The 68,903-nt window shown below is 32.0% G+C and overlaps 2 protein-coding genes across 3 annotated transcripts in view; one reads left to right on the top strand and one right to left on the bottom strand.

The window, feature by feature from the left end:
- Window positions 1-35,008: 35,008 nt before the first annotated feature.
- LOC134720812 (glycine cleavage system H protein-like) lies at window positions 35,009-58,427 on the top strand. Its single transcript, XM_063583331.1, has 5 exons — window positions 35,009-35,163; window positions 51,104-51,183; window positions 53,715-53,778; window positions 55,427-55,558; window positions 56,922-58,427. The coding sequence occupies exons 1-5, from the start codon at window positions 35,037-35,039 to the stop codon at window positions 57,014-57,016; spliced, it is 498 nt and encodes a 165-aa protein (XP_063439401.1). The 5' UTR covers window positions 35,009-35,036; the 3' UTR covers window positions 57,017-58,427.
- A 5,412-nt stretch (window positions 58,428-63,839) lies between these two features.
- Window positions 63,840-68,903, bottom strand: part of LOC134720811 (uncharacterized) — a 14,038-nt gene continuing 8,974 nt past the window's right edge. For both annotated transcript variants that reach the window (XM_063583329.1, XM_063583330.1), the window contains exons 9-11: window positions 68,004-68,135; window positions 66,073-66,189; window positions 63,840-65,424 (exon numbers count right to left, since the gene is read on the bottom strand). In XM_063583329.1, coding sequence (XP_063439399.1) covers window positions 65,293-65,424; window positions 66,073-66,189; window positions 68,004-68,135 — 381 coding nt within the window. In that variant the 3' untranslated portion in view covers window positions 63,840-65,292. The remainder of the gene's footprint in view (window positions 65,425-66,072; window positions 66,190-68,003; window positions 68,136-68,903) is intronic.

The following is a 68,903-nucleotide window of genomic DNA, read 5'->3' as shown; positions in this document are numbered from 1 at the left end:
AAAAAGAAACTAGTATCTCAATTGTTTGTAAAACAATTGAAAGGTCTTTCCTGTAAAAGTGATGTTTTCGTAATGTTCTTTGTACGACCTTTCGTTCGATATACGACAAGCATACCTTCTGTAACTTTTCGCTTTTTACACTTAATGACCTCATCCGCCTACATATTTTTAGATCGGAAGTATGATATATGTAACACAGGGTAGATGAGCTTTCATTTGATATGCGACAACGCCATGTTTTAAAAAGTTTGATTTTTGCACTTAATAACCTCATCCAACCAATTTTTGGAGGTTGGGAATTTGATATTTCAAATGTATACATCATGACCTTTCATTTGATATACAACAACCCTATTGTAAAAGAAAAATTTTTTTTTGCACTCAATGACCCCATCCAACCCATTTTTGGGTGACGTCAATTTGAAATTTGAAATGTACGCTTTATGTTCTTTCATTTGATATGCGACAACCTTACCATCTGAGAAATTTGAATGTTTGCACTAAATGACCCCACCCTTCCCCCTGGGATGAAAAGGGGGTTTAAAATTTTCATTTTTTAAGTAGAGTTTATTAAGACCTTCAATTTGATATATCAGATGACCCCATTTGACAAAGTGCAAATAATGATGCAATATCAACTATATAAATAGAAGTTATGAAACTTACAAAGTCAATGCAAAACATAAAAATTTCAAATTAATTTTTTGGTGTTTTTTTCCATGGAATGTTTTTGGTATTTGGTCAAACACATAACTATGTCAACCTCTTCAATTTCTAAAACATTTTTCGTGGTAAGCTCTTGATGATTCAGAAATACATGCCTCCGCTCGCAAAACTTCAAACTGCATTATCTCTAAAACGACAATAGATATCTCAAATCTGTTAAATGATAAATGATCTACAGTTGAAGGACAACATTATAGGAAAAGAATGTGGACAATTTCAAAGTTCACCAAGGTCACAATTAATCATCAAATATATGATGCAATACAAAACTTGAGAACCGGAAGTCGTAGAGACATGGGACTATCACCATTCAACTCAGGACCACTTGACCTTTCAAATGTCACAAGGTCAAGGTCATAGTATAATGTGAAGGTCAAGGTGAAATTTCATCATGACCTGACATTGACCTTAAATTGAAGGTCTTGAACTACTGATCATCTTTGCAGTTTATAGTAGGTTGGTATTTGTTACCTTTAAAAAGATATACACACAATACTATACTTTTAAGAATCATCCCGTCGTAACTTTTGAACAGACAGTCGGACATTTTTGGGCTTATTGTATAAAATGTAGAGCTTGTCGAGAGGAACATTTTATACGCTGTATGTATAGAGCAAAGTCTTATCGTTTTCCTAATATTTAAGTTTGAAATTGCAGCGTAATTTGTTTTTGCACTCAGTGACCTTTGACCTTGACTGCATATTAAAGGTCACATGAATTAAAGATTATTGGTGAAGGTCCCAAGTCTCTACGACTTCTGGTTTTCGAAATACAATTTTTCTAAAATTATGTACAATTTTTCAAGGGGAATAACTCCTTATAAGAGTTAACAACAAAATGATTGTACATGTTCATTAACATTGCCATCTGTTCCTGTACATGTTGCTGTTTTCAAATCGATAGTAGCTTGAATACTTTTTGAGAAAAATGTAAAAGAAAGAAATTGCTTCAAGGGGACATAACTCTCATAGGGAATGATGAAATCTTTAGCAGCCTCATATGGTAACACATCATGATGAGATCTAGCTATTGTCCAAATAAGGTCATGATATCTTTTAAAACATTTAAGGGGGGCCATGTTGAAAAAAATCAATAAAAGGGAGATAACTTCTAAAGGGGATGATGAAATCCTACAAAAGTTCATCTGGTAAAAGTTCATGATGAGGTCTATCAATGATCCATATTTGGTCTTGATAACTTCAACAGAAAGGGGATGAGGCCTTGTCAAACAAATGTTGGAAGAAAAAAAAGAAAAAGAAAAAACATTAGAAAAACAATAAGGTCTTTCCTCACGTAGGGGAAAGACCTTAAAAACTAGTATCTCAATTGTTTGTAAAACAATTGAAAGGTCTTTCCTGTAAAAGTGATGTTTTCGTAATGTTCTTAGTACTACCTTTCGTTTGATATACGACAAGCATACCTTCTCAAACTTTTCACTTTTAACTTTTAATGACCTCATCCGCCTACATTTTTGAGATTGGAAGTATGATATATGTAACATAGAGTAGATGAGCTTTCATTTGATATGCGACAACGCCATGTTCTAGAAAGTTTGATTTTTGCACTTAATAACCCTGTTCAACTTTTTTTTGGGGGTCGGAAATTTGATATTTCAAATGTACACATCATGACCTTTCATTTGATATACAACAACCATACATTAAAAGAAAAAATAATTTTTGCACTCAATAACCCCATCCAACCCATTTTCGGGAAACGTCAATTTGAAATTTGAAATGTACGCTTTATGTTCTTTCATTTGATATGCGACAACCTTACCATCTGAGAAATTTGAATTTTTGCACTAAATGACCCCAGCCTTCCACCTGGGATGAAAAAGAGGTTTAAAATTTTCATTTTTAAGTAGAGTTTATTAAGACCTTCAATTTGATATATCAGTTGACCCCATTTGACAAAGTGCAAAAAATGATGCAATATCGACGATATAAATAGAAGTTATGAAACTTACAAAGTCAATGCAAAACATGAAAATTTCAAATTGATTTTTTTGGTGTTTTTTTAAATGGAATGTTTTTGGTATTTGGTTAAGCATATAATTAGGTTAACCTCTTAAATTTCGTAAACATTTTAAGTGTTAAACTGTTGTTGATTCAGAAATATATGCCACTGCACGTAAAATTTCGAACTGCATTATTTCTAAAGCGACAATAGATATCTCCAATCTGTTAAAAGGTAAATGATCTACAGTTAAAGGACACCATTATAGAAAAAGAATTGGGATGATTTCAAAGTTCACCAGGGTCAAAATTAATCATCAAATATATGATGCAATACCAAACTTGAGAACCGGAAGTCGTGGAGACATGGGACTACCACCATTCAACTCAGCACCACTTGACCTTTCAAATATCACAAGGTCAAGGTCATAGTATACTGTGAAGGTCAGGGTAAAATTTCATCATGACCTGACATTGACCTCAAATTGAAGGTCTTGAATTACTGATCATTTTTGCAGTTTATAGTAGGTTGATATCTGTTACCTTCAAAAAGATATACACAAAATACTATATTTTTAAGAATCATCCCGTTGTAACTTTTGAACAGACAGTCGGACATTTTTGGACTGATCATATAAAATGTAGAGCTTGTCGAGAGGAACAATTTATACGCTGTATGTATGCAGCAAAGTCTTATCGTTTTCCTAATATGTAAGCTTGAAATTGCAGCGTAATTTTTTTTTGCACTCAGTGACCTTTGACCTTGGGTGCATAGTAAAGGTCACATGAATTACAGATTATTGGTGAAGGTCCCAAGTCTCTACGACTTCTGGTTCTCGAAATACAATTTTTCTAAAATTATGTACAATTTTTCAAGGGGAATAACTCCTTATAAGGATTAATAACAAAATGATTGTACATGTTCATTAACATTGCCATCTGTTCTTGTACATGTTGCTGTTTTCAAATCGATTCTAGCTTGAATACTTTTTGAGAAAAATGTAAAAGAAAGAAATGGATTCAAAGGGACATAACTTTCATAACGGATGATGAAATCCTTAGCAGCCTCATATGGTAACACATCATGATAAGATCTAGCTATTGTCCAAATAAGGTCATGATATCTTTTAAAACATTTAAGGGGGGCCATGTTGAAAAAAATCAATAAAAGGGAGATAACTTCTAAAGGGGATGATGAAATCCTACAAAAGTTCATCTTGTAAAAGTTCATTATGAGGTCTATCGATGGTCCATATTTGGTCTTGATAACTTCAACAGAAAGGGGAGGAGGCCTTGTCAAACAAATGTTGGAAGAAAAAAAAGAAAAAAAAGAAAAAGAAAAAAAAACATTAGAAAAACAATAAGGTCTTTCCTCACCTAGGGGAAAGACCTTAAAAACTAGTATCTCAATTGTTTGTAAAACAATTGAAAGGTCTTTCCTGTAAAAGTGATGTTTTCGTTATGTTCTTTGTACGACCTTTTGTTTGATATACGACAAGCATACCTTCTGAAACTTTTCGCTTTTTACACTTAATGACCTCATCCGCCTACATTTTTGAGATCGGAAGTATGATATATGTAACACATGGTAGATGAGCTTTCATTTGATATGCGACAACGCCATGTTCTAAAAAGTTTAAATTTTGCACTTAATAACCCCATCCAACCAATTTTTGGAGGTTGGGAGTTTGATATTTCAAATGTACACATCATGACCTTTCATTTGATATACAACAACCCTATTGTAAAAGAAATTAATTTTTTTGCACTAAATGACCCCATCCAACCAATTTTTGGGGGACGTCAATTTGAAATTTGAAATGTACGCTGTATGTTCTTTCATTTGATATGCGAAAACCTTACCATCTGAGAAATTTGAATTTTTGCACTAAATGACCCCACCCTTCCACCTGGGATGAAAAAGAGGTTTAAAATTTTCATTTCTAAGTAGAGTTTATTGAGACCTTCAATTTGATATATCAGATGACCCCATTTGACAAAGTGCAAAAAATGATGCAATATCAACTATATAAATAGAAGTTATGAAACTCACAAAGTCAATGCAAAACATGAAAATTTCAAATTTATTTTTGGGTGTTTTTTTTCCATGGAATGTTTTTGGTATTTGGTTAAACATATAACTATGTCAATCTCTTCAATTTCTTAAACATTTTAAGTGGTTAGCTGTTGTTGTTTCAGAAATACTTGCCGCCGCTCGAAAAATTTCAAACTGCATTATCTCTAAAACGACAATAGATATCTCAAATCTGTTAAATGGTAAATGATCTGCAGTTAAAGGACAACACTATAGAAAAAGAAATGGGACAATTTCAAAGTTCACCAAGGTCACAATTAATCATCAAATATATGATGCAATACCAAACTTAAGAACCGGAAGCCGTGGAGACATGGGACTACCACCATTCAACTCAGGACCACTTGACCTTTCAAATATCACAAGGTCAAGGTCATTGTATACTGTGAAGGTCAAGGTGAAATTTCATCATGACCTGACATTGACCTCAAATTGAAGGTCTTGAAATACTGATCATCTTTGCAGTTGATAGTAGGTTGATATATGTTACCTTTTAAAAGATATACACAAAATACTATACTTTTAAGAATCATCCCGTTGTAACTTTTGAACAGACGGTCGGACATTATTGGGCTTATTGTATAAAATGTAGAGCTCGTCGAGAGGAACAATTTACATGCTATATGTATGCAGCAAAGTCTTATCGTTTTACTAATATGTAAGCTTGAAATTGCAGCGTAATTTTTTTTTGCACTCGGTGACCTTTGACCTTGGGTGCATAGTAAAGGTCACATGAATTACAGATTATTGGCGAAGGTCCCAAGTCTCTACGACTTCTGGCTCTCGAAATACAATTTTTCTAAAATTATGTACAATTTTTCCAGGGGAATAACTCCTTATAAGGATTAATAACAAAATGATTGTACATGTTCATTAACATTGCCATCTGTTCTTGTACATGTTGCTGTTTTCAAATCGATTCTAGCTTGAATACTATTTGAGAAAAATGTAAAAGAAAGAAATTGATTCAAGGGGACATAACTCTCATAAGGGATGATGAAATCCTTAGCAGCCTCATATGGTAAAACATCATGATAAGATCTAGCTATTGTCCAAATAAGGTCATGATATCTTTTAAAACATTTAAGGGGGGCCATGTTGAAAAAAATCAATAAAAGGGAGATAACTTCTAAAGGGGATGATGAAATCCTACAAAAGTTCATCTTGTAAAAGTTCATGATGAGGTCTATCGATGGTCCATATTTGGTCTTGATAACTTCAACAGAAAGGGGAGGAGGCCTTGTCAAACAAATGTTGGAAGAAAAAAAAGAAAAAGAAAAAAAAACATTAGAAAAACAATAAGGTCTTTCCTCACGTAGGGGAAAGACCTTAAAAACATTAGAAAAACAATAAGGTCTTTCCTCACGTAGGGGAAAGACCTTAAAAACATTAGAACTAGTATCTCAATTGTTTGTAAAACAATTGAAAGGTCTTTCCTGTAAAAATGATGTTTTCGTAATGTACTTTGTACGACCTTTCGTTTGATATACGACAAGCATACCTTCTGAAACTTTTCACTTTTATCACTTAATGACCTCATTCAGCCTACATTTTTTTTAGATCGGAATTATTATATATGTAGCATAGAGTAGATGAGCTTTCATTTGATATGCGACAACGCCATGTTCTAGAAAGTTTGATTTTTGCACTTAATAACCCTATTTTTCTAATTTTTGGAAGTCCGGAATTTGATATTTGAAATGTACACATCATGACCTTTCATTTGATATACAACAACCCTATCTTAAAAGAAAATTTATGTTTTGCACTCAATGACCCCATCCAACCCATTTTTGGGTGACGTCAATTTGAAATTTGAAATGTACGCTTTATGTTCTTTCATTTGATATGCGACAACCTTACCATCTGAGAAATTTGAATGTTTGCACTAAATGACCCCACCCTTCCCCCTGGGATGAAAAGGGGGTTTAAAATTTTCATTTTTAAGTAGAGTTTATTAAGACCTTCAATTTGATATATCAGATGACCCCATTTGACAAAGTGCAAATAATGATGCAATATCAACTATATAAATAGAAGTTATGAAACTTACAAAGTCAATGCAAAACTTGAAAATTGCAAATTGATTTTTTGGTGTTTTTTTCCATGGAATGTTTTTGGTATTTAGTCAAACATATAACTATGTCAACCTCTTCAATTTCTAAAACATTTTAAGTGGTAAGCTCTTGATGATTCAGAAATACATGCCTCCGCTCGCAAAACTTCAAACTGCATTATCTCTAAAACGACAATAGATATCTCAAATCTGTTAAATGATAAATGATCTACAGTTGAAGGACAACATTATAGAAAAAGAACTGGGACAATTTCAAAGTTCACCAAGGTCACAATTAATCATCAAATATATGATGCAATACAAAACTTGAGAACCGGAAGTCGTAGAGACATGGGACTATCACCATTCAACTCAGGACCACTTGACCTTTCAAATATCACAATGTCAAGGTCATAGTATAATGTGAAGGTCAAGGTAAAATTTCATCATGACCTGACATTGACCTCAAATTGAAGGTCTTGAACTACTGATCATCTTTGCAGTTTATAGTAGGTTGATATCTGTTACCTTTAAAAAGATATACACACAATACTATACTTTTAAGAATCATCCCGTCGTAACTTTTGAACAGACAGTCGGACATTTTTGGGCTTATTACATAAAATGTAGAGCTCGTCGAGAGGAACAATTTACATGCTATATGTATGCAGCAAAGTCTTATCGTTTTACTAATATGTAAGCTTGAAATTGCAGCGTAATTTTTTTTTGCACTCAGTGACCTTTGACCTTGGGTGCAAATTAAAGTTCACATGAACTTAAGATTATTGGTGTAGGTCCCAAGTCTTTACGACTTCCGGTTCTCGAGATACAACTTTTCAAAAATTGTTTATATTTTTTCAAGGGAAATAACTCCTTATAAGGGTTAACAACAAAATGATTGTATATGTTAATTAACATTGCCATCTGGTCCTGTACATGTTGCCGTTTTCAAATCGATTCTATCTTGAATACTTTTTGAGAAAAATGTAAAAGAAAAAAATTGCTTCAAGGGGACATAACTCTCATAGGGGATGATGAAATCCTTAGCAGCCTCATATGGTAACACATCATGGTGAGATCTAACTATTGTCCAAATAAGGTCATGATATCTTCAAAAACAACGAGGGGGGGCCATGTCGAAAAAAAACAATAAAAGGGAGATAACTTCTAAAGAGGATGATGAAATCCTCCACAGCCTCATCTGGTAATACTTCATAATGAGGTCTACCGATGGTCCATATTTGGTTTTGATAACTCCAATAGAAACGAGGGGAGGCCATGTCAAACAAATGCTGGATGAAAAAAAAAAAAAAAAAACATGCGAAAAACAATAAGGTCTTTCCTCGCGGAGAGGAAAGACCTTAAAAATATGTAACATAGAGTAGATGAGCTTTCATTTGATATGCGACAACGCCATATTCTAGAAAGTTTGATTTTTGCACTCAATAACCCTATCTTACTAATTTTTGAAGGTCAGGAATTTGCTATTTGAAATGTACACATCATGACCTTTCATTTGATATACAACAACCCTACCTTAAAAGAACATTTATTTTTTGCACTCAATGACCCCATCCAACTCATTTTTGGGAGACGTCAATTTGAAATTTGAAATGTTCGCTTTATGTTCTTTCATTTGATATGCGACAACCTTACCATCTGAGAAATTTGAATGTTTGCACTAAATGACCCCACCCGTCTCCCTTGGATGAAAAGGGGGTTTCAAATTTTCATTTTTAAGTAGAGTTTATTAAGACCTTCAATTTGATATATCAGATGACCCCATTTGACAAAGTGCAAATAATGATGCAATATCAACTATATAAATAGAAATTATGAAACTTACAAAGTCAATGCAAAACATGAAAATTTCAAATTGAATTTTTTAGTGTTTTTTTAAATGGAATGTTTTTGGTATTTGGTCAAACATATAACTATGTCAACCTCTTCAATTTCTTAAACATTTTAAGTGGTAAGCTCTTGATGATTCAGAAATACATGCCTCCGCTCGCAAAACTTAAAACTGCATTATCTCTAAAACGACAATAGATATCTCAAATCTGTTAAATGATAAATGATCTACAGTTAAAGGACAACATTATGGAAAAAGAATTAAGACAATTTTAAAGTTCACTAAGGTCACAATTAATCATCAAATATATGATGCAATACAAAACGTGAGAACCGGAAGTCGTAAAGACATGGGACTATCACCATTCAACTCAGGACCACTTGACCTTTTAAATATCACAAGGTCAAGGTCATAGTATAATGTGAAGGTCAAGGTGAAATTTCATCATGACCTGACATTGACCTCAAATTGAAGGTCTTGAACTACTGATCATCTTTTAAGTTTATAGTAGGTTGATATCTGTTACCTTTAAAAAGATATACACAAAATACTATACTTTTAATAATCATCCCGTTGTAACTTTTGAACAGACGGTCGGACATTTTGGGGCTTATTATATAAATTGTAGAGTTCGTCGAGAGGAACATTTGATACGCTGTATGTAGGCAGCAAAGTCTTATCGTTTTCCTAATATGTAAGCTTGAAATTGCAGCGTAATTTTTTTTTGCACTCTGTGACCTTTGACCTTGGGTGCATATTGAAGGTCACATGAATTAAAGATTATTGGTGAAGGTCCCAAGTCTCTACGACTTCCAGTTCTTGCAATAGATTTTTTCTAAAATTGTATACAATTTTTCAAGGGGAATAACTCCTTATAAGGGTTAATAACAAAATGATTGTATATGTTCATTAACATTGCCATCTGTTCCTGTACATGTTGCCGTTTTCAAATCGATTCTATCTCTAACATTTTTTGAGAAATGAGCAAAGGAAAGAAATTGTTTCAAGGGGAAATAACTCTCAAAGGGGATGATGAAATTCTATGCAGCCTCATATGGTAATACATCATGATGAGATGTACCTATTGTCCAAATAAGATCATGATATCTTTAAAAACAACGAGGGGGGGTCATGTTGAAAAAAATCAATAAAAGGGAGATAACTTCTAAAGGGGATGATGAAATCCTACACAGCCTCATCTGGTAATACTTCATAATGAGGTCTACCGATGGTTCATATTTGGTTTTGATAACTCCAATAGAAACGAGGGGAGGCCATGTCAAACAAATGCTGGATGAAAAAAAAAAAAAAAAAAAAAAAAAAAAAAAAACATGCGAAAAACAATAAGGTCTTTCCTCACGGAGAGGAAAGACCTTAAAAACAATAAGGTCTTTCCTCACGTAGGGGAAAGACCTTAACAATTGAAAGGTCTTTCCTGTAAAAGTGATGTTTTCGTTATGTTCTTTGTACGACCTTTCGTTTGATATACGACAAGCATACCTTCTGAAACTTTTCGCTTTTTACACTTAATGACCTCATCCGCCTACATTTTTGAGATCGGAAGTATGATATATGTAACACATGGTAGATGAGCTTTCATTTGATATGCTACAAGGCCATGTTCTAAAAAGTTAAAATTTTGCAACAATAACCCCATCCAACCAATTTTTGGAGGTTGGGAATTTGATATTTCAAATGTACACATCATGACCTTTCATTTGATATACAACAACCCTATTGTAAAAGAAATTAATTTTTTTGCACTTAATGACCCCATCCAACCAATTTTTGGGGGACGTCAATTTGAAATTTGAAATGTACGCTTTATGTTCTTTCATTTGATATGCGACAACCTAACCATCTGAGAAATTTGAGTTTTTGCACGAAATGACCCCACCCTTCCACCTGGGATGAAAGAGAGATTTAAAATTTTCATTTTTAGGTAGAGTTTATTGAGACCTTCAATTTGATATATCAGATGACCCCATTTGACAAAGTGCAAAAAATGATGCAATATCAACTATATAAATAGAAGTTATGAAACTCACAAAGTCAATGCAAAATAGAAAATTTCAAATTTATTTTTGGGTGTTTTTTTTCCATGGAATGTTTTTGGTATTTGGTTAAACATATAACTATATCAATCTCTTCAATTTCTTAAACATTTTAAGTGGTTAGCTGTTGTTGTTTCAGAAATACTTGCCGCCGCTCGAAAAATTTCAAACTGCATTATCTCTAAAACGACAATAGATATCTCAAATCTGTTAAATGGTAAATGATCTGCAGTTAAAGGACAACACTATAGAAAAAGAAATGGGACAATTTCAAAGTTCACCAAGGTCACAATTAATCATCAAATATATGATGCAATACCAAACTTAAGAACCGGAAGCCGTAGAGACATGGGACTACCACCATTCAACTCAGGACCACTTGACCTTTCAAATATCACAAGGTCAAGGTCATAATATACTGTGAAGGTCAAGGTGAAATTTCATCATGACCTGACATTGACCTCAAATTGAAGGTCTTGAAATACTGATCATCTTTGCAGTTGATAGTAGGTTGATATATGTTACCTTTTAAAAGATATACACAAAATACTATACTTTTAAGAATCATCCCGTTGTAACTTTTGAACAGACGGTCGGACATTATTGGGCTTATTGTATAAAATGTAGAGCTCGTCGAGAGGAACAATTTACATGCTATATGTATGCAGCAAAGTCTTATCGTTTTACTAATATGTAAGCTTGAAATTGCAGCGTAATTTTTTTTTGCACTCAGTGACCTTTGACCTTGATTGTATATTAAAGGTCACATGAATTAAAGATTATTGGTGAAGGTCCCCAGTCTCTACGACTTCTGGTTCTCGAAATACAGTTTTTCTAAAATTATGTACATTTTTTCAAGTGGAATAACTCCTTATAAGGGTTAATAACAAAACGAGTGTACATGTTTATTAGCATTGCCATCTGTTCATGTACATGTTGCCGTTTTCAAATCGATTCTATCTCTTATACTTTATGTGAAAAATGCAAAAGAAAGAAATTGTTTCAAGGGGATATAACTCTCATAGGGGACGCTGAAATCTTAATCAGCCTCAGATGGTAATACATCATTATGAGATCTACATTATGTTCAATTAAGGTCATGATATCTTTAAAACCAACGAGGGGGGGTCATGTTGAAAAAAATCAATAAAAGGAAGATAACTCCTAAAGGGGATGATGAAATCCTTAACAGGATCATTTGGTAATACATCTTGGTGAGGTCTAGCTATGGTCCATATTTGGTCCTAATAACTTCAACAGAAACAAGAGGCGGGCATGTCAAAAAAATGTTGGAAGAAAAAAAGGAAAAACTAGTATCTCAATTGTTTGTAAAACAATTGAAAGGTCTTTCCTGTAAAAGTGATGTTTTCGTTATGTACTTTGTACGACCTTTCGTTTGATATACGACAAGCATACCTTTTCAAACTTTTCGCTTTTAACACTTAATGACCTCATCCGCCTACAGTTTTGAGATCGGAAGTATGATATATGTAATACAGAGTAGATGAGCTTTCATTTGATATGCGACAACGCCATTTTCTAGAAAGTTTGATTTTTGCACTTAATAACCCTATCCAACTAATTTTTTGAGGTCGGGAATTTGATATTTTAAATGTACACATCATGACCTTTCATTTGATATACAACAACCCTATCTTTAAAGAAAATTTATATTTTGCACTCAATAACCCCATCCGACCCATTTTTGGGAGACGTCAATTTGAAATTTGAAATGTACGCTTTATGTTCTTTCATTTGATATGCGACAACCTTACCATCTGAGAAATTTGAATGTTTGCACTAAATGAACCCACCCTGCCCACTGGGATGAAAAGGGGGTTTAAAATTTTCATTTTTAGGTAGAGTTTATTTAGACCTTCAATTTGATATATCAGATGACCCCATTTGACAAAGTGCAAATAATGATGCAATATCAACTATATAAATAGAAGTTATGAAACTTACAAAGTCAATGCAAAACTTGAAAATTTCAAAATGATTTTTTGGTGTATTTTTCCATGGAATGTTTTTGGTATTTGGTCAAACATATAACTATGTCAACCTCTTCAATTTCTTAAACATTTTAAGTGGTAAGCTCTTGTTGATTCAGAAATACATGCCTCCGCTCGCAAAACTTTAAACTGCAGTATCTCTATAACGACAATAGATATCTCAAATCTGTTAAATGATAAATGATCTACAGTTGAAGGACAACATTATAGAAAAAGAATTGGGACAATTTCAAAGTTCACCAAGGTCACAATTAATCATCAAATATATGATGCAATACCAAACTTGAGAACCGGAAGTCATAGAGACATGGGACTATCACCATTCAACTCAGGACCACTTGACCTTTCAGAGATCACAATGTCAAGGTCATAGTATAATGTGAAGGTCAAGGTGAAATTGCATCATGACGTAACATTGACCTCAAATTGAAGGTCTTGAATTACTGATCATCTTTGCAGTATATAGTAGGTTGATATCTGTTACCTTAAAAAAGATATACACAAAATACTGGATTTTTAAGAATCATCCCGTTGTAACTTTTGAACAGACAGTCGGACATTTTTCGGTTTATAATATAAAATGTAGAGCTCGTCGAGAGGAACATTTTATACGCTGTATGTATGCAGCAAAGTCTTATCGTTTTCCTAATATGTAAGCTTGAAATTGCAGCGTAATTTTTTTTTGCACTCAGTGACCTTTGACCTTGGGTGCATATTCAAGGTCACATGAATTACAGATTATTGGTGAAGGTCCCAAGTCTCTACGACTTCCGGTTCTGAAAATTAAAAAATTCTAAAATTGTTCACAATTTTTCAAGGGGAATAACTCCTTATAAGGGTTAATAACAAAATGATTGTATATGTTCAATAACATTGCCATCTGTTCTTGTACATGTTACCGTTTTCAAATCGATTCTGTCTTGAATACTTTTTGAGAAAAATGTAAAAGAAAGAAATTGCTTCAAGGGGACATAACTCTCATAGGGAATGATGAAATCCTTAGCAGCCTCATCTGGTAACACATCATGATGAGATCTAGCTATTGTCCAAATAAGGTCATGATATCTTTTAAAACATTTAAGGGGGGCCATGTTGAAAAAAATCAATAAAAGGGAGATAACTTCTAAAGGGGATGATGAAATCCTACAAAAGTTCATCTTGTAAAAGTTCATGATGAGGTCTATCGATGGTCCATATTTGGTCTTGATAACTTCAACAGAAAGGGGAGGAGGCCTTGTCAAACAAATGTTGGAAGTAAAAAAAGAAAAAGAAAAAAAAACATTAGAAAAACAATAAGGTCTTTCCTCACGTAGGGGAAAGACCTTAAAAAGAAAAAAAAACATTAGAAAAACAATAAGGTCTTTCCTCACGTAGGGGAAAGACCTTAAAAACTAGTATCTCAATTGTTTGTAAAACAATTGAAAGGTCTTTCCTGTAAAAGTGATGTTTTCGTCATGTTCTTTGTACGACCTTTCGTTTGATATACGACAAGCATACCTTCTGAAACTTTTCGCTTTTTACACTTAATGACCTCATCCGCCTACATTTTTGAGATCGGAAGTATGATATATGTAACACATGTTAGATGAGCTTTCATTTGATATGCGACAACGCCATGTTCTAAAAAGTTTAAATTTTGCACTTAATAACCCCATCCAACCAATTTTTGGAGGTTGGGAATTTGATATTTCAAATGTACACATCATGACCTTTCATTTGATATACAACAACCCTATTGTAAAAGAAATAATTTTTTTTGCACTCAATGACCCCATCCAACCAATTTTTGGGGGACGTCAATTTGAAATTTGAAATGTACGCTTTATGTTCTTTCATTTGATATGCGACAACCTTACCATCTGAGAAATTTGAATTTTTGCACTAAATGACCCCACCCTTCCACCTGGGATGAAAAAGAGGTTTAAAATTTTCATTTTTAAGTAGAGTTTATAGAGACCTTCAATTTGATATATCAGATGACCCCATTTGACAAAGTGCAAAAAATGATGCAATATCAACTATATAAATAAAAGTTATGAAACTCACAAAGTCAATGCAAAACATGAAAATTTCAAATTTATTTTTTGGTGGTTTTTTCCCATGGAATTTTTTTGGTATTTGGTTAAACATATAACTATGTCAATCTCTTCAATTTCTTAAACATTTTAAGTGGTTAGCTGTTGTTGTTTCAGAAATACTTGCCGCCGCTCGAAAAATTTCAAACTGCATTATCTCTAAAACGACAATAGATATCTCAAATCTGTTAAATGGTAAATGATCTGCAGTTAAAGGACAACACTTTAGAAAAAGAAATGGGACAATTTCAAAGTTCACCAAGGTCACAATTAATCATCAAATATATGATGCAATACCAAACTTAAGAACTGGAAGCCGTGGAGACATGGGACTACCACCATTCAACTCAGGACCACTTGACCTTTCAAATATCACAAGGTCAAGGTCATATTATACTGTGAAGGTCAAGGTGAAATTTCATCATGACCTGACATTGACATCAAATTGAAGGTCTTGAAATACTGATCATCTTTGCAGTTGATAGTAGGTTGATATATGTTACCTTTTAAAAGATATACACAAAATACTATACTTTTAAGAATCATCCCGTTGTAACTTTTGAACAGACGGTCGGCCATTATTGGGCTTATTGTATAAAATGTAGAGCTCGTCGAGAGGAACAATTTACATGCTATATGTATGCAGCAAAGTCTTATCGTTTTACTAATATGTAAGCTTGAAATTGCAGCGTAATTTTTTTTTGCACTCAGTGACCTTTGACCTTGATTGTATATTAAAGGTCACATGAATTAAAGATGATTGGTGAAGGTCCCCAGTCTCTACGACTTCTGGTTCTCGAAATACAGTTTTTCTAAAATTATGTACATTTTTTCAAGTGGAATAACTCCTTATAAGGGTTAATAACAAAACGAGTGTACATGTTTATTAGCATTGCCATCTGTTCATGTACATGTTGCCGTTTTCAAATCGATTCTATCTCTTATACTTTATGTGAAAAATGCAAAAGAAAGAAATTGTTTCAAGGGGATAAAACTCTCATAAGGGACTCTGAAATCTTAATCAGCCTCACATGGTAATACATCATTATGAGATCTACATTATGTCCAATTAAGGTCATGATATCTTTAAAACCAACGAGGGAGGGTCATGTTGAAAAAAATCAATAAAAGGAAGATAACTCCTAAAGGGGATGATGAAATCCTTAACAGGGTCATTTGGTAATACATCTTGGTGAGGTCTAGCTATGGTCCATATTTGGTCCTAATAACTTCAACAGAAACAAGAGGCGGGCATGTCAAAAAAATGTTGGAAGAAAAAAAGGAAAAAAAAGAAAAAAAAACATTAGAACTAGTATCTCAATTGTTAGTAAAACAATTGAAAGGTCTTTCCTGTAAAAATGATGCTTTCATAATGTACTTTGTACGACCTTTCGTTTGATATACGACAAGCATACCTTCTGAAACTTTTTACTTTTATCACTTAATGACCTCATCCGCCTACATTTTTGAGATCGGAATTATTATATATGTAACATAGAGTAGTAGATGAGCTTTCATTTGATATGCGACAACGCCATATTCTAGAAAGTTTGATTTTTGCACTCAATAACCCTTTCTTACTAATTTTTGAAGGTCAGGAATTTGCTATTTGAAATGTACACATCATGACCTTTCATTTGATATACAACAACCCTACCTTAAAAGAACATTTATTTTTTGCACTCAATGACCCCATCCAACTCATTTTTGGGAGACGTCAATTTGAAATTTGAAATGTTCGCTTTATGTTCTTTCATTTGATATGCGACAACCTTACCATCTGAGAAATTTGAATGTTTGCACTAAATGACCCCACCCGTCTCCCTTGGATGAAAAGGGGGTTTCAAATTTTCATTTTTAAGTAGAGTTTATTAAGACCTTCAATTTGATATATCAGATGACCCCATTTGACAAAGTGCAAATAATGATGCAATATCAACTATATAAATAGAAATTATGAAACTTACAAAGTCAATGCAAAACATGAAAATTTCAAATAGAATTTTTGGTGTTTTTTTCCTTGGAATGTTTTTGGTATTTGGTCAAACATATAACTATGTCAACCTCTTCAATTTCTTAAACATTTTAAGTGGTAAGCTCTTGATGATTCAGAAATACATGCCTCCGCTCGCAAAACTTAAAACTGCATTATCTCTTAAACGACAATAGATATCTCAAATCTGTTAAATGATAAATGATCTACAGTTAAAGGACAACATTATAGAAAAAGAATTAAGACAATTTTAAAGTTCACTAATGTCACAATTAATCATCAAATATATGATGCAATACAAAACTTGAGAACCGGAAGTCGTAAAGACATGTGACTATCACCATTCAACTCAGGACCACTTGACCTTTTAAATATCACAAGGTCAAGGTCATAGTATAATGTGAAGGTCAAGGTGAAATTTCATCATGACCTGACATTGACCTCAAATTGAAGGTCTTGAACTACTGATCATCTGTTAAGTTTATAGTAGGTTGATATCTGTTAACTTTAAAAAGATATACACACAATACTATACTTTTAAGAATCATCCCGTCGTAACTTTTGAACAGACGGTCGGACTCTTTTGAGCTCAGTGTATAAAATGTAGAGCTCGTCGAGAGGAACATTTTATACGCTGTAAGTATGCAGCAAACTCTTATCGTTTTCTTAATATGGAAGCTTAAAATTGCAGCGTAATTTTTTTTTGCACTCGGTGACCTTTGACCTTGGGTGCAAATTAAAGGTCATATGAACTTAAGATTATTGGTGTAGGTCCCAAGTCTTTACGACTTCCGGTTCTCGAGATACAATTTTTCAAAAATTGTGTATATTTTTTTAAGGGAAATAACTCCTTATAAGGGTTAACAACAAAATGAGTGTATATGTTAATTAACATTGCCATCTGGTCTTGTACATGTTGCCGTTTTCAAATGGATTCTATCTTAAATACTTTTTGAGAAAAATGTAAAAGAAAGAAATTGCTTCAAGGGGACATAACTCTCATAGGGAATGATGAAATCCTTAGCAGCCTCATATTGTAACACATCATGATGAGATCTAACTATTGTCTAAATAAAGTCATGATATCTTCAAAAACAACGAGGGGGGGGCCATGTCGAAAAAAACCAATAAAAGGGAGATAACTTCTAAGGGGAAAGATGAAATCCTACACAGCCTCATCTGGTAATACCTCATAATGAGGTCTACCGATGGTCCATATTTGGTCTTGATAACTCCAATAGAAACGAGGGGAGGCCATGTCAAACAAATGCTGGATGAAAAAAAAAAAAAAAAACATGCGAAAAACAATAAGGTCTTTCCTCGCGGAGAGGAAAGACCTTAACTAGTATCTCAATTGTTTGTAAAACAATTGAAAGGTCTTTCCTGTAAAAGTGATGTTTTCGTTATGTTCTTTGTATGACCTTTCGTTTGATATACGACAAGCATACCTTCTGAAACTTTTCGCTTTTTACACTTAATGACCCCATCCGCCTACATTTTTGAGATCGGAAGTATGAAATATGTAACACAGGGTAGATGAGCTTTCATTTGATATGCGACAACGCCATGTTCTAAAAAGTTTGATTTTTGCACTTAATAACCCCATCCAATCAATTTTTGGAGGTTGGGAATTTCATATTTTAAATGTACACATCATGACCTTTCATTTGATATACAACAACCCTATCGTAAAAAAAAATCATTTTTTGCACTCAATGACCCCATCCAACAATTTTTTGGGGACGTCAATTTGAAATTTGAAATGTACGCTTTATGTTCTTTCATTTGATATGCGACAACCTTACCATCTGAGAAATTTGAATTCTTGCACTAAATGATCCCACCCTTCCACCTGGGATGAAAAAGAGGTTTAAAATTTTCATTTTTAAGTAGAGTTTATTGAGACCTTCAATTTGATATATCAGATGACCCCATTTGACAAAGTTCCAAAAATGATGCAATATCAACGATATAAATAGAAGTTATGAAACTTACAAAGTCAATGCAAAACATGAAAATTTCAAAATGATTTTTTGGTGTTTTTCTCAATGGAATGTTTTTGGTATTTGGTCAATCATATAACTAGGTTAACCTCTTCAATTTCTAAAACATTTTAAGTGGTAAGCTGGTGTTGATTCAGAAATACATGCCGCCGCTCGCAAAACTTCGAACTGCATTATCTCTAAAACGACAATAGATATCTCAAATCTGTCAAATGATAAATGATCTACAGTTGAAGGACAACATTATAGAAAAAGAATTGGGACAATTTCAAAGTTCACCAAGGTCACAATTAATCATCAAATATATGATGCAATACAAAACTTGAGAACCGGAAGTCGTAGAGACATGGGACTATCACCATTCAACTCAGGACCACTTGACCATTCAAATATCACAAGGTCAAGGTCATAGTAAAATGTGAAGGTCAAGGTGAAATTTCATCATGACCTGACATTGACCTCAAATTGAAGGTCTTGAACTACTGATCATCGTTTCAGTTTATAGTAGGTTGATATCTGTTACCTTTAAAAAGATATACACAAAATACTATACTTTTAATAATCATCCCGTTGTAACTTTTGAACAGACGGTCGGACATTTTTGAGCTTATTATATAAAATGTAGAGCTCGTCGAGAGGAACATTTTATACGCTGTAAGTATGCAGCAAAGTCTTATCGTTTTCCTAATATGTAAGCTTGAAATTGCAGCGTAATTTTTTTTTGCACTCTGTGACCTTTGACCTTGGGTGCATATTGAAGGTCACATGAATTAAAGATTATTGGTAAAGGTCCCAAGTCTCTACGACTTCCAGTTCTTGAAATAGATTTTTTCTAAAATTGTATACAATTTTTCAAGGGGAATAACTCCTTATAAGGGTTAATAACAAAATGATTGTATATGTTCATTAACATTGCCATCTGTTCCTGTACATGTTGCCGTTTTCAAATCGATTCTATCTCAAACATTTTTTGAGAAATGAGCAAAGGAAAGAAATTGTTTCAAGGGGAAATAACTCTCAAAGGGGATGATGAAATTCTATGCAACCTCATATGGTTATACATCATGATGAGATGTACCTATTGTCCAAATAAGATCATGATATCTTTAAAAACAACGAGGGGGGGCCATGTTGAAAAAAATCAATAAAAGGGAGATAACTTCTAAAGGGGATGATGAAATCCTACACAGCCTCATCTGGTAATACTTCATAATGAGGTCTACCGATGGTCCATATTTGGTTTTGATAACTCCAATAGAAACGAGGGGAGGCCATGTCAAACAAATGCTGGATGAAAAAAAAAAAAAAAAAAAAAAAAAAAAAAAAACATGCGAAAAACAATAAGGTCTTTCCTCACGGAGAGGAAAGACCTTAAAAACAATAAGGTCTTTCCTCACGTAGGGGAAAGACCTTAAAAAAAAAAAACATGCGAAAAACAATAAGGTCTTTCCTCACGGAGAGGAAAGACCTTAAAAAAACATTAGAACTAGTATCTCAATTGTTTGTAAAACAATTGAAAGGTCTTTCCTGTAAAAGTGATGCTTTCACAATGTACTTTGTACGACCTTTCGATTGATATACGACAAGCATACCTTCTGAAACTTTTTACTTTTATCACTTAATGACCTCATCCGCCTACATTTTTGAGATCGGAATTATTATGTATGTAACATAGAGTAGATGAGCTTTCATTTGATATGCGACAACGCCATATTCTAGAAAGTTTGATTTTTGCACGAAATAACCCTATCTTACTAATTTTTGGAGGTCAGGAATTTGCTATTTGAAATGTACACATCATGACCTTTCATTTGATATACAACAACCCTACCTTAAAAGAACATTTATTTTTTGCACTCAATGACCCCATCCAACTCAATTTTGGGAGACGTCAATTTGAAATTTGAAATGTTCGCTTTATGTTCTTTCATTTGATATGCGACAACCTTACCATCTGAGATATTTGAATGTTTGCACTAAATGACCCCACCCGTCTCCCTTGGATGAAAAGGGGGTTTCAAATTTTCATTTTTAAGTAGAGTCTATTAAGACCTTCAATTTGATATATCAGATGACCCCATTTGACAAAGTGCAAATAATGATGCAATATCAACTATATAAATAGAAATTATGAAACTTACAAAGTCAATGCAAAACATGAAAATTTCAAATTGAATTTTTGGTGTTTTTTTCCATGGAATGTTTTTGGTATTTGGTCAAACATATAACTATGTCAACCTCTTCAATTTCTTAAACATTTTAAGTGGTAAGCTCTTGATGATTCAGAAATACATGCCTCCGCTCGCAAAACTTAAAACTGCATTATCTCTAAAACGACAATAGATATCTCAAATCTGTTAAATGATAAATGATCTACAGTTAAAGGACACCATTATAGAAAAAGAATTAAGACAACTTTAAAGTTCACTAAGGTCACAATTAATCATCAAATATATGATGCAATACAAAACTTGAGAACCGGAAGTCGTAAAGACATGGGACTATCACCATTCAACTCAGGACCACTTGACCTTTTAAATATCACAAGGTCAAGGTCATAGTATAATGTGAAGGTCAAGGTGAAATTTCATCATGACCTGACATTGACCTCAAATTGAAGGTCTTGAATTACTGATCATCTTTTCAGTTTATAGTAGGTTGATATCTGTTACCTTTAAAAAGATATACACAAAATACTATACTTTTAAGAATCATCCCGTTGTAACTTTTGAACAGACGGTCGGACATTTTTGGGCTTATTATATAAAATGTAGAGTTCGTCGAGAGGAACATTTTATACGCTGTATGTAGGCAGCAAAGTCTTATCGTTTTCCTAATATGTAAGCTTGAAATTGCAGCGTAATTTTTTGTTGCACTCTGTGACCTTTGACCTTGGGTGCATATTGAAGGTCACATGAATTAAAGATTATTGGTGAAGGTCCCAAGTCTCTACGACTTCCAGTTCTTGAAATAGATTTTTTCTAAAATTGTATACAATTTTTCAAGGAGAATAACTCCTTATAAGGGTTAATAACAAAATGATTGTAAATGTTCATTAACATTGCCATCTGTTCCTGTACATGTTGCCGTTTTCAAATCGATTCTATCTCTAACATTTTTTGAGAAATGAGCAAAGGAAAGAAATTTTTTCAAGGGGAAATAACTCTCAAAGGGGATGATGAAATTCTATGCAGCCTCATATGGTAATACATCATGATGAGATGTACCTATTATCCAAATAAGATCGTGATATCTTTAAAAACAACGAGGGGGGGCCATTTTGAAAAAAATCAATAAAAGGGAGATAACTTCTAAAGGGGATGATGAAATCCTACACAGCCTCATCTGGTAATACTTCATAATGAGGTCTACCGATGGTCCATATTTGGTTTTGATAACTCCAATAGAAACGAGGGGAGGCCATGTCAAACAAATGCTGGATGAAAAAAAAAAAAAAAAAAAAAAAAAAAACTAGTATCTCAATTGTTTGTAAAACAATTGAAAGGTCTTTCCTGTAAAAGTGATGTTTTCGTAATGTAGCTTGTACGACCTTTCGTTTGATATACGACAAGCATACCTTCCGAAGCTTTCCGCTTTTATAAATAACACTACGTAGATTAGCTTTAATTTGATATGCGACAAGGCCATGTTCCAGAAAGTTTGATTTTTTGCACTTAATAACCATATCCAAGTAATTTTTGGAGGCAGGAATTTGATATTTCAAATATACACATCATGACCTTTCATTTGATATACAACAACCCTATCTTAAAAGAAAATGTATGTTTTGCACTCAATGACCCCATCCAACCCATTTTTAAGGGACGTTAATTTGAAATTTGAAATGTACACTTTATGTTCTTTCATTTGATATGCGACAGCCTTACCGTCTGAGAAATTTGAATGTTTGCACTAAATGACTCCACCCATCCCCCTGGGATGAAAAAGGGGTTTAAAATTTTCATTTTTAAGTAGAGTTTATAAAGACCTTCAATTTGATATATCAGATGACCCCATTTGACAAAGTGCAAATAATGATGCAATATCAACTATATAAATAGAAGTTATGAAACTTACAAAGCTATGCAAAACTTGAAATTTTCAAATTGTTTTTTTGGTGTTTTTTCCCATGGAATGTTTTTGGTATTTGGTCAAACATATAACTATGTTAACCTCTTCAATTTATAAAACTTTTTAAGTAGTAAGCTCTTGTTGATTCAGAAATACATGCCTCCGCTTGCAAAATTTCAAACTGCATTATATCTAAAACGACAATAGATATTTCAAATCTGTTGAATGATAAATGATCTACAGTTGAAGGACAACATTATAGGAAAAGAATTGGAAGAAATTCAAAGTTCACCAAGGTAACAATTCATCATCAAATATATGATGCAATATCAAACTTGAGATCCGGAAGTCGTAGAGACATGGGACTACCACCATTCAACTCAGGACCACTTGACCTTTCAAATATCAGAAGGTCAAGGTCATAGTTATATGTGAAGGTCAAGGTGAAATTTCATCATGACCTGACATTGACCTCAAATTGAAGGTCTTGATTTACTGATCATCTTTGCAGTTTATAGTAGGTTGATATCTGTTACCTTTAAAAAGATATACACACAATACTATACTTTTAAGAATCATCCCGTCGTAACTTTTGAACAGACAGTCGGACATGTTTGGACTTATCATATAAAATGTAGAGCTTGTCGAGAGGAACATTTTATATGCTGTATGTATGCAGCAAAGTCTTATCGTTTTCCTAATATTTAAGCTTGAAATTGCAGCGTAATTTGTGTTTGCACTCAGTGACCTTTGACCTTGACTGCATATTAAAGGTCACACGAATTAAAGATTATTGGTGAAGGTCCCAAGTCTCTACGACTTCTGGTTCTCGAAATACAATTTTTCTAAAATTATGTACAATTTTTCAAGGGGAATAACTCCTTATAAGAGTTAACAACAAAATGATTGTACATGTTCATTAACATTGCCATATGTTCCTGTACATGTTGCTGTTTTCAAATCGATACTAGCTTGAAGACTTTTTGAGAAAAATGTAAAAGAGAGAAATTGCTTCAAGGGGACATAACTCTCATAGGGAATGATGAAATCCTTAGCAGCCTCATATGGTAACACATCATGATGAGATCTAGCTATTGTCCAAATAAGGTCATGATATCTTTTAAAACATTTAAGGGGGGGCCATGTTGAAAAAAATCAATAAAAGGGAGATAACTTCTAAAGGGGATGATGAAATCCTACAAAAGTTCATCTGGTAAAAGTTCATGATGAGGTCTATCAATGATTTATATTTGGTCTTGATAACTTCAACAGAAAGGGGATGAGGCCTTGTCAAACAAATGTTGGAAGAAAAAAAAGAAAAAGAAAAAAAACTAGTATCTCAATTGTTTGTAAAACAATTGAAAGGTCTTTCCTGTAAAAGTGATGTTTTCGTTATGTACTTTGTACGACCTTTCGTTTGATATACGACACGCATACCTTTTCAAACTTTTCGCTTTTAACACTTAATGACCTCATCCGCCTACAGTTTTGAGATCGGAAGTATGATATATGTAACACAGAGTAGATGAGCTTTCATTTGATATGCCACAACGCCATTTTCTAGAAAGTTTGATTTTTGCACTTGATAACCCTATCCAACTAATTTTTTGAGGTCGGGAATTTGATACTTTAAATGTACACATCATGACCTTTCATTTGATATACAACAACCCTATCTTTAAAGAAAATTTATATTTTGCACTCAATGACCCCATCCAACCCATTTTTGGGAGACGTCAATTTGAAATTTGAAATGTACGCTTTATGTTCTTTCATTTGATATGCGACAACCTTACCATCTGAGAAATTTGAATTTTTGCACTAAATGACCCCAGCCTTCCACCTGGGATAAAAAAAGAGGTTTAAAATTTTCATTTTCAAGTAGAGTTTATTGAGACCTTCAATTTGATATATCAGTTGACCCCATTTGACAAAGTGCAAAAAATGATGCAATATCGACGATATAAATAGAAGTTATGAAACTTACAAAGTCAATGCAAAACATGAAAATTTCAAAATGATTTTTTTGGTGTTTTTTTCAATGGAATGTTTTTGGTATTTGGTTAAGCATATAATTAGGTTAACCTCTAAAATTTTCGTAAACATTTTAAGTGTTAAACTGTTGTTGATTCAGAAATATATGCCACTGCACGTAAAATTTCGAACTACATTATTTCTAAAGCGACAATAGATATCTCCAATCTGTTAAAAGGTAAATGATCTACAGTTAAAGGACACCATTATAGAAAAAGAATTGGGATGATTTCAAAGTTCACCAGGGTCAAAATTAATCATCAAATATATGATGCAATACCAAACTTGAGAACCGGAAGTCGTGGAGACACGGGACTACCACCATTCAACTCAGCACCACTTGACCTTTCAAATATCACAAGGTCAAGGTCATAGTATACTGTGAAGGTCAGGGTAAAATTTCATCATGACCTGACATTGACCTCAAATTGAAGGTCTTAAATTACTGATCATTTTTGCAGTTTATAGTAGGTTGATATCTGTTACCTTCAAAAAGATATACACAAAATACTATATTTTTAAGAATCATCCCGTTGTAACTATTGAACAGACAGTCGGACATTTTTGGACTGATCATATAAAATGTAGAGCTTGTCGAGAGGAACAATTTATACGCTGTATGTATGCAGCAAAGTCTTTTCGTTTTCCTAATATGTAAGCTTGAAATTGCAGCGTAATTTTTTTTTGCACTCGGTGACCTTTGACCTTGGGTGCATAGTAAAGGTCACATGAATTACAGATTATTGGTGAAGGTCCCAAGTCTTTACGACTTCTGGTTCTCGAAATACAATTTTTCTAAAATTATGTACAATTTTTCAAGGGGAATAACTCCTTATAAGGATTAATAACAAAATGATTGTACATGTTCATTAACATTGCCATCTGTTCTTGTACATGTTGCTGTTTTCAAATCGATTCTAGCTTGAATACTTTTTGAGAAAAATGTAAAAGAAAGAAATTGATTCAAGGGGACATAACTCTCATAGGGAATGATGAAATCCTTAGCAGCCTCATATGGTAACACATCATGATAAGATCTAGCTATTGTCCAAATAAGGTCATGATATCTTTTAAAACATTTAAGGGGGGCCATGTTGAAAAAAATCAATAAAAGGGAGATAACTTCTAAAGGGGATAATGAAATCCTACAAAAGTTCATCTTGTAAAAGTTCATGATGAGGTCTATCGATGGTCCATATTTGGTCTTGATAACTTCAACAGAAAGGGGAGGAGGCCTTGTCAAACAAATGTTGGAAGAAAAAAAAGAAAAAGAAAAAAAAACACTAGTATCTCAATTGTTTGTAAAACAATTGAAAGGTCTTTCCTGTAAAAGTGATGTTTTCGTATTGTAATTTGTACGACCTTTCGTTTGATATAAGACAGCATACCTTCTGAAACTTTTCGCTTTTTACACTTAATGACCTCATCCGCCTACATTTTTGAGATCGGAATTATGATACATGGAACAGAGTAGATGAGCTTTCTTTTGATATGCGACAACACCATGTTCTAAAAAGTTTGATTTTTGCACTTAATAACCCTATCCAACTAATTTTTGGAGGTCGGGAATTTGATATATCAAATGTACACATCATGACCTTTCATTTGATATACAACAACCCTACCTTAAAAGAAAATTTATTTTTTGCACTCAATGACCCCATCCAACCAATTTTTTGGAGACGTCAATTTGAAATTTGAAATGTACGCTTTATGTTCTTTCATTTGATATGCAACAACCTTACCATCTGAGAAATTTGAATGTTTGCACTAAATGACCCCACCCGTCCCCCTGGGATGAAAAGGAGGTTTAAAATTTTCATTTTTAAGTAGAGTTTATTGAGACCTTCAATTTGATATATCAGATGACCCCATTTGACAAAGTGCAAATAATGATGCAATATCAACTATATAAATAGAAGTTATGAAACTTACAAAGTCAATGCAAAACTTGAAAATTTCAAATTGATTTTTTGGTGTTTTTTTCCATGGAATGTTTTTGGTATTTGGTCAAACATATAACTATGTCAACCTCTTCAATTTCTAAGACATTTTAAGTGGTAAACTCTTGATGATTCAGAAATACATGCCTCCGCTCGCAAAACTTCAAACTGCATTATCTCTAAAAGGACTATAGATATTTCAAATATGTTAAATGATAAACGATATACAGTTGAACAACAACATTCTAGAAAAAGAATTGGGACAATTTCAAAGTTCATAAAGGTCACAATTTATCATCAAATATATGATGCAATACTAAACTTAAGAACCGGAAGTCGTAGAAACATGGGACTAGCACCATTCAACTCAGGACCACTTAACCTTTCAACTATCACAAGGTCAAGGTCATAGTATACTGTGAAGGTCAAGGTGAAATTTCATCATGACCTGACATTGACCTCAAATTGAAGGTCTCGAACTACTGATCATCTTTGCAGTTTATAGTAGGTTGATATCTGTTACCTTTAAAAAGATATTCACACAATACTATACTTTTAAGAATCATCCCGTTGTAACTTTTGAACAGACGGTCGGACATTTTTGGGCTTATTGTATAAAATGTAGAGCTTGTCGAGAAGAACATTTCATACGCTGTATGTATGCAGCAAAGTCTTATCGTTTTCCTAATATGTAAGCTTGAAATTGCAGCGTAATTTTTGTTTGCACTCGGTGACCTTTGACCTTGGGTGCATATTAAAGGTCATATGAATTTAAGATTATTGGTGAAGGTTACAAGTCTCTATGACTTCCGGTTCTCGAATACAAATTTTTGAAAATATATTTTTAATTTCTAAAGGGAAATAACTCCTTATAAGGGTTAATAACAAATAAATTGTTTATGTTTATAAACATTGCCATCTGTTCTAATACATGCTGTCATTTTCAATTAAATTCTATCTCTAATACTTTTTGAAAAAAATGCAAATAAAAGAAATTGATTCAAGGGGATATAACTCTCAAAGTAGATGATGAAATCCTATGCAGCCTCATATGGTAATACATTATGATGAGATCTACCTTTTGTCCAAATAAAGTCGTGATATCTTTTAACACATTTTGGGGGGACCATGTTGAAAAAAATCAACAAAAGGGAGATAACTTCTTAAGGGGAAGGTGAAATCCTACAAAAGTTCATCTGGTAAAAGTTCATGTTGAGGTCTATTGATGGTTTAATTTTGGTATTGATAACTCCAATAGAAGCGGAAGGAGGGCGAGCCAAACAAATGCTGGAAGAAAAAAAAGAAAAAAAAACATTAGAAAAACAATAAGGTCTTTCCTCACGGAGAGGAAAGACCTTAATTAGAAAAACAATAAGGTCTTTCCTCACGTAGGGGAAAGACCTTAAAAACATTAGAAAAACAATAAGGTCTTTCCTCACGTAGGGGAAAGACCTTAAAAACATTAGAAAAACAATAAGGTCTTTCCTCACGTAGGGGAAAGACCTTAAAAAAGAAAAAAAAACATTAGAAAAACAATAAGGTCTTTCCTCACGTAGGGGAAAGACCTTAAAAAACACTAGTATCTCAATTGTTTGTAAAACAATTGAAAGGTCTTTCCTGTAAAAGTGATGTTTTCGTAATGTTCTTTGTACGACCTTTCGTTCGATATACGACAAGCATACCTTCTGTAACTTTTCGCTTTTTACACTTAATGACCTCATCCGCCTACATTTTTTAGATCGGAAGTATGATATATGTAACACAGGGTAGATGAGCTTTCATTTGATATGCGACAACGCCATGTTTTAAAAAGTTTGATTGTTGCACTTAATAACCTCATCCAACCAATTTTTGGAGGTTGGGAATTTGATATTTCAAATGTATACATCATGACCTTTCATTTGATATACAACAACCCTATCGTAAAAGAAAATTTATTTTTTGCACTCAATGACCCCATCCAACCAATTTTTGGGGGACGTCAATTTGAAATTTGAAATGTACGCTTTATGTTCTTTCATTTGATATGCGACAACCTTACCATTTGAGAAATTTGAATGTTTGCACTAAATGACCCCACCCTTCCCCCTGGGATGAAAAGGGGGGTTAAAATTTTCATTTTTTAAGTAGAGTTTATTAAGACCTTCAATTTGATATATCAGATGACCCCATTTGACAAAGTGCAAATAATGATGCAATATCAACTATATAAATAGAAGTTATGAAACTTACAAAGTCAATGCAAAACATGAAAATTTCAAATTGATTTTTTGGTGTTTTTTTCCATGGAATGTTTTTGGTATTTGGTCAAACACATAACTATGTCCACCTCTTCAATTTCTAAAACATTTTTCGTGGTTAGCTCTTGATAATTCAGAAATACATGCCTCCGCTCGCAAAACTTCAAACTGCATTATCTCTAAAACGACAATAGATATCTCAAATCTGTTAAATGATAAATGATCTACAGTTGAAGGACAACATTATAGAAAAAGAATGTGGACAATTTCAAAGTTCACCAAGGTCACAATTAATCATCAAATATATGATGCAATACAAAACTTGAGAACCGGAAGTCGTAGAGACATGGGACTATCACCATTCAACTCAAGACCACTTGACCTTTCAAATGTCACAAGGTCAAGGTCATAGTATAATGTGAAGGTCAATGTGAAATTTCATCATGACCTGACATTGACCTCAAATTGAAGGTCTTGAACTACTGATCATCTTTGCTGTTTATAGTAGGTTGATATCTGTTACCTTTAAAAAGATATACACACAATACTATACTTTTAAGAATCATCCCGTCGTAACTTTTGAACAGACAGTCGGAATCTTTGAGCTCAGTGTATAAAATGTAGAGCTCGTCGAGAGGAACATTTTATACACTGTAAGTATGCAGCAAACTCTTATCGTTTTCTTAATATGCAAGCTTGAAATTGCAGCTTAATTTTTTTTTGCACTTGGTGACCTTTGACCTTGGGTGCAAATTAAAGGTCACATGAACTTAAGATTATTGGTGTAGGTCCCAAGTCTTTACGACTTCCGGTTCTCGAGATACAATTTTTCAAAAATTGTGTATATTTTTTCAAGGGAAATATCTCCTTATAAGGGTTAACAACTAAATGATTGTATATGTTTATTATCATTGCCATTTGGTCTTGTACATGTTGCCGTTTTCAAATCGAATCTATCTTGAATACTTTTTGATAAAAATGTAAAAGAAAGAAATTGCTTCAAGGGGACGTAACTCTCATAGGGAATGATGAAATCCTTAGCAGCCTCATATGGTAACACATCATGATGAGATCTAACTTTTGTCCAAATAAGGTCATGATATCTTTTAAAACATTTAAGGGGGGCCATGTTGAAAAAAATCAATAAAAGGGAGATAACTTCTAAAGGGGATGATGAAATCCTACAAAAGTTCATCTGGTAAAAGTTCATGATGAGGTCTATCAATGATCCATATTTGGTATTGATAACTTCAACAGAAAGGGGATGAGGCCTTGTCAAACAAATGTTGGAAGAAAAAAAAGAAAAAAAAGAAAAAAAAAAAACATTAGAAAAACAATAAGGTCTTTCCTCGCGGAGAGGAAAGACCTTAACTAGTATCTCAATTGTTTGTAAAACAATTGAAAGGTCTTTCCTGTAAAAGTGATGTTTTCGTATTGTAATTTGTACGACCTTTCGTTTGATATAAGACAGCATACCTTCTGAAACTTTTCGCTTTTTACACTTAATGACCTCATCCGCCTACATTTTTGAGATCGGAATTATGATACATGGAACAGAGTAGATGAGCTTTCTTTTGATATGCGACAACACCATGTTCTAAAACGTTTGATTTTTGCACTTAATAACCCTATCCAACTAATTTTTGGAGGTCGGGAATTTGATATATCAAATGTACACATCATGACCTTTCATTTGATATACAACAACCCTACCTTAAAAGAAAATTTATTTTTTGCACTCAATGACCCCATCCAACCAATTTTTTGGAGACGTCAATTTGAAATTTGAAATGTACGCTTTATGTTCTTTCATTTGATATGCAACAACCTTACCATCTGAGAAATTTGAATGTTTGCACTAAATGACCCCACCCGTCCCCCTGGGATGAAAAGGAGGTTTAAAATTTTCATTTTTAAGTAGAGTTTATTGAGACCTTCAATTTGATATATCAGATGACCCCATTTGACAAAGTGCAAATAATGATGCAATATCAACTATATAAATAGAAGTTATGAAACTTACAAAGTCAATGCAAAACTTGAAAATTTCAAATTGATTTTTTGGTGTTTTTTTCCATGGAATGTTTTTGGTATTTGGTCAAACATATAACTATGTCAACCTCTTCAATTTCTAAGACATTTTAAGTGGTAAACTCTTGATGATTCAGAAATACATGCCTCCGCTCGCAAAACTTCAAACTGCATTATCTCTAAAAGGACTATAGATATTTCAAATATGTTAAATGATAAACGATATACAGTTGAACAACAACATTATAGAAAAAGAATTGGGACAATTTCAAAGTTCATAAAGGTCACAATTTATCATCAAATATATGATGCAATACTAAACTTAAGAACCGGAAGTCGTAGAAACATGGGACTAGCACCATTCAACTCAGGACCACTTAACCTTTCAACTATCACAAGGTCAAGGTCATAGTATACTGTGAAGGTCAAGGTGAAATTTCATCATGACCTGACATTGACCTCAAATTGAAGGTCTCGAACTACTGATCATCTTTGCAGTTTATAGTAGGTTGATATCTGTTACCTTTAAAAAGATATTCACACAATACTATACTTTTAAGAATCATCCCATTGTAACTTTTGAACAGACGGTCGGACATTTTTGGGCTTATTGTATAAAATGTAGAGCTTGTCGAGAAGAACATTTCATACGCTGTATGTATGCAGCAAAGTCTTATCGTTTTCCTAATATGTAAGCTTGAAATTGCAGCGTAATTTTTGTTTGCACTCGGTGACCTTTGACCTTGGGTGCATATTAAAGGTCATATGAATTTAAGATTATTGGTGAAGGTTACAAGTCTCTATGACTTCCGGTTCTCGAATATAAATTTTTGAAAATATATTTTTAATTTCTAAAGGGAAATAACTCCTTATCAGGGTTAATAACAAATAAATTGTTTATGTTTATAAACATTGCCATCTGTTCTAATACATGCTGTCATTTTCAATTAAATTCTATCTCTAATACTTTTTGAAAAAAATGCAAATAAAAGAAATTGATTCAAGGGGATATAACTCTCAAAGTAGATGATGAAATCCTATGCAGCCTCATATGGTAATACATTATGATGAGATCTACCTTTTGTCCAAATAAAGTCGTGATATCTTTTAACACATTTTGGGGGGACCATGTTGAAAAAAATCAACAAAAGGGAGATAACTTCTTAAGGGGAAGGTGAAATCCTACAAAAGTTCATCTGGTAAAAGTTCATGTTGAGGTCTATTGATGGTTTAATTTTGGTATTGATAACTCCAATAGAAGCGGTAGGAGGGCGAGCCAAACAAATGCTGGAAGAAAAAAAAGAAAAAAAAACATTAGAAAAACAATAAGGTCTTTCCTCACGGAGAGGAAAGACCTTAAACATTAGAAAAACAATAAGGTCTTTCCTCACGTAGGGGAAAGACCTTAAAAAAAACATGCGAAAAACAATAAGGTCTTTCCTCACGGAGAGGAAAGACCTTAAAAACTAGTATCTCAATTGTTTGTAAAACAATTGAAAGGTCTTTCCTGTAAAAGTGATGTTTTCGTATTGTACTTTGAACGACCTTTCGTTTGATATACGACAAGCATACCTTCTGAAACTTTTCGCTTTTTACACTTAATGACCTTATCCGCCTACATTTTTGAGATCGGAATTATAATATATGAAACAGAGTATATGAGCTTTCATTTGATATGCGACAACGCCATGTTCTAGAAAGTTTATTTTTTGCACTTAATAACCCTATCCAACTAATTTTTGGAGGTTGGGAATTTGATATTTCAAATGTACACATCATGACCTTTCATTTGATATACAACAACCCTACCTTAAAAGAACATTTATTTTTTGCACTCAATGACCCCATCTAACCCATTTTTGGGAGACGTCAATTTGAAATTTGAAATGTACGCTTTATGTCCTTTCATTTGATATGCGACAACCTTAGCATCTGAGAAATTTGAATGTTTGCACTAAATGACCCCACCCTTCCCTCTGGGATAAAAAGGGGGTTTAAAATTTTCATTTTTAAGTAGAGTTTATTAAGACCTTCAATTTGATATATCAGATGACCCCATTTGACAAAGTGCAAATAATGATGCAATATCAACTATATAAATAGAAGTTATGAAACTTAAAAAGTCAATGCAAAACTTGAAAATTTCAAATTGACTTTTTGGTGTTTTTTTCCATGGAATGTTTTTGGTATTTGGTCAAACATATAACTATGTCAACCTCTTCAATTTCTAATACATTTTAAGTGGTAAGCTCTTGATGATTTAGAAATACATGCCTCCGCTCGAAAAACTTCAAACTGCATTACCTCTAAAACGACAATAGATATCTCAAATCTGTTAAATGATAAATGATCTACAGTTGAAGGACAACATTATAGAAAAAGAATTGGGACGATTTCAATGTTCACCAAGGTCACAATTAATCATCAAATATATGATGCAATACCAAACTTGAGAACCGGAAGTCGTAGATACATGGGACTATCACCATTCAACTCAAGACCACTTGACCTTTCAAATATCACAAGGTCAAGGTCATAGTATAATGTGAAGGTCAAGGTGAAATTTCATCATGACCTGACATTGACCTCAAATTGAAGGTCTTGAATTACTGATCATCTTTTAAGTTTATAGTAGGTTGATATCTGTTACCTTTAAAAAGATATACACAAAATACTATACTTTTAAGAATCATCCCGTTGTAACTTTTGAACAGACGGTCGGACATTTTTGGGCTTATTATATAAAATGTAGAGTTCGTCGAGAGGAACATTTTATACGCTGTATGTAGGCAGCAAAGTCTTATCGTTTTCCTAATATGTAAGCTTGAAATTGCAGCGTAATTTTTTTTTGCACTCTGTGACCTTTGACTTTGGGTGTATATTGAAGGTCACATGAATTAAAGATTATTGGTGAAGGTCCCAAGTCTCTACGACTTCCAGTTCTCGAAATAGATTTTTTCTAAAATTGTATACAATTTTTCAAGGGGAATAACTCCTTATAAGGGTTAATAACAAAATGATTGTATATGTTCATTAACATTGCCATCTGTTCCTGTACATGTTGCCGTTTTCAAATCGATTCTATCTCTAACATTTTTTGAGAAATGAGCAAAGGAAAGAAATTTTTTCAAGGGGAAATAACTCTCAAAGGGGATGATGAAATTCCATGCAGCCTCATATGGTAATACATCATGATGAGATGTACCTATTGGTCAAATAAGATCATGATATCTTCAAAAACAACGAGGGGGGGGCCATGTTGAAAAAAATCAATAAAAGGGAGATAACTTCTAAAGGGGATGATGAAATCCTACACAGCCTCATCTGGTAATACTTCATAATGAGGTCTACCGATGGTCCATATTTGGGTTTGATAATTCCAATAGAAACGAGGGGAGGCCATGTCAAACAAATGCTGGATGAAAAAAAAAAAAAAACATGCGAAAAACAATAAGGTCTTTCCTCGCGGAGAGGAAAGACCTTAACAATAAGGTCTTTCCTCACGTAGGGGAAAGACCTTAAATATGTTTTCTTGTCGCTAAATAGTTTCTTGTCGCTTCTTGACGCTTTTTGTCGCTACAATTCTTCTTGTCGCTAATTAGTGAGACCGCAAATATTAAAATATTTCTTTTTTAAATTTTTTTCCAATGACAGAAACAAAACATGATAAATATCTTTGAAATATAATTATACGTCTAGATTATTTTTGATGTTTGATGTTTATTGTTTTAATAGACAAATATAATAAGTTGTGTATTGTAGGGGTTATGTTCATGTGTTGATTTGGTCACATTCTGCCAACCGTTAGTTTCATTGTGTTCGGGAGCGACGTACATATTTTAGATATCTAAAAGGAAATCAACACTGTACACATGCGCTCTTAATTTTTCAGAATGGCAACAGTGGTGCTTGGACGTTTTGCCCTTCGTCGAGCCTGTATGCTCGCAAGAAATGCACAGAAAACGCAACATGCATGGAAGAATTTAAGAACAATTAGCGTATCTTCCAAACTTTTTGCACGTATGTAATTCGATAGATAAATTAGCAATGACAAAATAAGAAAATAATCTTTCTGATGAAACTGTTTTGGATCCTGTACTGGCAGTAGAGGGTTACCAATACTATATATTTTTGTCACGGAATAGAAGTTCCTTCATGATATAAGTTCCAAATAGAAAAAAGATTCTGGTATATTACTTCCACAGGAATAAATATTACAGTCACTGTAGATGTTCCTAACGGAATTAGTCCGAGATTACTCTGACGTCCGACGGCTGTTTTGCCAGACAAGCTGGGGCCGTGGGACGTCAGAGCTTGTCCCATATCAAAAAGTGGATATTTGCCCACCCAAAATAGATGCGCTACTTTGTTGCTTCTGGAGCCGACTGGGGGCCTTGGAATTTTATAAATCGGGCATCAGTCTCTTCATTTTTCATTTATCTCTTCATTTATGTAAGTTTCACTTACCTGCCAACCTTTATTTTTCTATATTTTAACAGTTTTCATAGTGACCCCCCCCCCCCCCCCCCCCCATTTCAGCATTTTCACTATCATTTTCAAATACTATCACGTGACCACGAGAAAACAGGGCAAATGACCATAATGTAACACCTCGTTCATTTACGATGCACCTGCCTAAAGATCCGAGAGCTTCCGATCGTTTTCGTGGTCGGAACTAAATGCTGATTACCGAAAAAACTTGGTTGCTTCTAGATGTTAATCATCGATCTCCTATAAAGGAGGTAAAAAAATATAAATATTTGCATATTTGAGTCTCGAGGCCACGAACTCTCTCGTAACTTGACGTCCATATTTGAAAGTGAAAGTGAAAATGCTGAAATGGAGGGGTCACTATGAAAACTGTTAAAATATAGAAAAATAAAGGTTGGCAAGTAGGTGAAACTTACATAAATGAAGAGATAAATGAAAAATGAAGAGACTGATGCCCGATTTATTAAATTCCAAGTCCCCCAGTCGGCTCCAGAAGCGACAAAGTAGCGCATCTATTTTGGGTGGGCAAATATCCACTTTTTGATATGGGACAAGCTCTGACGTCCCACGGCCCCAGCTTGTCTGGCAAAACAGCCGTCGGACGTCAGAGTAATCTCGGACTATAACGGAATGAATAGCATATTTTTGTTCCATCAGGTACAGGTATTATGAAATTGTTTATAATAAAGTTTCCAATGGAACTTCTGTTAGGTGGAACAAATATACATTGACACATCAATCACTTACACGATAAATTAGAAATAGCCTAGTAATAATTAACAGTAAAAATTCTTGCCAAATGATGTTAACGGTAATTTTTTGTGCATGACGATCTCCAAATATAACGGTAACGATAATTATATGAGACCTCTGGCGAATCAGGGTTAAATTGTGACAGTCACATGATAATAAGTTAATTAGGCTAATTAACTTATTATCATGTGACTGTCACAATTCACTAACTTTCAATGTCAGTAGTCTTTGTACAGTATGAGGGTAGTAATGGCCTTTACTGTCAGGCGTCAACAGTTAGCGTCAAATTGTTTAAAATTTAACCGTGATTCGTCAGAAGTCTCAAATAATTATCATTAGGCCACACCAATTAAATTTCTTGTTCTACGGATTTTTGGACTCAAAAATTTGGGGTGAGCGAGCGATTTGAAAATTTAAATAAAAAAATATTTATTTTGCAAATTCTTGAGGCGAAGCTTGAAAAGTAAAGGCGAGTGATTATATATTTTTTTTGTAAACACAAAATAGTAGGTTTCGACAATATTAAAACTTGATTTATCACTTGTACTTTGTTATTTCTTTAATTTCTGAAGTATTTTTTCCCTGTTCACAAAGAAATAATTAAATCTGGTCTATGTATGTGTGACTGACAATGAGACAATTCTCCATCTAAGTCATATTCAGTTTGGGGGCAACCCCTTAATGTTATAAATATCCCTTTTTTCATGTTTTATGAGTGATCAATATTAAGTTATAATATATTTGTTTGTACAAAAGGGCTCATACAGTACATTCCGTGACATGGTCTGAAAAATGTCGCAGGTTTTAAAAAGGCTCAGCATCAGCGACTTAAATGTCGATGATTGATTACCTGTAGTCAATCAAATCATCAGCTGATAGTAAGTGCAATAAAATCAGCCAAGCGTGCATGGTCGGCCGCACATGCTACTTAATATTATGTAATTAGTTATGATAATGTAACAGGTAAAATCGATAATTACATAATAGACATTTAAAAGGCATGCACGGTTTTCAGATTGTTTCAGTTCTATTTATTTAATTTACCAATAAAAGAAATATGTTTTTTTTTCAGGTCTGTCTGAGGAAGAAACATTCTACACATTATTGTTCTCTTATTTATCTTCTCAGTTTTTATTTATGATTCGAATATAAAATAAAATATCTTTTCCTATCCGTTCTTTTCTCATTATTTCTACATTTCGTCGCGAGTTATATGTTCTAGAAATTTCGTAGATTAGTTTTCTTTTAAAAAGACATGAGTTTCCTATCTTTATTCATATTTGAAAACGTCATGTGAGGGAGGGTAAGAAGGGGTCCTGATCCCAAATGCCGGGCTTAAAAAACAAAATACCGAAATCCCGGACTTAAAATCGCGAAATCCCGAGGTCCCCTAATTCAAAAAAGAATTACCGGTACCCGAAAGTGTTACTCTTGAAATCCCAAGCTTAAAAACATCCTATCCTGGAGTCCCGATAAAGGTCCTATCCCCCCTCTTTTATATTCTCAAAACGTGAAATATTTCTGTAACAAGAAATACACGAATGAAACAGCTGCTGAAACGTCTATTATTGAAAACTAGTTTTTCGTTTGTAAGATACGATGGTTATTTTTATTGTAATAAAATGTTTGGATTGGAAGAGAATTTGATCGAACATTTAAATGCATTGCTGGTGAAAGCGGGGTCAAGGTTGACACGATAATATCACGTGTGTACATGTGTTTAAAACTTTAGGGGTTTCCTGTTCAATTTCATGGATAAAATCATCAATCGGAACTACTCGGCCTGCTTTTTGTTTGCACGAAGAAATAACTTTAATTATTGTACTGTATAGCGAGAGTAGTTATGATTGATAAAATTATAAAAGATATTATTAGCCTAGCATGTTACTATGTCCAGTGTGTATTCTTTGTAAAAAAAAAACACAACGTCATATTCAACTGGCTTAAAATTCTAAGATAAAAAAAATAAAAAAAAATCGAGATTTTTTTCTCAGTAAAATAGTTTGCAGCAAAAAAAAATATTTACCAGATTTTTTCTAGGTAAAATAAAATGCAGCAAATTTTCTCAATTAAAATATAAAACTTACTGAATAGCGTAAATATGTGTTTTCTTGAAGAACAAGACTATGTAGGATAAAAAAATCTAAACGTTTTAGAAATCAGTCACAAACAGTAGAGGGTCACTCCTAATAAAATGGTATAAACTATCTTTATTTGTAAATTATTCAATAGACAATATGATAAAATTTTATTTACTGGTGAAGCATCAACAACACGACTAAATAAAACCATGAATGCTACAAAAAACTATCAAAAAAAAGGAAGAGCTTTAACCAATAAAATCTGACAAGTCGGCCTTACAAGATTAAAAAAATAATATAACTTACAAATATTTGGTTTACTGGTGAAACATAAAAAACAAGACTAAATAAAACCATGAATTCTACAAAAAACTGAAGAAAAACGAACAGCTTTTACCTATAAAATCTGACAAGCCGGCCTTACAAGATTAAAAGAAAATAAATATTTAACAAATATTTTATTTACTGGTGAAACATCAAAAAGAAGATTTTAAAAAACCAAGAATGCTACAAAGAACTAAAGAAAAAAAGGGATAGTTTTAACCTATAAAATCAGACAAGGTCACAAGATTAAAAGAAAAAGGAATTACACACATACAATGTTCATGTACCAATTCAAAACATATTCTTTTATATATAAAACCAAAATCCTTTAACATGACAAATCGTTTTAGAACGAACAAGAGACATAAAATAAAAAATTCCATTATTTTTTTTTATTTACTGATTTCCTTAAAAAAAAATCTTTTTAATAGATATTAATCAAATTAATAGGAAGATGGTTATGAATATATATTACATTTAAAATTTAGTTTTTATTAATATTTGAACAAATATTAGATTTAAAATTAATTCTTTAAGATACAGCAGGTAAAGAATATAAAAAAAATATATTCTTTAATGTTTTATTCTGACAGACAAAATAACAGAAAAGCATAAAAAAAGTTGTATTTTTTCTTAATAATGCAAAGACAAACACAGGTAAATTTTACCTGTACATCTAAATATTATGTAATCAAGACATGAAACCTTCTACCTGTTAAAAGATTTAAAACACCTGGTTGATCACCTTTTATTATCCCAGCAGGAAGTCTGACCATCAGCCAGTGATTTATGACCCCCAATAAAAGCCCAGCATTTAATGCCAGGCATACAAGATGCTGATGATTTTTCAGACCATGTCACAGTGTGTACTGTATTTTCATATTAATGGTCAAAACATGTCCAAGAATTTTGTAATATTCCTGGACTTTAACCATGTTAACACATTTACTTTAACAGTTTAATATTATTCAAAATAAGTGGACTCCTCTTTTAGAAAAAGTTGTTTTAAATATGATGTAACTCTCCTCTTTTTGAGTACAACATTCTAAGTTTTCAAAGGTTTTGAATAGAAGAACTATACAAATCCTTGTTATTTCTTTTTTTTTCTACATCAGTAAAATGACCCCTTGTCTGGGGGAGGGTTGATCTTAACCTGATGATAACAAACACTGTAAAAGTACGACTTGCTACATGGGGCTTTGATACAGATTAAACAACAAGCTTAACAGGGCCCCAAAATTATTAGCATACACAATTCAAACAGAAAAACCAACGATCTAATTTATATATCCAAACGGGAAAATACCAATGAACAACATCAATAAACGATAACTGCTGAACGACACAACCCTGAATCAATCAGGACAGGTGCATAAACATGCAGCGGCTATGGATAGTTTTGTTTCGCCAGCATACAATAAAATTGCAGTTGAAGGCAAATCCTTCAGAAGTTCTTTGTACTTTATTCTAACAAGGATCATATTTTGATAGGGAAAGAAACCAATGTTTTGTTCTTTACATGTATATATTTCCGCTTTTATAAATTTATATCGGAGCACTCCTTCTTTGGATAAATAGGTTTTATGCTGAAATAAATATTCTCACAGATATTTAAGAAGTGTGGTGGTGTACTTTTATGTTTAAAATCGTTATATGGACCATAATTTGGTATTCGACCTTTGGTTTCTTTTTGTATCCTTTTTTATAAGTTCTAAAATTTTAACTTTTATTTTGTGGGTTGTGTTGGTGTTAGAATAGTATGAATGGAACAATTGAGTTTTTCGAGAAAAAATTAATACATTTTGATTCACTGTTTACGTGACATGAAACCAAACAGGAAACCAATCTTTATTTTCTTTATTTTGCACAATATAATTCAAAAGGCATAAATAAACACCATTACTAGTGTTACTTGCTTCATGTTAATATTTAAAATCTATTTTCAATGTTATATTAAAGTTTTTTTTAAACCTGACAGGAAACCATAAGAAACCGAAAGCATTTTTTTAGTTTTATTTTATTGCAAAATCTGCTTAAAATAATCTGAACAGTATACTTTTTCTTAAAATCCATCTTAAATGTAACAGTATTATAAAACTCCTAAATATGTGCTTGTTTTGAAATCAATTAGTACAATTTATTCAGAATTTTCCATATTTTCTTCATTGATACAGGATACCATAATCGTTGTATCTTGATGTTTAAGCCCAAAAAATGTATTTATATTTGGTTTTGATATTCCAGTTATATACAATTTATTCCAAATCATTGGCAATGTAACATTCTTTAAATCCAGTAAAAAAACCCACTTTTAACTTGGAATTAAAATCTTTAAAATAGGCACAATGTGATACTTGTGACCTGTACATCATCTACATGGTTTCCACATTTTAACCTACTTTAGTGGGCTAAAATCAATAAAGTACTTCCTTTCAAGTCATGCATGGTAAACATTTACTTCTCCTTTGACAAGTTTATTGCGTTTCTGATAAGTGTTTGCAGAACATGAATAAAAAATATTAATTAAAAACTGTGACAAAGATTCCAACTTTGTACAGTCCAAGTGTATCGGTATATTAACATGTATTTTTTATTAAATTATATTTATTCACCTAAAATATCCAGTAATATTTACTGCTGAAGTTAAATCAATCCAACAAGCATTGGTACAATGATAAGAGACGTAATTTCGATCAATTTTTCCAAGGACTCTTCACGTCATTATCGGGAAACGAAGTGTGTTCTAACGTCTGTCAAATATGAAATCGATTTTGTCAAGTCATTGGGCATTTATTTTCACACAGGATCGTATGGAAAAATTGTTTGATTGTTTAGTTACTCCCATTCTTACATATTGTAGTGAAATTTGGGGGGTGGATTCACATTTTAAAGACTCTGATCCATTTGAAAAACTTCATGTTAAATTTATCAAAGACATATTAGGGGTTCACTGTAAGGCATCTAATGATGGATGTCGAGCTGAACTTAATAGAATTCCCTTAAAAAATAAAATATTATATTCAATATTCAACTACCTGAACCATATAGTTTCTTCGGAAAATTCTTTGGCATATGATATATTCACTAAATCTGTAGATTCAAACCCTTGGGTCATAAAGGTCAAGAGTCTTTTGAATGAACTTGGAATGTCTTATATCATCAATAACTTTAATTATGTTAAAGGTAATTTTAAACTCTATTAAACAAAGAATTAATGACCAATGTTTGCAAGTTCAAAATGCAAATATATTTGAATCCAAAAAATTAGACTTTTTCAAAAGTGTCTACATAATGGGCAGAAGACCACCCTATGTTGATATATTAAAAAACAGAAGTGACAGAGCTGCAATATGTAAGATCCGTATAAGCGCTCATACACTGATGATTGAAAGAGGGAGACATCTAAATATTCCCAGAAATGAGAGATACTGCTCTGTATGTAATTCTGGTCAAATTGAAAATGAAAAACATTTTCTTTTACATTGTGAAAAATACTCAACTAAGAGGGACATATTTTACCATAAAGTTTCAAATATAATTGTTGATTCTACAAAATTTCAAAAACATGAAAATATTATATATTCTTTTTATTAAATAATAATTCATACACAATCCTAAAATTAACTTCCTCTTTCATCTCAGACAGTTTGAACCTGCGTAAAGCAGAACAAACTCTATAAAATTGCTAATAATCATTGTTCATAATATTACATATTAATATTGTCGTTATTTTCAATACTTATTTTGGTTGACCAACTATGTAATTGATATATCTTTTTTTAATCATTTACTGTTGATGATATTGATATCGTTCGATGATATTGTTCAAAATATGCCTATTGATATTCTATGCATTATTACTATTTGTATAACAGTTGTATGGGCCATTGCCAATTATTGTAATTGTGTTTGTGCCAATAAAATATTTGTATTTATATTTGTATTTGTATTTGTAACATTATGCACATAGGAAAAATAACAGACCACCGGCGCAATCTCTTTTGACAATTGTATTTTCCTCTTTTAAACAAGACGAAACAAGTCTACAGATTATGTTTGCTAACATCCCGTTGGAAACAAAAGCAATGTTTAGACCTAGTATTTCGTACATCCGGCCGTAATGGCGTTATCACATGTTAATCACATGTTTCACGTATGACTGGAAATGATTAGAACTTAAGGTAAAAAACAATTTTAATAAATAACTGAACTTCTGTTTCGTGTGAAATGTAACGCATAACGATTACGTAATTTTCTTACTTAATTATTACGAAGATCAAAACAAGAATGTAAATCATCTCGGATTTACCTGTTTGAACATCTCGCGAGGGGTTCATATTTGCATATTGTTTTTAAGAATTCTATTACATCAAAGTAGATTACATCATCTATAAATTGCGTTACGAAATCGGACACAAAAATCGCGCCACTGTTCTTACATCTGCTACCGGTACATAAATACATGTACTTATAGTTCTCAGCATTTTCTTCTCACTATTCTTATTGGTCGATGTTCTTTGTTATTTGAAAGCAAAAGTTACGAATTTGCAGGTGACGATTATCTATAAATCAGTCAGCGTTATGCTCTTCGGTTGTAGAATCTTTGAAATTCGTATATTTTAATTTTTTTTCTAGGGAAGAGTAGCATACACTTGTATGTTGATAAAAATAAAGGCATCTTTAGATGTAGTTACAACTTTTCTTACAGTAATTCACATTTTATCACTTTTCTATAGTTATAGGAAAAGGAGCCCAATAGCAAATTATGGTCCATATACAGGTTAGACTGTGATTTTGAAAACAAATGTTGATTTTATAATATTTACAACAACAAAACGGTGCGGGAAATGGACATGATTACATTTCCGAATGCAGGAAGTGGGAATATAAAAAAAAATTAAATAAATCTGTTTTGAGAAAAATAGGTGCGGGTGGGTCCGTCGAACAAGGAATCAAATTGGTGTGGCCTTACTGTTATATTTGGAGATCATCATTCGATTCTTTCATCATCTAAAAGAAAGTGCATATTTTATCGTCATGCACAAAAAATTACCGTTAACATCATTTGGCAAAAATGTTTACTGTTTTTCGTCATGAAGGTACCCCCATTGGCAGTACCACCCTCCAGTATCAGCAGGTATACTGAGAAAGCAGTTTTATGTTTATGCAATAGTTTCCTTAATGCCAACTCTGAATTAAATTACAGTTTTTAATAGACAAGGAATATTAGATATTACACCTTAATATACCTTATTACACCTGTGCAGTTATCTTGTGAGACCTTAAGATAAAATTTGAAACCATTTATCAAATGGAAAAATAACATTTTGAGACAACATAACTATTTGGAGTACAATTTAGCTATGAAATCATAATTGACATCTAGAAATTTTTGCACATGAATAAATTCTTACCTGTTAATGCTGCATAGTGTCTCCAGAATTCTCCAAATGTAATCAGAGCTCTAGATAAGCTGCGTATTTGCATGATATTTGCAATAAAATAATTGAAAACCCAATGCTATTGCCCATTGCAGAGTTCTAAAACCCAATTCGTGCAAAGAAAAACCATGAGCTCTTAACACTTTTCGTCACTATCTTGTGGATTATTTACTCTACTCTATTATAAAGTCGTCGCGTAAATCTATTTTTGTAATATTAAGTTATATCCTTATGTTCTAAAAATAGATCATTGAAATGTTCCCTTGCCAAAAGGTACAAGTGGTGAGGAAAACATTTAAATCTTCACTGTTTTTATCCAATAAGCCTGAGCCATGTCGTCACAATTCTTTTCGTACTTCCCGGGAATTATCATAACACTTAGCAATGTGTCATGGTGTGTTATTTGGCTTAAATTTGTGTTAGTGTTATTTTGGATAAAAAAAATGTTTTAATTTATGAAAGAAAATTTAATGTTTGTATTTTGTAAAAGTTTTATTAATCTGTTTAATTAATTTTACCTATGCTGTGGCATAAGTACTCGAAATGTCACAGTTTGCTCAAAGCACTTTATTTTGAAAGACTAATTGTAATTAGCATACATGTCACTAGGATTAGGCTTTGTTAATTGAATTCTGTTTTTACTTATGAGAGTAATATTAACATCTCATGTCATGTTGAGTTAATCTGTGTTTTAGTATAAATAGCGTTGTGAAATTTAGGAAAATCAGTCACCTTTCGGAAACCAAACCTTTCACTTCTTAAGTCTATTATTCTGGTACTGTAGGACTATCGATCAGTCTACCAGTTGACTTTGTAGTGTTTAGACAAAAATGTATTTTTTGACTCACATTTTATTTTTGAGAATTTTTAAGATCTTAGTCAGTGTTTCGGAAGCGTAACCTCACACTACTCATGTCATTATACTGGCCCTTTACGACTGTCTACAAGTCTACCAGTTGACTGTGTAGTGTGAGACAAAATTTATCTCTGACTCATAATTTAACTTTGGAAATACTTTTAAAGATTGTTTTATTTTTGAAACTTTGTACATTTTGAATTAGAGATTAAGTACATTTTATGATTTAGTAGTTTTGGCATTTATTTTATATTTTACATTTTAAGGAGAAATAGTTTTACTTTGGATTTGATATTTAGATTTGATACTTTGTACTTTAATTAGATTATTATTATTATTTGGAATTGTTCACTAATTGATTTGTTATCATCATTCGTTTAAATTGTTACAGTAATTAAATTATGAAAACCTTCCTTGCGTTTAAGCTATGCCTATCAGAACATTAAGTCTAGCGATAGACTGACCCCCTGTCCCTTGGTTCCAGCACATACGAGTTAGCTCCCCCTTATCTAACCGTGCTCTGGAGGAACCTTGGTGACAGATATGGCGGAGTTGACCCGAGGCATGATTCAAATTAGATTCTGAAACTGCATAGCTAGAATGTAGGTTGGCAAAATTCATTCAAAATTATTTAAAACTTAAAATTTCAAAATTGAGACAACAGCAGGAGAGACTATGAGAGGAAGAGAGAACCAGTAGCAGGAGAGACAAGTTGCAGATTAAACAACACATTACTAAAAGATAAGTACATCTTGCCTATTATAATACACTTTAATAACTTTTAAGTGAAAAGTATAGATGTATGTTGATTCTTGGTGTGAATCTGTTAACTTTAAATAAATATTTGTTTGTGCAAAAACTTTACAGGAGTTAAAATTCAGTTCAGGAGAAACTGTACTTGTGCAAATAATTTTATACGATCTGGAAATTTGACTCATAGTAGAGAGAATTTAACATTTAGTTCAGGAGAGATTTTATTTGCGTAATTAATAGAATATGATGAGTAACTTAAGGTAGAGAATAGAACATAAACAATATACTGACAAAAATACTTTAAGTTTCAGTTTGGTAATTGGAATAGAAATATCATCATGGGTAGAAAAAGGATTTCAAAAGGATGGTGCTGCCAAAAAGACAGATGTGCCAGGCTATCCAGTGTAATACCAGGAACAGCCGGTTTCCAGTTTACTACAACCGTGGAGAGGAGCTTTGTGTAGATTGGACTGGAGAATCACAGAGTGAGCTGTTTATTTGACAGTAGAGCATCTTGGAGCTGTATCGGTCGACATCAGTTGCGTCATCTAGGCGCCACTGCAGCAGTGCACGGATCAACGAGCAAGGATGCAATAGGTGTCCTTCGACAGGTGTTTGCAATAATCGGAGAAAAAGTGCTTTAACTTTTGGACATATTACCAGAAATTAATAATTTTGAACATTACTTGCTAGAGCTTATTTATAGGATTGAACTTTTGTGAAACAACAAAGCAAAAACAGTTTACAAGAACAGAACTTTGACATTACCAACTCAGATCATTTAGAAATTTGTGAATATCGTGATGGTGCTTATTATGTAATACCATAGCAACCTTCCAAGACAGCAGGATTTAGAAAAAACAATCAGTTTCTATCTTTATTTTTTTGTGGTTCTAGGAATTAGTAGGAGTGCACGCCTGTTGGTTCTTTTCACTACATCAATTTGAATTTTGGATTACTAGAATGTTATTTTATTTTTCATCTGTTAAACACATGGAATATAGGTTGCTGGGAGCTAGCAAGTTGAAATACATAGTTGTTGCTATATATTATAAGTATATATTTTGGCACCAGGTTATATATAGTTTATTGGAGTGTATAAAGACTATTTTTAAGATGTTAATATGTGAATGTATATATCATGTTTGGGGACAAACATATTGGAGTAGGGGGGAATATGTCATGGTGTGTTATTTGGCTTAAATTTGTGTTAGTGTTATTTTGGATAAAAAAAATGTTTTAATTTATGAAAGAAAATTTAATGTTTGTATTTTGTAAAAGTTTTATTAATCTGTTTAATTAATTTTACCTATGCTGTGGCATAAGTACTCGAAATGTCACAGTTTGCTCAAAGCACTTTATTTTGAAAGACTAATTGTAATTAGCATACATGTCACTAGGATTAGGCTTTGTTAATTGAATTCTGTTTTTACTTATGAGAGTAATATTAACATCTCATGTCATGTTGAGTTAATCTGTGTTTTAGTATAAATAGCGTTGTGAAATTTAGGAAAATCAGTCACCTTTCGGAAACCAAACCTTTCACTTCTTAAGTCTATTATTCTGGTACTGTAGGACTATCGATCAGTCTACCAGTTGACTTTGTAGTGTTTAGACAAAAATGTATTTTTTGACTCACATTTTATTTTTGAGAATTTTTAAGATCTTAGTCAGTGTTTCGGAAGCGTAACCTCACACTACTCATGTCATTATACTGGCCCTTTACGACTGTCTACAAGTCTACCAGTTGACTGTGTAGTGTGAGACAAAATTTATCTCTGACTCATAATTTAACTTTGGAAATACTTTTAAAGATTGTTTTATTTTTGAAACTTTGTACATTTTGAATTAGAGATTAAGTACATTTTATGATTTAGTAGTTTTGGCATTTATTTTATATTTTACATTTTAAGGAGAAATAGTTTTACTTTGGATTTGATATTTAGATTTGATACTTTGTACTTTAATTAGATTATTATTATTATTTGGAATTGTTCACTAATTGATTTGTTATCATCATTCGTTTAAATTGTTACAGTAATTAAATTATGAAAACCTTCCTTGCGTTTTAGCTATGCCTATCAGAACATTAAGTCTAGCGATAGACTGACCCCCTGTCAAGCACAAACGAGTTAGCTCCCCCTTATCTAACAGTGCTATCGAGTGGACCTTGGTGACAGATGAATTAAAACGAAAGTAAATTTCCGGTAAAAATATTGAATAGAAGCATGTTTTAATTTCCTTTTGAGAGGAAGACTCAGCTAGAGTTGTCAGGAAGCGTCCCTTGAATGCACAGGGTCGTGCAATGGCGTGTCCAGACATGTTTGCATGCCTGAACAATAACAGGGTTAGAACTTGTCAAAACTAAATCAGTTGGAACACGAAAGGCCAAATCACTTAAAAAATGTATATGAAGTCAGCATCAGAATCCAAAAGTTCTAATAAGCCTTATAAGGGACAAGTAAATCCAGATTTATGTAAATAAAATTAGACAAATACATTGTTTATTTACATGTATAGTTCTCAAGAGTATATATGTAAACCTCAGATCTATGTCTGACCTCAAATCTGTGTCCGTTTCTCAAATCTATGCCCCATGGTGACGTCAATCGCTAATCTATGTCCATAAAAAAATTCTCGACCTCAAATCTGTGGCCGATTTTTAATCATGGCGTCATTCGCAAATCTATGTCCTTAAAAAAAACAATTCGGCCTCAAATCTGTGGCCGATTTTTAATTGTGACGTTTTTCTCAAATCTATGTCCGTTATAAAAGAAAAGGCTTTAAAACTATGTAATGTTTTAATTCTTTTCTAGCCATGGGCAAATTTATTCCCGTTTAATAATTTAGGCCTGATAGGTTTTTTTTTATTAAGTCATTTCCCATATTTCAATATTAATTTGTTGGTATGTGTTTTCCATGTGTGTACAAGAGCTCAAGTATTATAAGTAAATATAGCTAGATTATTTCACTTGTATTTAAACAGGAATATTGTTTCTTAAGTCTGGTCATGTATGATTTTTGTTTTATAAAGTAATTTCGACATGTTTGTGGTTAAAATCATGCGTGTGTTATTATTGTATGCCGTCTTTAAGAATTAAACTACACATGGTTTTTTTTAACTAAAAAAACAGTAATTTAGTTTGAAATGTTTTACATTGTCTTATCAGGGTTTTTTTAAAGCTAACTATGCGGTATGGGCTTTGCTCATTGTTGAAGGCCGTACGGTGACCCTATAGTTGTTAATGTCTGTGTCATTTTGGTCTTTTGTGGATAGTTGTCTCATTGGCAATCATACCACATCTTCTTTTTTATAATAAAGAATTACTTTTTGTATGCAACTTCAGCGTACATTAATTGTCTCTAAATTCTCTTATATTGCTGTTAAATTGACATTCATACCACTTTATATATTGTATGTTACTTAAATATCAATAAAATCATTCTGAATTGATAAAAATAAAAGTAACGTGCTCCATATTTTTTTGTTATATTTGACGTCGATGAAAGGACATAGATTGGAGCCAAACATGGCCATAGATTTGAGTAAATAAAGGACATAGATTTGAGACAATACAGGACATAGATTTGAGACTCTTCAAGACAAAGATTTGAGACAATACAGGACATAGATTTGGATCGTTTATGACGCAATATTAAAAAGGACATAGATTTGGATCGTTTATGACGCAATATTAAAAAGGACATAGATTTGGATCGTTTATGACGCAATATTAAAAAGGCCATAGATTTGGGGAAAGGACATACATTTGAGGCAGGACATAGATTTGAGGCTTACATATACAGTATGTATTTCATTTTAGTTGATGAGTGAACACACACATTCAATATAGTGTTAATGAAAAAAAACAATATCAGAATATAGCTTGGTGGTGAAAGCCCAATTTGATATTTGCTTGAGGGGTGACTTGGAATAAATAATGCAACTGAAAAACTGTTTCACTCATCAATTAAATGAAAAATGGAGGGGTCAAAAGCCCAATTTGTGAATTCTAATCTGGAGCTATGTGTAATAATATGAGTTAGTTACAATTCCATTCAAGATCTGTATAAATGAGGTTGTACAGCTGTTTTGAACATCAGGAAAATATCAAATAATTTTTTAAGTCTGTCCGGTCTTGTAAGCACTTTCACTGGTACAATTGCTTGATTTTTATAAATCATAAATCATAAATCATTGGTTTATATCAACATTTTCTTCCAAAATCAGAGCCCAATCATCAAATTTTTAAAGCGTTGTGCCCTTTGAAAATATGGATTATATGGTTAATTGCATTGTTAGGACTCTCACAGGGTCATATTTTGACAGACTTGCATCAAATTTAAATCTGTTAACAATGTCCTGAATGGTTTTTTTTTAAATTAGTGTTATAAATCTAATTTAATAAAAATAAAAAAATCTGAAGAGTTATGTCCCTTTGATTTTTTTTTTATATCTGATATTGCAGTCGAGCATTCATTTTTTGAGTTTATGCACTTGGACAGATAAATATGTCCACACAGGGACAAAGGAAATATGTTCTTTTATTTTCCATTATATATACATGTATGTTGTATAGTAACCATGTGATGTCCATAAAATACAGGTTAATGTCATTGTTTTTCAAGAAAAATGAGGATCAAAACTGAGAACTTCTGCATTTCAATTTTTTCTGACATATGGTCAGTATGATGATCCCTAAAGCATATGTAATGTGTCATTAAAATTCATATGACATTTGTAAACAAACAATAAGTACAGCTGTATAGAACAAATGTAACTACATGTAGGTCATTGAGAGTTTAATTTTTTTATTTCATAATATATTAGGATCATGCAAACTAGGTATAAATTTTCTGGCTATATAAAAATACATATAATTACTGTAAATTCAGAAATTATTGCGTGCATTTATTATTGCGATTTTGTCATTTTGCACTTGAATGCGATTTTAATTTTTACGATTTTGAGAAAAGTCATTCTTAATTTAGTTAAAATATTACAAAATGCGAGTTTTAATTATTGCGTTTACAACTCAGTCGCATTATTCGCAATAATAAAAACCTCGCAATCATTTCTGAATTTACAGTATATTGGTACATGACATACTATATATTGATATATATAGTGTTGTAAAATAACCTTTTAAAATCTTTCATCAAATCGCTGTGTCTTTTGAAAAAGAATTCATTTGTTGATCGATGAAATAATTTACTTTAACTTATTCTAAGATATTTATTAATCTATTATATACTTTCAGAGAGATATTTCACAGAGAAGCATGAATGGGTTGATGAAGAAAATGGTAATGGAAAAGTAGGCATAACTGACTATGCACAGGTAAATTAAGCTAAATATTGTATTACATGGTAAGGTTAAAGTTGACTTGTCAGGTTATAGGTCATCCTATTTGATACTATTTTATATTTTAGAACATAACTTTGATATTATATGTCATGTAATACATATTTTACATTTTCAGTCAACCTGAGAATGCTTAAATTTGTTTTCTTATGAAAATAGATTGTAATTTATTTCAATAAATAATTAAACTTGCTCAAACATTGTAAGAAACTGACACCTCTAGAGTGTATAGCCTGATGAACTACACATGTATTTATGTATATTGTTTTGGAAGGTGCTGAATCATGCATTGGTTTGCTGTGTTCTTTTAGCATCCTTATCAATTTAAAGGCATCTTTTCAATGAAGAAAGCAAACTCATGCATGCCATGTGCATCAATCTTTTAGCATCCTTATCAATTTAAAGGCATCTTTTCAATGAAGAAAGCAAACTCATGCATGTCATGTGCATCAATCTTTTAGCAATCTTATCAATTTAAAGGCATCTTTTCAATGAAGAAAGCAAACTCATGCATGTCATGTGCATCAATCTTTTAGCATCCTTATCAATTTAAAGGCATCTTTTCAATGAAGAAAGCAAACTCATGCATGTCATGTGCATCAATCTTTTAGCATCCTTATCAAATTAAAGGGGCATCTTTTTCACGAAGAGGGCAAACTCATGCATGTCATGTGCATCAATCTTTTAACATCCTTATCAATTTAAAGGGGCATCTTTTTCACGAAGAGGGCAAACTCATGCATGTCATGTGCATCAATCTTTTAACATCCTTATCAATTTAAAGGCATCTTTTCAATGAAGAAAGCAAACTCATGCATGTCATGTGCATCAATCTTTTAACATCCTTATCAATTTAAAGGCATCTTTTCAATGAAGAAAGCAAACTCAGGCATGTCATGTGCATCAATCTTTTAGCATCCTTATCAATTTAAAGGCATCTTTTCAATGAAGAAAGCAAACTCATGCATGTCATGTGCATCAATCTTTTAACATCCTTATCAATTTAAAGGCATCTTTTCAATGAAGAAAGCAAACTCATGCATGTCATGTGCATCAATCTTTTAGCATCCTTATCAATTTAAAGGGGCATCTTTTTCACGAAGAGGGCAAACTCATGCATGTCATGTGCATCAATCTTTTAACATCCTTATCAATTTAAAGGCATCTTTTCAATGAAGAAAGCAAACTCATGCATGTCATGTGCATCAATCTTTTAGCATCCTTATCAATTTTAAGGGGCATCTTTTCAATGAAGAAAGCAAACTCATGCATGTCATGTGCATCAATCTTTTAACATCCTTATCAATTTAAAGGCATCTTTTCAATGAAGAAAGCAAACTCATGCATGTCATGTGCATCAATCTTTTAGCATCATTATCAATTTAAAGGGGCATCTTTTCAATGAAGAAAGCAAACTCATGCATGTCATGTGCATCAATCTTTTAACATCCTTATCAATTTAAAGGCATCTTTTCAATGAAGAAAGCAAACTCATGCATGTCATGTGCATCAATCTTTTAACATCCTCATCAATTTAAAGGCATCTTTTCCATGAAGAAAGCAAACTCATGCATGCCATGTGCATCAATCTTTTAACATCCTTATCAATTTAAAGGCATCTTTTCAATGAAGAAAGCAAACTCATGCATGTCATGTGCATCAATCTTTTAACATCCTTATCAATTTAAAGGCATCTTTTCAATGAAGAAAGCAAACTAATGCATGTCATGTGCATCAATCTTTTAACATCCTTATCAATTTAAAGGCATCTTTTCAATGAAGAAAGCAAACTCATGCATGTCATGTGCATCAATCTTTTAACATCCTTATCAATTTAAAGGCATCTTTTCAATGAAGAAAGCAAACTCATGCATGTCATGTGCATCAATCTTTTAACATCCTTATCAATTTAAAGGCATCTTTTCAATGAAGAAAGCAAACTCATGCATGTCATGTGCATCAATCTTTTAGCATCCTTATCAATTTAAAGGCATCTTTTCAATGAAGAAAGCAAACTCATGCATGCCATGTGCATCAATCTTTTAGCAATCTTATCAATTTAAAGGCATCTTTTCAATGAAGAAAGCAAACTCATGCATGTCATGTGCATCAATCTTTTAACATCCTTATCAATTTAAAGGCATCTTTTCAATGAAGAAAGCAAACTCATGCATGTCATGTGCATCAATCTTTTAGCATCCTTATCAATTTAAAGGCATCTTTTCAATGAAGAAAGCAAACTCATGCATGCCATGTGCATCAATCTTTTAGCAATCTTATCAATTTAAAGGCATCTTTTCAATGAAGAAAGCAAACTCATGCATGTCATGTGCATCAATCTTTTAACATCCTTATCAATTTAAAGGGGCATCTTTTTCACGAAGAGGGCAAACTCATGTCCCTTAAACTGTAATGTCTGATATGGGTGCAGTGACAATTGATAAAGAACAATGTTGATATGAAGGTCAGGTACTATCTGTATTTCAGGGATGTTTGGTTTGTTTCAGGATAAACTAGGAGAAGTTGTTTATGTACAGTTACCAGAAATTGGAACAGAAGTGGAATTAGATGGTAAATAAAAGCAAGAAGATGTGGTATGAAGGCAAATGAAACAACTCTCTGAAAGAGACCAAATGACACAGAAATTAACAACTATAGGTCACTGTATGGGCTTCAACAATGAGCAATGCCAAGTACCTTTGATTATATTATTTTATTTTATCAAAAACAGATTGTATTTTACCTTAGTATGCAATTGATTGGTATGATATTAAGTTTTGTGGACTGCCCCCTCTAACATGGTCTATTGATTTAAGAACTTGCATAGTTTACATGTTAAAGTATTGCCATTTTAATTTCAACATTTTAAAAAGACTATATATTAAAAATAACATGTACAGGAAAGACATATCTCTGTGTCAACAGGTATTTATTATTCTAATGCAATTAGTTTGTAACGATAATTTTCATTGGACGTTGATAAATATTTTGAGGGGTTAGATTCTACGTTCTACCAGTCCATAACTAAGAAAGCCACCATTTTGAATTCTGGGATATGTAATTTTCAAAAAATAAAAAAGATATTCACATTTTGAGCCTCAAATCTTCTTTTAGTCTATATTGAAACCATTCTGAAGCATATGAAAAGTAAAAATATGTTTAGTATTCATGTTTGACATCCAGAGTAAACACATGACGTCACATTGTTTAGATGCTAAAGACAATGCAACAGTTTCGCGGACTTTTTCATTTATGCCATTTTTAAGCAAAATAATTTATTAAATGACATTTATTTTAATATGTGGCATTAGAATGGAGATAACTGTATTGTATTTTAAGCTTGGCCTTCGTAAAACTTGATTTTACTGTCGCAAATATCTGTTTACCTATTTCCGCTCCGTGTCGCTAGGTAAACTCAATTTGCGACAGTAAAATCTACGTTTTACGAAGGCCAAGCTTAAAATACAATACAGTTATCTCCTAAATTATCAATAAAAAAACAAACTTTAGGTTGAAGTAATTAGACTGACAATATAGGTTTTATTGCTTTGGTATTACTTTTTTTTTACAACTACTTTACATACTTTATGAACCCCCATGTACATCATGTTATACTTCAAAAACATTGTAAAGAATATTTAAGACAAGTGAGTTTACATTTAGTTTAAAATTTCTCGTTTTAATTTATTTTTAAACTGTCCATTCAAAATCTAGAGGAACTCTCACTGTGCATTATGTAATGATGGATACATCCATAAGATTTTTTTATAAAAGTGAAAAGAATAAATTTATTTTGAAATTTATTTTTCAAATTTATTTTTAAATTTTGTTTCCATTAAACCAGTAGAGGACTCTCTCTGTACATAATGTAATGCTAAGTTAGTAAGTACATTTTAAAGAATCTTTTGATGAACATGATGGAGGTGTTATTCATTTATTCTGTTTCACAGTTTGAAATTTTTCATACAAAATACTGCCAGTAATTGTACAAGAAAACCTTTTTTGTAGTAAATCAGCAACCCAACAACACAAATCAAATATTCACCTTTAATCCTAATGAAATTAAAAGTTATTGGCTTATTACTTTTTAACAATCCTGTAATTTATTCATAGGGATGAAAATAATCTAATTTGCGGTATTTATCCCTAAAATTTCCTATCTACATTTTGAATGTCAACATAATTAAGGTCATTAAATATAACTCTTCTATAATATCAGGTGAAGCAGGCATACTAGAAAGTGTCAAAGCTGCTAGTGAAGTGTATTCACCCGTGACAGGGGAGGTTATAGAAGGAAACAATGCTGTAGTAGATAACCCTAAACTTATTAATGAATCTCCCTTTGAACAAGGTAAGGACTCAGTTGTTCAAAATACTGTATAGCTGCTTATTTTTAAGGGTGTAAAATTTCATGATTTTCATTGAATAAGGTATACGAAATATTTTTGTGGATTTAAAACTTTTATCAGTACTTTTGCATGTGCACTTTTAAATTGGAGGAATTTATTTTAGCCATTTTGTTCTTACCGTGAAAATAAGCGAAAATTTACACCCTATGAAAATAACCCCCTATACAGTAATGTCATTTACAGATTGGTATCAATGAAATGGGACAGCAACCAAAACAACTTATACACACTCATAGAATTGAAATGTAAAAGGTTACATTAATCAATGAGAGAATATTTTTTTCTAAACATTTTCAGATTTGAAGAATTTAAAATTTTTTAAACCTGTAAAATTGGAAGATGTTTAGTATAGAAAATTATTTCTTATTATTACATATGGCATGTATGAAGAGTATGTATTTCTAATGATTTAAAGTTGATTTTTTTGGGAAATAGTGTTAGTATTTTCTGATGATCAACAAAAAAATCATGAATATGTTATAAAAATACTAAAGAAACATTTTTTGCTGAGAGTTTATTTGGATATGAATGCTGTCTAAAGTGTGTATGAATGAAAAGAGATGTGGGGTTTCTTTTTATTTGGCAGCAACCCAATAACAGGAAACAACTAAAAAATTAACATATTTGTCAACAATCAGGGAAGGATTGTGCCTGATGTTCATATGATGGAGCTGGCTTGTCAGTTAACTGCTAGAAGTCTGTTGTTATTTATGTATTATTGTCATTTTGTTTATTTTCTTTGGTTACATCTTCTGACATCAGACTTGGACTTCTCTTGAACTGAATTTTAATGTGTGTATTATGATGCGTTTACTTTTCTACATTGGTTAGAGGTATAGGGGGAGGGTTGAGATCTCACAAAAATGTTTAACCCCGCCGCATTTTTGCGCCTGTCGAAGTCAGGAGCCTCTGGCCTTTGTTAGTCTTGTATTATTTTAATTTTAGTTTCTTGTGTACAATTTGGAAATAAGGATGGCGTTCATTATCACTGAACTAGTATATATTTGTTTAGGGGCCAGCTGAAGGACGCCTCCGGGTGCGGGAATTTCTCGCTACATTGAAGACCTGTTGGTGACCTTCTGCTGTTGTGTTTTTTCATTTGGTCGGGTTGTTGTCTCTTTGACACATTCTCCATTTCCATTCTCAATTTTAATCAAAGTGATTTGAGTATGGATTATTTTCCTTTGTTTTGATGTTTGAAACTTGGCCATATTTTTCAAAAGTTATTTTCTGACTGGAATCTATAAAGTATATATTTACAGTCTTGCTGTACCACATGTTAGAAATTATTCCATATTATTACAGGTTGGTTATTTACAGTCAAACTAAGTCAACCAGAAGAATTAGAAGCTTTGATGACTGAATCTGCATACAAAAAATATTGTGAGACACTTGAATGATGTTGGACAATCGTAGAAACCATATTATGTACAGATCTAAGAGAAAACACAGTGCTTTATACTTTATTATTCATTGAATATTTTTATGAACCGTTTCTGGACTATTTATGATCTTGTTTATTATGAAATATATGTACATTTCAGAATTATGATATAGCCCTGTTCTAAAATTAGTCGTCTGTTTATATAAATATAATCATCTTAATAGGGATTTATATAACTGATTATTCTTTTTAAAATGAAAGTTATTATAAAATAAAACTTAAATTATATTAAATCACTTACAATTCTTCATTGTTTTCAATTTGTCCAAGAAAACACTTATTTTTGTATGTTTAATTTTTTTTTGGAAAAAATAAAATCATATTTTTGTTGATATTGGATTTTGTAGCTCACACAATTTCTGTTATCAAGGCCCTTGGAAATTGTATTTTGTTGAAATATGGGTTCACTTTTGTTTCAAAGTCCAAGAAAATGATTACCTCCTTTATAAAGATGAGCTGCAAGCGTCATTCAAGATTTACTGAAACAAGGATAATAATTTCTTAAAACCTCATATGTTTCTGAAAAATGAAACTGTTTTCATGTTGTCCTCAAATTATTCGATGTGTAAAACAGTAATTTCATTTCATTCTAAGGGGTTTACCTTTCTTCTTTGTTTTTTTCTGGAATGATCCTTTACCTTTTCTCAAAGAGGTCACAATAAGATAATTGAAGGTTATGACCTCAATTCACTCTGAAATATTTGTTATGCATGCATTTAAAGTTACTGAATACTGCAGGGTTAAAAAAAGAGTTTGTATCCAATATGAAAGGCCACTGTCTGAATAAGTAAATTTTTTGCATTGTTTTGTTCTTGGTTATTGGAAGTATAACTTATTATGATTCAAATTGGCATTAGAAGATTTCCAGTGGCAGTGGTATTTGAATAAATAGTTTTGTAAAAAATTGTTACATTATAACTAAGCAATGGGGCTGTATAGCATTTAAGGTAGTTTTAGAACTGTCTTATGGTATAAAAGCTAAATCATCTGCAAGTTTTGTCCAAGAAATTTCATGATCTACATTGTATCATATTTGATTTTGGGTGGTTTGAATTTTTAAAATAACTAGATTTTGTTTTAATATCTAACCATGAAACTTGATAATATTTTTTTGGTAGATCCAACTTGTCACTATTCCTTATTCTTGTTATGTAATGCATAAAATGTTGCAAAGATAATTGATGAACTACAAAATTTACCACAAGAAAGAAGTGCCATTGTTTAGTTTGTCCAAATATCCCTGTAATATTTGCTGCTGCACTCATAAACAACCACCTACAAATATGTCATTGTTTTACATCTATTGCATGTGAGTATATGGTAACTAACTGAATATGTTGAAGAAATAAAGTGACATTTTTTAAATATTTCAACTTTTCATCTTTTTGTGACATAGCAGATCAACGTAAAGACAAGTCAATCGAAAATATTAACAACTTTTATTCATAAAACTGAGTAAATACATTTGTAAATTCTTCGGAAATCGATGTGACTCACACAAGTAAGAGGTTTAGCTAGCTATGAATTCAGGTTTAATCACCATTTACAACATAAGAAAATGCCTATACCAAGTCAGGAATATGACAGTTGATTTCCATTTGTTTGATGTGTTTGAGGCTTTGTCATTTGATTACTAGCTCACACGAAAGCAACCTTGTTTCATTGAACATTCATAAACATTGTATTAAAACTCTATTGAATGATTTCACCAATGAAGGTCAGTTATTCTCATATCAAATGGTTACTATAGGTTGACTAGCTTTGGTGGTTAGAATTGTTGTAAAGTGTGTATTTCTATCAGATTGGTTCCACCTGGCCTTGACCTACTTTCATGGTTTATGTGTTTAGGAGAGTTTTCTTAATTACACTATAATTGTTCTATAGAATCATTAAAAAGTGTGCATATAAGTTTGATTTAGTTAACTTAACCTTGAACTGAATTTGTGGTTCAAAAAATATCGAAACTTTTCATGGTAGGTCAGTTAACAAATTTCTATGAGTAACTGGGATTTAACATGTTCACCTTGATCTCATATTCACTCTGTGTTGGTGAAATTGGGTTCACTTCTTGAAATAGAGTTTTAATAAGTATAAAATATGGATCTATGGTTACATAATGTATGCTAAATGACGATGATTTAGGCAGTAATATTTTAAGTCACATCAAAGCCATCAACAAGGATCAAAATCCATTCTGTATACCTAAAATTGGATATGAAAGGCCCAGACATGACAAAATTTGAGACAATTCAAACAAGAAAACTGGCCTGATTTAGGACAAAACAATTAAACCAAAAAAAGATATGAGGAACAGCATCAAAGATGATCACAGAAATTAAAGTCACCTGACTTGAAACAGGGACAAAGAATGCAGCTTGATTCAGCATGAAAGCGAGAGCTCAACCCTTTCCCCTAACATTAGTTATTGATCAAACCAAGATCTTAGATGGAGTTTAAAGATATTATTTAAGAATTAAATTATTCAAAGGATAAATACCCGGTTGGTCAGATTCTCTGCGACTTTATGTTATAAGTTAACTATCTTTGATCTAGATTTGTTGTAAATAGTACATGTCTATTAGACAGTTCATATACCATGAGCTTGTTTTATGGTTTGTGGGTAAAAATTAGTTTTTGTGATAACTTTATAAAACTAAGGATATGTGTTATGTTTACCAATGAGACAACTAATCACTTCAGTCAAAATGATGTAGGCATTTTTTTTTTCAGTTGCATCATTTGTATACGGTATATAAAAGGTCCACCATCGTTGGTATTTAGATTCATTGAAAGGTTAACATGTCTTTCTGAAAGGGTTCACCTAACCATTGGCATCATGTTCCTTGGTGCCAGAGGCAATATTTGTATCTGATTTATCAGTTTTCAAAAAAATACTCTGAAACATCAAAATACTATTTTATAAATGCAAAACCCTTTTATTCAATATTCTATTTGTGCCTGTCCAATGTTTAGAGCCTCTAAACATTTGTTGTCATGAGGTGTTTTGTGTTATATTTGATTTTAACTGATTTTTCTGAAGGAAAAAAAGTTGGTAAGTGATATGGGTATGTACATTTTTTGTACTCTTGAACAGTTTAAAATCAAAGCTTTTCAAATTTAAATATGTTGTTACTGATGACAAAATGGAGGTCAAGTTAATGATGAAGATATTCACTTTCACTTTTCAAGAGTTATGGTTCTTGAAAGATTGAAAAATGGTCTTTCCAGTCCTGTCTGCTTTAACTTATGAACTGTTCAACCAAAGCTTTTCAAATTTCAATTTGGTATTACTGATGACAAAATGGAGGTCGGGTTCAATATTGACAATTTTCACTCCACTGTTCAGGAGTAATGGTTCTTGAAAGATAAAAAAAGGTCTTTTCAGTCATGTCAGTGCTATATCTCATGAACTGTTCAATCAAAACTTTTTCAAATTTAAAAATGTTGTTACTGATGACAAAATGGAGATCAAAATCAATATTGATGATTGTCACTTTTATAGTTCAGAAGTTATTGTCCTTGTGATATAGAAAAACGCCATTTTTGATATTATGTGACTGTTGATTCATTTATTTTCGTGGGTACCAATTTTCGTAGATTAGGGAAAACTTGCATGCTCGTTGATATTCAATATCGTAGTTTAACCAAAGTCTGCTTAGCACCCTATAGAAATTTAGTTATTCGTAGAACATTAAATTTCGTGGTTCACCTGTATCCATGAAATCTTCGAAAAAATTGGTTTACAATGAATAATGATGAATCCACAGTACACTTATTTTAAAGGGTTTCATAGTTATTTGGAAACCATGAATTATAGATGTTCTATAGATAGGAATGTATGCAGACTTCAGAAAATCCACAAAATCAAATATCAAAAGTGTTAGTTTATTGCAATTCAACGAAAAATTAGTATCAACAAAAATAAGAGAATCCACAGTATATGGCAGTCTGCATTTGTACTTTTAAAAAATCTAGGTACATCGAAACAAAGTGATAGTTATAGTATAATTTAAGAGCACATTTTCAGTAATTGTCTTATCTCCTGAAGGTATTTATGTATAACCAGGGTAAACACCTTGGCCTACATCTGTGTATAAAGTTAAAAAAGTTAAAAACTGGGACAATACAACCAAGTCAAAAGCCTCTGGCCATAGTTTGTCTTGTATGCTTTTAAAGTTTAGTTTTCATGGAACTTGTACACATTTAGTTTAGGGGCAAGGTAAAGCCTTCCTCCAGGTGCAGGATTTGCAGGCCGTGTTGACCCATTTGTGGCTCTTGGCTTTTTATGCCCCACCTACAATAGTAGAGGGGCATTATGTTTTCTGGTCTGTGCCTCAGTTCGTCCGTTCGTTTTTAGTCCACTTCAGGTTAAAGTTTTTGGTCCAGGTAGTTTTTGATGAAGTTGAAGTCCAATCAATTTGAAACTTAGTACACATGTTCCCTATGATATGATCTTTCTAATTTTAATGTCAAATTAAAGTATTGACCCCAATTTCATGGTCCACTGATAAAAGAAGAAGATAGTGTGAAGCTCAGGTTAAGGTTTTTGGTCAAGGTAGTTTTTGATGAAGTTGAAGTCCAATCAATTTGAAACTTAGTACACATGTGTCTATGATATGATCTTTCCAATTTTAATGTCAAATTAAAGTATTGACCTCAATTTCACGGTCCAGTGAACATGTAAAATGATAGTGCGAGTGGGGCATCCGTGAACTATGGACACATTCTTGTTTCTGCTATTTTGTTGGTTGTCTCTTTGACACATTCCCATTTCTATTTTTAATTCAAAACCCTTTAGACCATAAACACAACAAGGAAAATTGAGGTCTGGAGCCTGCATGTAGTCCTTTATTCATTTATGTAATATTGTCTTTTTGCTTAGTTTCTTTTGCTACCTATCCAAACATCATGATCAGACTTCTTTTAAACTAAGTTTAATTGTGTGTATTGCTATGTGTTTCTTTATTCTACATTGACTAGAGGTATAGGGGTAGGGTTGAGATCTCACAAACATCTTTAACGCCGCCACATTTATGCACCCCGTCCCGAGTCGGGAGCCTCAGGCCTTTGTTAGTTTTGTAGCTTTTTCATTTTTGGTTTCTTTATATATTTCGGTGTTTAGTGTGACGTCCATTTTCACTGAACTAGTACATAATTTTATTTAGGGGCCAGCTGAGGACCACTTTGTGGTGCGGGATTTCTCGCTGTGTTGAAGAACCATTGGTGGCTTTAGGCTGTTGTTTGCCTATTTGGTTAGGTTGTTGTCTCTTTGACATATTCCCCATTTCCATTCTTAATTTTATTTCATATCCACTTTAGAAAAATAGAAACCTAACAAGAAATCTTTAGAATTATTCGAACAAAGTTTTGTTCAATTCTGCATTGAATTATTCCTGAAACAATCTTAGTAATTGATGGTAGACTGACAATACATTGTATCTGATATCTCGTGGCACATGGCCTTTTAAACTTTAGAGAGCTAAAAGGAGAGATTTTTAAGAAGAAAAAAATTATAAAATTCAATTTCAATTATATTTATTGTCAAAAATAAGTTATGTTCATTTATAAAATATATAACAATTTCAATATATCAGGAAAATATCGATCTTTCATTCATCTGAATGAAAAAAGAAAATAATATTGTATCCAATCCATCTAATAATGAAAAGTGTAGTGAAGGAGCAACCATTTTATTTCAAGGGGGATTAATGGTTTTTTGTCTTGAGACAGAATAATTTTTTCAAATTTAAAACTATAAGGCATGGGGGTAATCAGTGAGTGGATTCAGAATATTTGTTTTTGGTCATCTGCTTGACCAAAATTATTTATTTCTCATCAAATTGGGGATCAGAATTAGTTTTAAGGAAAAAAAACACAACCCCCCTGAAGTTAAATGGTCACTCCCTAAAATTTGTTTTTTTGTGCAATATATCTGCCAGTTTTATTTTATGATTTGAATGTGAGAAGATCTTTTTTAAATGTCTTTCATTTTGTTGATGAAAGGGATAAACTTTTTTTCATTTACCATTTTTAAACTTAGTTTAAGCTTTTATTTTCCTTTAACAATCTTTAACAACAACAAGTCAAATGCACAACAATTGTATTCTAAAATGTTTAAAGTGAATATACAACTTTAAATTCAGAATATGAATATGTTTGTTTGATAAAGCTTATGCATGTACCTGAGTTCCATTAATAAATTTCACACTTCAGTTAAAATATTTAAAATGTGCATTACTTAGGGATGACATCAAAAGATTGATGTAGGATAAAAAACTTAAATCAAATAGTTTGGGGGTGGGGGGGTTAAAATTCTGCAAGTTTTGTATATCTAAAATCGATTTTTAAACATATATCCCTATTGTTTAATCAATTTTTCCCAAATTAAGTTAAGAGGGGGTGGGGAGGTCAGTGAAAAAACTATGTGAACTTTTGATGTCGTCCCTTAAATGTGCATTACTTAATGTGGATTTCAATTTCCAAAACTACATATGCATCAAAATATTTAAATTACCCTGTGAAATGACTTGCAAGAGGGTTTTGATGGGGTCAAAATAAAAATGGATATTGACCTTATATAAAATGACACAACATATCAATCAGGTCCTGTATTAAAATATGATATAAATAATTACATGTAAATAGTTAAAATGTAAACATAAATATCATCAATAATCCTTTGGTATAACATTTTTAAATACATCAAATTTAAAACAAAAATATAACAAACTATCAACAATCTTAATCTATCAGTAAAAAATCTAATATAGATTTATAACCTAAAAATCTAATATAGATTTATTTCCTGTGTGTAGTTTTATTTTCCTTGAGCATTTGAATAGGGTTCTGTGTCTTCACAGAAATATATACATACAAAAACAACCAAAATTTACTCACTTTTGTCAAATATGATTTTTTTAAATAACCTGTCATCCAAAAAAAATATTGCATTGAAATTCCAATGTAAAACATAACTTTTATAATTTAAACAGTAGCACCAAATTTATCCCAATTATTGCTGATCCTGCACTGTTTTCATGTGGCGCTACTTGTAGTATATTGATTTGAGAAATGTCAGCATATGATAAAAGCTTTACTGGAATGGTAAAAGCATGGATAACAGCTTTTTACTTTTGTTTTTGTAACTAGCTCTGTAATTATAGTTGGAAATGCACCCAGTACAATGATTTTTGCTTATAATCACATATTGGTGATGTGGCTTACACCATTCCTTTTCACCAATCAAAGTAAAAATTCTTAATAGAAAAATTTCACGTAGAAATATTTTTTATCAATTTATGATTCAAGCATGACTGTATTTTAAAAACAATTGTAAAATAGTATATGGCTTAAGTTTTCATTAAAAAAAATCACCCCAAAACTGTTCTTTTTTTCAACAATATACTAGGTGAGATTTTTCATCAACATATTACACAAGATTCATTTTATTTACAGCACAAAATTTCAATAACATATAAATTGCACAACTCTGAACTAATTAATAATTTGCAAATTGAAAGTTTGTCAATAATAACCAGACAAATATTTCAAGTGTCAAACAAAAAAAGAAATAAAAAAATAACAGCAACTTTGTCTTTTTCGGGTCCCTTGTATATAGCCATGAAAATGTAAAGGTACCTTCTAATATGTACTAGAATTAGATCAAATCAAATGAACTCTGAAAATGTCCTAATTTCAACATACTTTGAATCACAGAGATATTACCATTTAAAATAAATTTGTAAGAACCAAAAGAATTTTGATGTTTAAAAAAAATATATATTGGTAAATAATTGAGCCAAATGTGCTGAGTCATCATTTATTCAACAATATCTGATCAAATCAAAATGGAAAATAGCAATTTAAGGAAATAACTTTCAATTTTTATCACAGAAGTCATTAATTTACAAATCTATCACTTATTGATTGTCAGGCTAGGAATGAATATCTTGTGAAAACAAACATAAATTTCCAATAACAGAATAAAAACTGACAAACAAGCAAAACAAATAAAATTAATAAAAAAATAATTACAATTCAATTTTTCAATTACATTGAATCTTATCACAATATCAATTGTCAAAAATAAAAAATGATTTTTAAATACACAATGAATAATGAAAAAATAATAAATGAAAGACAATTCAATATGAACATTAAATTAACAACGTTAACGATTTACGATCATGACAATGGAAGACAGTATATATTAATTTTCGATCACAATCACTGTTAAATGTCTAGAGATCCTTTTGTTGGTTTAACACCATATATAACTCCCCATCTTTGATCACCCTGTGATGTCCGCACTAACTTGTCATTCCATCCTTGTACCAAGTATTCATAATCCTCCAATGAAAATTCCTGAAACATTCAATGATTTATTGAAGTCGAACAGCATCAAAGTTATAATGATATACAGTTTTGTTAACAAATTATATTAAGAAGATTAGCCCCTTAGCCCCAGTGGCTTTTTCAGTTTTCCTATATTTGCTGTCTCTTGTACTTGATATTTACATTCTATTTAGGGAGCAATATCACATGTACATTTTCTGCAGAAGATTAGAGCCATTGAGCCTAAGTGTTCTACCTCATTTGGTTTCTGGTGGAGTATTGTCCCAATAGCAATCATATACCATATTTTTTTCATTTATATAATACAAAAAATGTGAAGAATTGTTTTTTTGTTTATTATTTTGTATAAAAACGTTTGAATAAGACTCTAAAGGTAATGGAGATGAAACTAAAGACTCAATGATCATAGCAAAAAGCTACAACCTACAGAACATGTTCAAGACACTAGGACTGGACTAGATCTTTTAAACTTGAACAATATACAGTAACTCATGTGACCACAGTTTTAAACTTGACATTCAAAGTCAAATATAAGCAGTAAAATCAGTATTATCAAAATCATAGCAAATCTTCTATGACAGTTATGTATATGATGATGGTAACATGAATAGTTTATGTCCAATATGGTGAGGTGACTTTTATTTATTTTAGTTTTACCTTTACAAAATCATCCTTGATTGTTTCAAATTTGACCAGTTCTTTCTTCAGTGATTCTACAAACAGATCTGTACTGTCGTCTGCTTTAACTTGGGTAAATCCTACATCTTCTAATACCTGAAAAAACAAAATGACACCAGCTTCTTATAAACTGATTTGATTTTAGAGAATGTCTACTTAAGTATGTACTAATAGGTCAGGTTTAAGAATTTGTGTCAATTGTTTGGACCCATTGTTTTATTCCTTCAATACAGCGGAAATATGTTGCCCCATAACACCAATTTTTCTTTTCATATGAGACTTCAATAGCTCAAAGACGGCCATTTACCAATATTGAAGCAGATTCTTGGTTTCTTTTCTCTCAATTTGAGATCCAAATACATGTAATACCATTGCAAATATATCAAAGGTAAAAGTATTAAGTCAGCCTTTTCAATATTTTCTCTATCTTGAAAAGTAGCTCCATGACCTAAAATAGGTTATCTTATTTTTTTCCTTAACTTAAATACTCTTATATATGACTTTAATATCAACTTTAAATTTTAGATTATTTTAATTTCACCTAAGAACATCTTTAAAACAAATTCTTAACCTAACAAGATTAGTTGCACTTAAAATTCCTATTTCAATTCATCATCTTTTCAGTACATGTTTTTACTTTTGAACTTTAATGAATAAAATGATTTTTTGTATAGTATAATCAATACAACTTGAAAAAAAAAAACTTTTTAAAAATTTCAATCATGTAAAACTTAATATTTTGTTTCACTTGCCTTCTGGTGTATTTTATATCAAGCAATTGAAAAAGTAATTCCACTTTTTAATGTTTCCTACAGTTGACCATTGACCTTAATATGACTTCAAGAAAGCAATACATACACTTTTTTATTTTGAACATTGTTAAGGGGGCTCGCGGGTCTAAATCATTTTTTTTAATTTAATGTAGGATATCGCAATATTTTTCTATAAATGAACTTTATCTTATACTTAATAGAAAAATGAAATAAAAAAATGGGGTCACCGTTCATTTACACTCACAATCTGCCTTCCAAAGAAGCATATATTTTTGTTAATGTCCTTTTTTTCTGTTGAACTAATAGGAGAAAAAGCGGTAATATCGAAATGAAAAAAAGAACTAAATTACAGCAATCTTTTAAATTTCACAATTATTTAGTTTATGTACAGCTTATTTGAAAACAACAATAAAAATATAGGTCACCGATGAGTTTCAAAAGATATTTTAATTTTAAAGCCAAAAAATGGCATTTTTGCACCAAAGGGAGCTTTTCCATGATATCTTCATTATAAAAGTCACCTACGGCCAACATGATTTGATTTTTTGGAATGATTTTTGTACCATATGATAAAGTAACAACTTCTAAAGGTAATTAATAAAATTTGTAATGAAAAATAAATATACCCACGAGCCTCCTTAAATTGTATTGACAGAAAATCAGTAATCCATGTAGACAACATTTATATATGGGTTTCGAACATTCATGAATGATTGCAGACATTAAGGAACAAACAATCATTCAATAAATTATGAATAACAAAAATGTGTCCATAAATCATGGATGCCCCACTACCACTATCATTTTTTTATGTTCAGTGGACCCTGAAATTGAGATCACCACTCTAATCATATTTTAAAATTATAAAAATCATATCATAGGGAACATGTATGCTAAGTTTCAAGTTGGTGGGACTTTAACTTCAACAAATTTGACCTGATGCGGGACAGACAGACTAATAGACTAATAGACTAATAAGACTGGACAAACAGGTGAACTGACAAAATGTGAACAAATGAACAGGCAAACGAATGAACCATTAGAAGAATGAAAAGGATGCAAAGATAGAAAAACATAATGCCCGTAAGTGGGGCATAACAACAAGAGCTGAGTTATTACGGGACATGACAGCATTACCTTTCCATATGATTTTGGTGATAAGAGATTATATCCTCGCTGTTTGACGTAAGCCTTGAAAGCCTCGGTGTGTTCACCCTCGCTACAACAGTAGTCAGATATAAAAATAATTCCTCCAGGTTTGAGCACTTTCTGAAATTGGAAAAAGTATGGATACAAATATATATTTAATCTGGATTCTAGAAGATCATCATTTACCTTAACTCCAAATTGTACTTAGTTTATTATGATCATATATCTAATTCAAAGATAGAATATTTAATATGTAGTTGTGCATTTTTTAATGTGGTCTATAAAATAGTGTTATAGATATAGTTGTATACAGCTAATTTCCATATATTTTAGTCATAAACACTTAAATAATTTTATGAACAATTGGATTATATTAAATGCATGAAATGGGAGATAATTCTTGTTGATTTTTAGAGACTACAATTTGTACTCAGTTTATTATGATCATATACATCTAAATCAAATTAATCAAAGATATTTTAAGATGGATTATGTAGTTGTGCAAAGTTTTTTCATTGTTGACAGAAAAGTTTTTGTATTCAGCTAATGTCCTTACTTTTTATGAACAATGGAATTTTATAAAACACAAGAAATGGGAGATAACTGTTGTTGATTTTTAGAAAGATTTTTAAACTGCTTCTGCTTTTCATAGTCATTGCCTATGCAATAAATTTTGAAAGGATTTTTAAAAATGGATTTGAAGCTCTTGATTTTTCTATCACTTGCTTTAGGATTAATACTTTTTGCTGCTGAATTTCAAAATGATAATATTTTTTTTCAAATGAAACCTTTTCAAAAAGATTATTTTTATAACAACTATAAATAAAAATTAATAGGTCAGTTAAATTCTTGTTTATCAGATATAAAAAAGGACTAATACGCAACAAT

This window comes from Mytilus trossulus, chromosome 6, assembly GCF_036588685.1.
Source record: "Mytilus trossulus isolate FHL-02 chromosome 6, PNRI_Mtr1.1.1.hap1, whole genome shotgun sequence".
NCBI lineage: Eukaryota > Metazoa > Mollusca > Bivalvia > Mytilida > Mytilidae > Mytilus > Mytilus trossulus.
Note: the sequence above shows the minus strand (reverse complement) of the source record. Positions and strands in the feature narration are given on the sequence as shown.

Excerpts from the sequence above, each read along its gene's own strand:
- LOC134720812 (XM_063583331.1), top strand. The coding sequence starts at position 35,037 with ATGGCAACAGTGGTGCTTGGACGTTTTGCCCTTCGTCGAGCCTGTATG. Across the intron at positions 51,184-53,714 it reads GCATAACTGACTATGCACAG|GATAAACTAGGAGAAGTTGT; the intron begins GTAAATTAAGCT and ends GGTTTGTTTCAG. Across the intron at positions 53,779-55,426 it reads AACAGAAGTGGAATTAGATG|GTGAAGCAGGCATACTAGAA; the intron begins GTAAATAAAAGC and ends CTATAATATCAG.